The sequence below is a fragment of the Lepus europaeus genome, chromosome 10, assembly GCF_033115175.1.
Source record: "Lepus europaeus isolate LE1 chromosome 10, mLepTim1.pri, whole genome shotgun sequence".
Classification (NCBI taxonomy): domain Eukaryota; kingdom Metazoa; phylum Chordata; class Mammalia; order Lagomorpha; family Leporidae; genus Lepus; species Lepus europaeus.
The window spans coordinates 10,835,986-10,890,503 of record NC_084836.1 but is presented as its reverse complement, the minus strand read 5'-3'; the positions used below and the strand labels follow the sequence as shown (position 1 = coordinate 10,890,503).

Genomic DNA, 54,518 nt, shown 5'->3' with positions numbered 1-54,518 from the left:
TAACAAAGACATAACTACTTGTTTTAAGTGTAGGAAGGGGAGGGCATTTGACACCAGGGATAGGGCCCTGCTCCAGACACCCGCTACCCATATCAGAGCATCTAGGCTTGAGTGTCAGGGCTCTGCTTCTGATCTGGCTCCCTGCTGCTGTGCACCTGGGAGGCAGCAGGTGATGGCTCAAGGACTGGGGTCCCTGCCACCCACGTGGGAGACCTGGATGGAGTTCTGGGCTCCTGGCTTCAGCCTGGCCCCACCCCAACCATGTAGGGAATGAGCCAGCAGACAGGAGTGCTCTCTCTCTCTCTCTCTGCCTTTCAAATAAATACTTTTTAATACATTTTCAAGTGACCAGCGCTGTGACATAACAGGTAAAGCCACCGCCTGCAGTGCTGGCATCCCATATGGGCACTGGTTCCAGTTCTGGCTGTTCCACTTCCGATCCAGCTCTCTGCTATGGCCTGGGAGAGCAGTAGAAGATGGCCCAAGTCCTTGGGCCCCTGCACCTGTGTGGGAGACACAGAGGAAGCTCCTGGCTCCTGGCTTTGGATCGGCGTGGCTCCAGCCATTGCAGTCAATTGGGGAGTGAACCAGTGATGGAAGACCTCTCTCTCTGCCTCTGCCTCTCTGTAACTCTGCCTTTCAAATAAATAAATAAATAATCTAAAAAATTTTCTTCAGGATAACACTTTCTTTTTTTCTTTTTTTTTTTTTTTGGACAGGCAGAGTTAGTGAGAGAGAGAGACAGAGACAAAGGTCTTCCTTTTTGCCGGTGGTTCACCCTCCAATGGCCGCTGCGGCCGGCTCATTGCACTGATCCGAAGCCAGGAGCCAGGTGCTTCTCCTGGTCTCCCATGCGGGTGCAGGGCCCAAGTACTTGGGCCATCCTCCACTGCACTCCCGGGCCACAGCAGAGAGCTGGCCTGGAAGAGGGGCAACCGGGACAGAATCCGGCGCCCCAACCGGGATTAGAACCCGGTGTGCCGGCGCCACAGGTGGAGGATTAGCCTAGTGAGCCGCGGCGCCAGCCCAGGACAACACTTTCTGTCTGAAGATGTACAGCCCAGTGCCTGCCTCCCAGTCCTTGAATCACATGGGAACATCCTGTCCTTTAATTATCAAACGCAAGGGCTGCAGCCCCGGGGCCACCTGCCCGGCCACTTCTTGTTGGGGGAGGTCACAGTCCCAAAGGCCACTCCTGGCTGCATCTCCTGCTCCTAGAAGCTTCTCCATCTCTTCTCTGGGAGGTCTTCGCTTCCCCTCCTGCTTCCAGACCTTGGGGCAGAAATGAAGCAAGCAAAGCATTTTCAGAAGCCAGAAGGACCGTCCTCTGACACCGCGTTAGCCCGTCTCACGCTGCTGCGATGGGATACGCGAGGCCGGCCATTTGCCATCAACAGAAACGCACGGGCACGTGTTCTGGGAGGCGGGGAAGCCGCAGACTGCGGGGCCAGCCTCCCGCAGGGCTCAGCTTGCTGCGACACCCATGGCACGGGCAGAAGCAGCATCAGGTGCCCCATACTCCAAACCCTCTCCTCGCAGCTCCTGTTCCCTCCCTGAGAGTCCCACGTCTTGGCCCGGGATGCTGGGTCACATTGCAATTTGTAAATTCCTGCTTCCTTGCTGGAGGGGCCTGTCTCTCTGCTGGCCGGCTTCCAAACCCCTCCGATCAGGACTCGCCTAGCCAGCACTTCCACATACCAGGCTTCTCCAAGCTAATCTTTAACCGTGCCCCACGCCGGAGAAAGCAGATTTGAGTCACTTCTCGCTGCTGCGCATGTGGTGGTGGTGGGGTCCACCAGGTTTGCTAACAAGTGGACAAGAGAGGGTGAGAGAGAGACAGAGAGAGGACAGAACTCCTCCCTTGATCCCAAAGCCACTCTTACGATGACAGCAGGGACCTACGCACCAGCACATTGGGGATCAAATTCCCAACACATGAACCGGAGGAACACGACCAGACCATAGCCCCTGCCCAGTAGGTGAAAGCCACAGAGGTCATTTGTGTTGACGTTACTTTAAATACTTGTCCAGTTCTTCTCTGATTGGGGAGGGGAGCCAATGTTGTGGCACAGCGGCTTCAGCTGTTGCTTCTGACACCAGCTTCCCATATCAGAGGGTTAGTTCCAGCCCCGACTACCCTGCTTCTGATCCAGCTCCCTGTCAAGGGGCCCGGGAAGGCAGCAGTGCTTGGGCCCCTGCCAGCAACACGGGAGACCTGGATGAAGCCCCCGGCTCCTTGCTTTGGCCTGGCCCAGCTCCAGCTATTTCGGCCATTTGGGCAGTAATAGATCTCTCTCTCACACACACACACACATTTGGGCAGTAGTAGATGTGTGTGTGTGTGTGTGTCACTCAGCCTTTCAAACAAATGAGCAGGTCTTTTTTTAAAAAATGCAGGGATGAGGATGTTAACAGATCCAGCGAATGTCTCAAGTGGAAGCAGAATTCATCTTTGTACCTCAGGGTTTTGTTTGTTTGTTTGTTTGTTTTTGACAGGCAGAGTGGACAGTGAGAGAGAGAGACAGAGAGAAAGGTCTTCCTTTGCCATTGGTTCACTCTCCAATGGCCACTGCAGCCGGTGCATCGCGCTGATCCGAAGCCAGGAGCCAGGTGCTTCTCCTGGTCTCCCATGGGGTGCAGGGCCCAAGCACTTGGGCCATCCTCCACTGCACTCCCGGGCCACAGCAGAGAGCTGGACAGGAAGAGGGGCAACCGGGATAGAATCCGGCGCCCCGACCGGGACTAGAACCCTGTGTGCCGGCGCCGCAGGCGGAGAATTAGCCTGTTAAGCCACAGCGCCGGCCTGTCCTCAGTTTTAAGGAGGGGAAACTCAGGCCCCAAAGAGACAAGGAAGTGTTTGTTGCACTGAGCCCAAAGAGAGCTTCCAGCCGCTCCACGGCGCCAACCACCTTCCCAGGCAACCGCAGGAGATCCCGCCCCGCGGCCGAGGCGGAGTTACTGCCCAGGTCCTGTAGGTTCTCTGGGTTCACAGCAAGCAGCGTGCACAGCATGAACCACACGTTAGAGAGGCCAAGACGTGGGGCCAGGGCACGAGGGGCATGCTGTCCCCTCAGATGGAGAGCCCGGGGGCACCAACTGCGGGCCGCCCCGCTCTACGTGCTGACCCCTTGCTGAGTAATCCTTTCCCCGAGCCGCCTTTCCTGCTGAGTCACCGTCCCCGTGGCTTTTTTGCCGAGTCAAGGTCCCGAGGTCTGTTTTCGCTGAGTCACGGTTCCAGCTGCTTCTGGTTTAATCCCTTGAGGCAAAGTCCAGGCTGGGGGGGGGGGGGGGAGGCGGAGACCAAGACGTTGGGCGGGGCCGTGGGGAGCTGCCAGGGACAGCACGTCCCCTCCCTGCTTCCCTGTTGGTCGCCCATGGCCTGGGACACTGCAGGCGCTGTGCTGGGGACTTTCTCACGTTACCCCCCAGAGCCCGCTGGGGAGCCCCTCACCCAGAGACAAACGCGGGATAGCGGGCCTGGGCTTCCCAAGGCTCAGACCGCGGAGGCAGAACAGTGCACCACAGCCTCCGGACTGGCAGTTCCTGGAGCACGCGGGGCTCCAGTGCAGGAGCTCAGAGCACACCCCCAACATATGCCACGCACCGTGAGGATTATTTTGAGCTAAATGCATTTAAAAAATGCAAGAAGGGGACTCCAACTCTTCCTTTTTTCTTCCAAAAAACTGGAGGTAAAACTGCCTGTCGCAGAAGGAAAGGGACAAAGGACATCCATACGGAAGGTGGGCACAGAGGCCTGGAGGAGTCTCCGTGAGCACACGTGGGTCAGCCTAACCCACCCCTCCACCCTGTTAACCACCCCGGCCCATGCCCCTGGCCTTGGCACCACTTCACGGTTTACTGCTCTTTGTCCATCTCGTGTGGGTGACTCTGCCTGCACCTGTGGGTGTCCATTTCCTTGTGAGGAATAAATTTGCATCATTTTCCCCTGCTAATTTGTTTTATGTCAGTTTAATTCTTAGGTCCACCAGAAAACCCTAGGAGGGTACATGTAGCATTGTACCTTCTCTGCCAAGTGATATATTTGCACGAAAGTAAACTTTTCTGGTTTTTATAATTATACTGCTTTTTCAAGAGACCGTCTTTAGGTTTGGTATCTGCTAAAGAATTTGGGGCCAGTGCAGCAGGTTACGGTACCACCTGTGATGTTGGCATCCTGTGTGAGCACTGGCTGGAGTCCTGGCTGGGCTACTTTCTTTCCTTTTTTTTTTTTTTTAAGATTTTTTTATTTATTTGAAAGTCAGAGTTACACAGAGAGAGGAGAGGCAGAGAGAGAGAGAGAGAGAGAGAGGTCATCCATCCAATGGTTCACTCCCCAATTGGTCACAACAGCTGGAGCTGCACTGATCTAAAACCAGGAGCCAGGAGCTTCTTCCGGGTCTCCCATGCAGGTGCAGGGGCCCAAGGACTTGGGCCATCCTTCGCTGCTTTCCCAGGCCACAGCAGAGAGCTGGATCGGAAGTGGAGCAGTCGGGACTAAAACCAGCATCCATATGGGATGCCAGTGCTTCAGGCCAGGGCTTTAACCCACTGTGCTACAGTGCTGGCCCCTGGGCCACTTTCTATACAGCTCCCTGCTAGTGCACCTGGGAAAGCAGCCAAAGATGACTCAAGAGCTTGGGCCCCTGCACCCATGTGGGAGACCCAGGTGGAGTTCCAGGCTCCTGGCTTCTGTCTGGCCCAGACTTGGCCGTTGGTGGGGAGTGAACCAGCAGATAGAAGATCTCTCTCTCTCTCTCTCTCTCATTCCCTATCTCTGTAACTCTGCTTTTCAAATTAAAAAAAAAAATCTTCTTTAAAGAATTATATTATTTATTCAAAATACAGTAAAAATATGGAATGCTTTAGAATTTACATGTCATCCTTGCACAGGGGCCATGCTAATCTCCGTATTGTTCCAACTTTAGTATATATGCTGCCGAAGCAAGCACTAAACTTTTCTTTATAAAAGGCATGTGTTTTACAATTTACACTCAAGCAGGGGAGGGAGAAATATATGAGTATTTTAGTGCATTTTGAAATCCATGCAGTTTTCTCTACTACATATTTTCTATGAACTTTTTGAAGACAGAGAGAGAACAAATATGATAAAGTATTAGCAAGTGAGGGTGGCTCTGTGGCATAGCAGGTTAAGCCTCTGCCTGTGGTGCCAGCAGCCCATATGGGTGTTGGCTCGAGTCCTGGCTTCTCCACTTCCGATCCAGCTCCCTGCTAATGGCCTGAGAAAACAGCAGAAAATGGCCCAAATATTTGGGCCCCCGCCACCTTCATAGGAGACCTAGAAGAAGCTCCTGGCTCCTGGCTTTAGGCAGGTCCAGCCCCAGCTGTTGTAGTCATTTGGGAAGTGAACCAATAGATAGAAGATTCTCTCTCTCTTTCTGCCTTTCAAATAAATAAATCTTTTAAAACCAAACAAAATGAAAAAGCCATGATTAAGAGCAAGGTTTGTCAGATGTTAGTGACCTCTACCCTAGTGCAGAACTCTCTAGAAACTTCTAGATGGGGAAAAAAAAAGAATCTGGCTGAATTACGAAAGGGGAACTGGATACCTCTGTGAGCAAAGACAACGGCGAATGCTTCTGGTGCACTTCCTCTGTGCCAGGCCCTGGCCTGCACTTCCCACAGAGATTACACTGTTAGTCCTCACCACGTTCCCCTGAGGTGATGCTGGCTTTAACCCTCATTCTGTCGAACGAGGAAACAGAAGCTTAGGGGTTCAGGTGTGCACAGGTGACATCATTGACCCAGTACTTGATTGCACCCCTTCTTAGAGCTCGTTGTTGTAGCCAGTCTACAAGGAGTACCTTGAGCAGATTGAACCAGTGCTGGGGCTGCGGTCAGGCTCCGTACTCCCGAGACTGTCCCAGCTCTCTGTGCTTCCAAAGGCAGGACTGCTGGCTCGTCTCTAGGACCTTGGTCGCTGGACACGTGCTGATGGAGGTCAGATGATGCTTGAAAGACACCAGCCCTGGAGCGGGCACTGGGGTGCACTGGGTTAAGCCACCACTTGGGACACCCACATCCTGCCTCAGGATGCCAGTTCAAGTCCCAGCTGCTCCACGATTCCGATCCTGCAATGTGCCTGGGAGGCAGTGGTTGCTGGTCCAAGTACTTGGGCCCCTGCCACCCACATGGGAGGCACAGATGGAGTTCCTGGGTCCTGGCTTCACCCTAGACCAGCCCCAGTGGTTGTGGCCATTTGGTGAGTGAGGCAGTGGACAGGAGATATATGCCCCTTCCTTTAAATAAATAAATATGTTTTAATGGACATATGTTCTACCAGGACCTGTCCCATTCCTTTTTTTTTTTTTTTTTTTTTTTTTAATTTGAGAGGAAGAGATAGAGAACTACCATTTGCTGGTTCACTCCTCAAATGCCCACATAGGACGAAGCTAGGAGCTCACTCCGGGTCTCCCAGGTGGGTGGCAGGGACCCAAGCACTTGAGCCATCACCTGCGTGAGCAGGAGGCTGGGACCAGGAGAAGAGCTGGGGCTCGAGCCCCGGTTTAAAGACACCCCAAGCAGCGTTCTAACCACTGCACAAACTCCGGCCCGCTGCTTCTGCCGTTTGCTGGGAAACAGCTCTCCCAGGAGGGGGCTGCCTCTGCGGATCCCCCTAAGGAACCTCCCTTGCTAACCCATGGGAGGCTTTGTCTTGTCTGTGGCGAACACGTGTCTCCTCATCTGTCGGCTGGGTTTCAGCCTTACTCATGAGGTCCGCGCCCACCAGGAGGGTTCAGCTTTTTGCAGTCCAGCCTGTGTGTTTCTGTTCTGCTTGTTTGTTTTTATTTTTACCCTTTGGGCTGCCTTGCTGAGAAAGGCTGCAGATCACTCCTGGACCCCCCTGCTCGGTGTCTGTGTGGGGTACAGGTGCAGACAGGACACCACTGTGACCTTGCATACCTGGTGTGGCCTGGGCTGGAGACAGGGTCTCCCCTATTCCTCCGACCTCCCATCCAGCTTGGGGCACCCTGTGAGGTCTCGCGATGGCCACAGCTGGGATTCGCCTTTGTTTTTCACTGTTAGAGGCTTGGAGCCGGCAGTCTGGACCCCTCCCTACCACCCAAACCACTTCTGTTTCCCGGTGGCGCCCTTGGAATGCTGAGTCGTGATTTCCACATCCTGGCTGCTGTGGTGAGCAGCTGCATTTCTGCTGTGTCATGGTTGGGAGGGGGGACTCGAGACAAAGGGAAGGCGGATTCTGCTGAGTCACGCTCTGCTTCCCCGGCCTCTGGCAGCTTTCGCAGTCAGCAGGAGGAAACTGAAAGTCTGGAAAAGGGCAGCGGCTTCTTGTGGATCAGGAGGTCTCTGCACACTGCTTGCCAAGCCCTGTCCCAAACATCTCGACAGTGACACGTCCCACACGGAGCTGCCGGCTTCTCCCAAGGGCTCCCAGGTGCTGTCACCGCTGGCTCCCAGTTGTCTGGCCCAAGAGCTTGGAAGTTACTCTCGGGTCGTTTCCTCTCTTGCTGTTCTCACTCTATTCCTGTGGAAGTCTTGATGGCTCCTCCTTTGAAACGTGTGGACATGTCCAGAGCACGCACACGTTCCAAGGCGGGGACATCTTTGGGGGGTGGGGGCTGCTCCCAATCTGGGCCACTCTCCCTGCTTCGCAGATGGGTGCCCCGTCAGGGTCGGCTCCTGCCCCCGTGGTCTCGAGCTTGTACCTCCAGCACGAAGGCCGCCCAAGCATTGGTTCTGGAAGGAAGACTGGGAAGAGGGTGGTGGGTTGTCGGACGGAGCGCAGCTGTAAGGGTGGGTGCCAAACGTCACCAGCGATGCACATGGGGCGGCAGGAGGAGCAGGTGAAGGGAAGCGTGGCAGTCGGAAGGTCACCTGCGTTCTCTGGCCGGCGGCCCCGTCCTGCCCCTTGTAGCACCTTCCAGCCTCTGTCCTCTGCTCCTCCATCGTAGCCCCCCAGCCTGCCCACCACAAGGACCTTGGTGGTGACATAAGAGCAGTGGGGATAACCCTGCATCTTTAACCTGATTACACCTGCAAAATCCTCTCATCAGATGCTGCTCGGAGGTTCCGGGGAGGAGGGTGTGGACACCTCCGAGGCGCCGCTACTCAGGCGACCACAGGAGGAGAAAGAACAGCCTCTGGATCCCGCAGCTGCTCGAGAAAGGGGAAGGGGCATCCCGGACGCTGAGTCAGCACGGGGGGAAGCGCCACAGACTCAGCTCTGGCACAGGAATCCCGGCCTGGCCCCTTCCACCCAGGGCTCTCGCTGTGTGTCGTCTGTGCCAGCTACAGCCGGGGCTCCCAGGAAGCGAGCCTGGATGGGCAGTCAGGAACCCTGGGTGACCTTGGGCTCTGTCTGCAACAGGGGCACAGCCTGGACCAGTCCCTCCGTCCCGTGGGGCTCCAGCCCTTGCCTCATGGTGTTAGAAGAGGTCAAATCACACGGGCTTTCCCTTTTGGGCTCCCTGAATCCACAGATGCCGGATCTGCAGAAGTCCCACGTTCTTTCCTAAACTCTTGGAGCCTTTAGGGGGGGGGGGGGCAGCGGTGAGGGGTTCGGCTTCCAAGGCTCTGCCATCCCTGGCCGTGTGGCATGGGAAAAGGACTTCACCTCTCTGGCTCACCGCTTATGTGGACAAAATGGAGACACAAATGATGACAGCCCACACGTCGCAGGGCTGTTGTCTGGGTTACAGGAGTTGTGCACACATCGGCTCTGCACATAGTAAGTGCTCAGTGAACACTGGCTAGCACGCGTTTGTAATGGCAGCTTGGTCCCAACCCTTCCTGGCAGCCTAACAATTTTTTCCAGTTCAAACTCACGGTAACCTCTCTGCCTCAGTATCCCCGTTTCTCTTTCTTTTTTAAGATTTGAAAGCAGAGTTAGAGAGAGAATGGGAGAGACAGATGGCCACAACATCCGGGGCTGGGCCAAGCCAAAGCCAGGAGGCTGGAACTCCACCCGGATCCCCCATGCAGGTGCAGGGGCCCATGTCCTTGGGCCATCTCCCACTGCTTTCCCAGGCGCAGCGGCAGGGAGCTGATTCGGAAGCGCAGCAGCTGAGACTCAAACTGGTGCCCACAGGGGATGCCGGCCTCGCAGGTGGCGGCTTTACCCGCTACGCCACCATGCCGGCCCCAGCATCCTCATTGTAACAACACCAATCTTACGGAGATACTGTGAGGGTTAAACACATGCATGCATGCCCGTGTTTAGAACGGCGTCTGGCACCCAGTAAGTGCTCAGTGAACAGGAGCGGTCATTCTAGTTGTCACTGTTCAGAGACACAGAGGTGGTTGTAGAGACTCCTGGGTGTGCACGGACTCCTGGCCACTGTCGGGGCAGCCAGGCTTAGGCTGCCGTACGTCTGTGGCCCCTTTCCTTTAGAGATGGGGGCTTGCTGCTTCCAATTCCAGACAATGAACTTGTCAGGAGAGAGGGGGACATCTTTAAAAAAAACACACACACACAAATCAGTCAAGGCCGGTGTTGTGGTGCAGTGGGTTAAACCATCCATGTGCGAATGCCTAGTGCATCCTGGCTGCCCTGTTTCCCATCCAGCTTCCTGCTATTGTACATCCTGGGGGGCTGCAGGTGAGGGATCAGGGTCTTGGGTCCCTGCCAGACCTGGATGGAGTTCCAGGCTCTTGGTGTTAGCCCAGCCCAGCCTTGGCTGTTATAGGCATTTGAGGAGCGAACCACTCTGCTTTCAAATAAACATTTTTAAAAATTCAGTGAGAACTGTGGCATGTGTGACTCTGTATAATCACCCTGGGCCTCCATTTCCCTCTCTGTAAAATGGGCACAATCGCTCCCACAGGACAGGGGAGTGGGAGGAAGCAGCACAGCCAGGGACTTCGCAGGTGCTCAAGCAACAGGTCCTAGGTGCACCTTCCGGGGGGAGGGCCCTGGGGGCCAAGGCATCGCAGGGTCTGAGGTCTGGCTGCCCCCACGTTGCCTTTGGGCTTCTGGCTCCGTGGAAAACGTCGAGATCCCTGCGATGCGCCAAGTCCCACCACCGAGCCCCGAGCTGCCCCGAACTGCCCCGAGCTCCCCAACTTTTTTTCCTGTATTTTTTTTTTTTTCCTGTTGTTGTTCTTGGATTTTTGGTAGTCGTCCCGTGGCCGCGCTGTTTCCCGGGGGTCATATGACCGCTCCCCGGCGGGCCCCCGCGGTGTCGCAACCGCGGGCCAGAAAGGGGGCATCAGCTGTGCGCCCGCGCCACGTGACCCGCCGCCCGGTCTATAAAGCCGCGGCGCGGCCCGGCTCGGCGCAGCAGTCGGCAGCCGGCTCCGAGCGGCGCAGCGCGGCGCGGCGCAACCAGCCGGAACGAGCGAGCGAGAGAGCCGGAGCGAGCGAGCGAGAGAGCCGGAGCGAGCGAGCGAGAGAGCCGGAGCGAGCGAGACAGCCAGCCGGAGCGAGCGAGACAGCCGGAGCGAGCGAGCGAGACAGCCGGAGCGAGCGAGCCGGCCAGCGCAGCGATGGAGCGCACGCACCCCGACAGGCAAGCCCTTTGGGGGAGTCCTCGCCGGGGCCGGGGCGCGCTTCCCGCCCCGCCCAGCTCCCGCCGCGGCCCCTCGGTGGGGAGCGGCAGGGCGGCCTCAGCGCCCGGGCGGGACGGCCGAGAGCCTGGGTTCCCAACCTGGCTGCGCCCGCGGGGTGGCTGGAGGGAGAAGAGGTGACTCGCGCGCCTGGCCGGCACCCCGGAGCGCGGGGTGGGGAGGGTGAGTGGGACCGGATGGGAGGGGCCCTAAGGTGTCCAACCTCTGAGGGTGCCAACTTTTTTTGATTTTTGATATTTTGGTATCCAACTTTGGAGGTGCTGTGCTGTATCTAGGCTCAGGGCGGGGGGGGCGTCTAAGCTAGAAGTCTCCTGAGCTGTGGAGGTCCCGGTACCCGGTTAGGACCGGCCAGCAGGTGTCAGGGCTGGGATTTGAACCTTGGCTTGTCCACCTCCAGGCTGGCCCACCCCCTTCCCCCTGAGACTTGTGGGCGCATCTGTAGGGGTAGGAAGTGCTGTTCCTGGAACGGGAGAGACGGAGGGGGAAATGAAAATTTAAGGGGGTGGGGGAGACGGACAGGGACGTGTGGCAAGAACTATACCAGGGAAGGGACTTCTTCTTTGAGGAAAGCAGAACACCCTCGGTGTTTTGGGGGGCAAGCACTTTGGGGATGAGTTTCCTGTTGCAGGGATCCGTGAGGTTAGCGCGATGGGGGAGCCCAGTGCCGGATGGGAAACCAGTGCGAGCCATTCCCCACTGGGGTTCCCACCGCCCACGCCGCCCGCCCTGGACCTGGGTCCCTGCCCTGGGCACTGTGGAAGTCCCAGGTGGCTGCAGGCCTGCCCACGGGTGGCTGGCACCTGGAGAAGCCCCGCCCACATCCTCTGGCTCACTCCCTCCCCTGCCTCTGCAGCATGCCCCAGGATTTGTCAGAGGCCCTGAAGGAGGCCACCAAGGAGGTGCACACCCGGGCGGAGAACGCCGAGTTCATGAAGGACTTTCAGAAGGGCCAGGTGACCGCCGAGGGTTTTAAGGTATGTGGCCGGGGGTGGTGGGTGTGGGCGTGCCGTGTGTGTGTGTGTGTGTGTGTGTGTGCGCGCGTGCTGGGCTGGGATGCTGAGGTGACTAACCACGGGGCGCACGGCCTGCTGGGTGGTGTTGTGGAGGGGCCGGGCCGCAGTGCATCAGCGCATACGGCCCTGATCTGCGCTGGGCATTTTGTACACTTGGTCTCCAGCGTCTGCCTCCAGGCTGAGCGGATGAGGGCGGAAGGCTCAGAGCGGACAGGTGGCCTGACCGCGGCCCCGCAGCCAGTAACTGAGCGGGAGAGGCCAAGACGGGTCTGGCACCAGAGCGCGTGCCCCAAGCCCGATTCGGATTCGGATTTGCCTCTGAAGGCAGGAAATAGTATAGGCTCGGGCCATCTGAGGGCCAATCTCCTGACAGAGGCCTGGGGGCACCTCATCGCCTCCCTGGACCCCGCTCCTGTGTGCTGGGGTTTCAACAGCAGGGTGGCCTTTAGCACCGCCCGCCCGCCGCGAGGCCCGCTGTGCGCTCTTTCCTGCTACTGTTGTGAAATTCCTGCAAATAGAGGAATGTTGGGCGTTCACAGCGGCGGCAGGAAAGGCTTGAGCAGAGGGTGGGGGTGCGGCACTGTGTCCCCACTCCTGCACCTGTCCCTGTCACAGTCTGGCCCCTCCTCCACCTGGGCTTCCAACCTGAGAGGTGCTGCAGCGAGGGGAGGTGCGTTTGTTCACTTTTGAATTTATAAAAAAGATGTTTTATGTGTGTGTGTGTGTGTGTGTGAGAGAGAGAGAGAGAGAGAGAATCTTCCATCTGCTGGTTCAGTCCCCAGATGGCTGGGCAGGTGGGAGCCAGGAGCTCCACCGGGGTGGCAGGAACTCAGATACAAGGGCCCTTACTTGCTGCCTCCTAGGCACGTTAACAGGAAGCTGGAGTAGCTGGGCCCTGAACCAGGAACTCCTATGTGGGATGTGTGTTTGCCAAGCAGCGGCTTAGCCTGCTGTGCCACGGAACCACAGCGGGGCCCTTGGGGCATTCCTCGTCTTCCTTCCCCTCCCTCAAAAAGATGCCGTTGCCCTAGTTACTGTAATGTGGCTGGGGGGGTGGGGGGTGGGGTGGGGAGGTGACTACTGGAATGTCGCTCTCCTGCCACCATGGACGTCGGATCTTGCCTCCGGGTCAGAGTCCAAAGTGGGCTAGAGAGAGCCCAGTGTTCACTCACAGCGGAGGTGGCTCAGCGCAGGGAGACCTCCCACCGTAGGCGAGGAGCTAAGACCAGAGAGGGCCAGCGGCTCACTCACAGTCACACAGCTGAGGGCCGGGGATGCCGAGCTGAGGGCCAGGTCTGTCTGACCGGAAAGCTGCCTGTCCAGCTCAGAAAGAACTCAGAAACCTTGACCGGAACACGTTAACTTCGTCCTCCTTCAACTTCCAGCTAGAGAATTAATGAGTAATGGGAGTGAGTTCCCTGAGCCCTGGGCCGGGGGGCCGTCACCCCAGGCCGGCCTGCAGAGGTGGTGGGGTCCACGCAGAGGTCAGAGACCAGAGGCGCCTGGCCCGGCTTCTGTAAGCGCCTCTCTCAGGCGGGCCTCTGCCCCAGGCCGGGCTGACTCAGTGGGTTTCCTAATTCCCTAGAAGCTGTGCCGCCTCCGTTTCTCAGGTCCTCACCCCCGCCCCGCCCCGCCCCGTTTCCTTTTCTGCAGCTTGGTGATGGCGACCGCTCTGTTGGGTTTTTATAAGGTTTAGGCTGGGCTGCATGTTCACCCATGGGGTGGCAAGGTTTCTGGCTGTGCACGATGGGTGTGTGTGTGTGTGTGTGTGTGTGTGGAGACGCATGTGATGGCTGCTCTGTGGAGGGGACTGGAGGGGCCGCCAGGAGCATGTCCTGCCCGGCCGGCAGCCTGACCTGCTCGCTCCGGTTGTAGCTGGTGATGGCCTCCCTGTACCACATCTACGTGGCCCTGGAGGAGGAGATCGAGCGCAACAAGGAGAACCCGGTCTACGCCCCACTGTACTTCCCAGAGGAGCTGCACCGCAAGGCTGCCCTGGAGCTGGACATGGCCTTCTGGTACGGGCCCCGCTGGCAGGAGGCCATCCCCTACACGCCGGCCACGCGGAGCTACGTGCGGCGGCTCCAGCAGGTGGGGCGCGCAGAGCCCGAGCTGCTGGTGGCCCACGCCTACACCCGCTACCTGGGCGACCTGTCTGGCGGCCAGGTCCTCAAGAAGATCGCCCAGAAGGCCCTGGACCTGCCCAGCTCCGGCGAGGGCGTGGCCTTCTTCACCTTCCCCCACATCGCCAGCGCCACCAAGTTCAAGCAGCTCTACCGCTCCCGCATGAACTCCCTGGAGATGACCCCCAGCGTCAGGCAGAGGGTGGTAGAAGAGGCCAAGGCCGCCTTCCTGTTCAATATTCAGGTGAGGCCCTGGCAGCCCAGCGGGGAGGGCCCTCGGGGTCGTGGCTGAGTGCAGGGGGTATGGGAGCCAGGATTCCAGTTTTGCCCCTTACTAGTTGGGTGATGGTGGGCAACTCCTGAGCGTCCCTGTGCCTCAGTTTTGCTACCTGTAGATTGGGACAGTAATAGTCCCTTCGTCCTAATAGCAAAGGTGAAGTGAGTTTATTATACCAGTCAGGTCCCTACAGCAGTTCCTGGCATGGGGTGGGCCCTCCAGGGCTAGCTCCTGTGGTGAGGGGGCACCAGAATCCCAGTGGCGACACCCTGTGACCGCATGTAAGGTGTGTGTGCCTGTGTGGAGCCGGCCGGAACTGCAAGGGGTGCAGGTGCCAGGGACATGGCCTCAGCCAGTCAGCAGGACAGGGTCATCTTTCCACAGGTGCCTCCGGTCCAGTGGGGAGGAGCTTCTGTGTTTACGCTTTCTAAATGTATTATTTATTTTCATTTTATCTGAAAGGCAGAGAGAGAGTGAGTGAGAGAGAGCGAGAGAGCTTCCATCCACTAGCTCATTCCCCAGATGCCCACGATAATTAAGACTGGGCCAGATGGAAGCCAGGAGCCAGGGACGTGGGCTTCTGGCTCACACCCTGCTGGTTCCGTCTTCCCAGACTTCGGGGCAGAGGACAGGGTCCCTCAGCCGTCAGGGAGCAGAGTCCCTCCTCCCAGCCTCCTCCAGACCCGTGCCCTGCAGAGGTGTGGGCTCAGAGGAGCAGTGCGCTATGTCATCGTGTGGGGCGCTCGCATCCCCTGAGGCTGCACCCTGCCGGGAATGGAGTTAGGCCCTGGGTAGATAGGTGTTAGTTACTATGAGGGGGGCATGGAGGTGGACAGAACATTTGGGAGGAGCAGGCGGGGCCCCCCTGTACCTGGAACATCTCTTAAGCTGTTTGAAAGGTACGGGAATGTTCGCCTTGTGATCTCCAAAGTATTTTCCAACAAAACCTAACAATCCTGCCTCCCACCGGGGCCTAGCAGCATCTCACCGAGCCGGCTTGTTGCCTCTTGTCTTTCAGCTCTTTGAGGAGTTGCAGGAGCTGCTGGTCCAGGATGCCAAGGGCCAGAGCCCCTCGCAGGCACCAGGGCTACGCCAGCGGGCCGGCAGCAGGACCCAAGACTCCACCCCCGTGGAGCCCCCCAGAAGGAAGTCCCAGCTCAGCAGCCTCTCCCAGCCTCCGCTCCTTCGATGGGTCCTGACACTCAGCTTCCTGGTGGCAACGGTCGCCGTGGGGCTTTATGCCATGTGAATGCCAACGTGCCGGCCCCCGGGGTCAGGAACTGGACAATCTCTCTTGGCCAGCTTCCCTCTCTTGGGCACGGGAGGCTTCCAGAGCCCCCAGCCCTCCCCCGCCATGTCCCACTTCTCTGGAAGGGAGGAAGGAGTTGTGGCGTCTTCCCCTACCCGAAGAACATCCAGCCAGTGGGGTGAGGCCCGCCCTGCCCGCCGTAGCCCCTGTCCCTGCAGCAGAGCCCAGAAGATGCAGGAGCCACGGCGGCTGTCCTCAGCGTCCCAGCGCCTGGAGTTTGTGGCTTCCTCGTTGACGCCACCGTGTCCGTGTGCCCCGTGGGTCATGGCCACTTTTATATCAATGTGAAGATGTTATGTCTCGTGTTCGGTCTTATTTTTATCAGAGCCTCTTTTTGTTCCTGACTCACCCCGAGTGGTGATATTTTGTTGTGTTCTGTTTTTTTGTTTTGTTTTTTTAAAAAATATCAGGGCGGTGTTTAACTGCACCATGGCCTTGGTCTCTAACTTCTGTGTGAAATAATAAACGACATTGTATGATAGTAACCTGAGTGTTTTTCAGGGGCTCTGTTGGCCCTTTGGGGACTGGCCTTTTCCTTCCTTGTTTTGTGATTGCCTGGGGGGTTGTGGGGCTGGCGAGGGCTGGCTCAGGATGTGGGCTCCACTTGAGGGCGGGAGGTGAGCTGTAGGCGCTGGGTGGGCTGCAAGTGGCCTTGAACCCTGCTGGGTGCAAGCCTCACCTTTGCTGAGGGTGGCGCTGCCTGTTGGGTTGCAGCGAGCAGCTTTTGGGGTGAAATGCGTGGATTCTGGACAAGAACTCTCAGGGCCTGCAGTGAGACCCCGGGTTCAGATCCCCGCTGCTCCACTTTGAGGTGGATCAGTCAACCTCTACCCGGCTCGGTTTATCACCTGTGACATGGATAGCCACAGCCACCGCGCCTCGAGGGGAGTCCCCTGGGAGACCCACATGGTGTGGTGTGGCGGTCACCTCACCTCTGTCATCTCTGTGTCACCGCTCACGGCTCACCTGGGAGGGATCGCTGCTCCCCGGGGGGCCGGAAGGATTTCAGCCAGGTCCGTGCAGCTGCAGACCCAAGCCCTTTCCACTGCCTCACGTACACTGAAACGCTCCCTTCCCTGAGGGCGTCCTGGGCAGAGCCGGGAGCCAGGCATGTCCTTAGCAGTTCCTGAGGACTGGGGACCTTTGTCGCCAAGTCTGGGATCTTGGACGAGTCATTTCAAGCATGTTTATTCAATGGTAATACCTCCCCCAGCTGGTGGGAGGATCTGGCAGTGTCTACCCAGGCTGTGTGAGGTGATGATGGACTCACACGAAGAAGCTTCACCCTGGCACCCAGGGCTCCACGCTGGGGGGTCCTGATCCTGCAGACCTGGGCCGGGTGCTTGTGGGATTGCAGTTTGTGAAGAGTGCCCTGGGCGAGGCCAGTGTGCGAGCAGGTCCCAGAGCCACTCAGCCATAGCTCTGCTGCCCCGGGCCCAGTTTCCTCTGCCGTGAATGAGCCATAGGTACTCATGGTGGAGGCAAAGAAGGGGAGGGGGAGGAGGGGAGAAACCGTCCTGAATCACTCCACAGCAGCTGAGTAACGCGTTCTCTCAGTTGTCAAAGACAAAGCCGGATGCAGAAGTCGTTAAGTAGAGACTTTTAATGTTTATTTGAAAGGCAGATTGGCGGAGGGAGAGACAGAGATCTTCCAACTGCTCATTCACTCTGCCACCTGTTCGTTCACTCCCCCAGTGGCCTCAGTGGCCGAGGCTGGGCCAGGATGAAGCCAGGAGCCAGAACTCCGACAGAAGCTCCCATGTGGGTGGCCCAAGCACCTGGGCCATCCTCCACTGCCCTCCCGGGCCACAGCAGAGTTGGACTGGAAGAGGGGCAACCGGGACTAGAACCCGGCGCCCATATGGGATGCCGGTGTCACAGGCAGAGGATTAGCCAAGTGAGCCACGGTGCCAGCCCCAGTAAGGGTGGATTTGAACCAATGATAACTACCCAACAGGAAGAGCCCAGCGAGAACTGAACTCAACTTCAGTTTGTACAAAGGAAAACGAGCCCCTCCCAGGGAAAGTAACAGGCAGCCGTCTAGTCCGGCCGCGGGACCCTGGTTGGAATGCCTACGTCCCACGTGAGAGTGCCTGGGTTCAAGGCCCGTCTCTGGTTCCTGACGCCAGCTTCCTGGGTTCAAGGCCCGTCTCTGGTTCCTGACGCCAGCTTCCTGCTATCGCACACCCCAGGAGCCAGCGACGATGGCTCAGATGGGGCCAGTGTGAGCATTCGAGAGCAGACCCAGACAGGGGCTCTTCCTGTTGGCAAATAAGGACATAAACATTAAAAAAAAAAAAAGCTGGGAGACAGGGGCCCAATCAACAGGTGTTGGCTGAACAGCCCACGAATCAGCCTGGTGCCTCCTCAGGCAGCCCTGGGTGGGTCCCCTTCAGAGATGAGGTGCTGAGCTAGGGTGCTGCTCAGGCCCTGACAGAACACCCCTCTCCCACCCCAACCGAGGCCTCGCAAGGAGAGGGAACCCAGAGGGCTGGAGCAGGGTCGCGGCCTCGGTCACCCACCGCCCCTGGACAAGGACAGGCGCCTCACCCAGGGCTCTGGGCCCAGAGGGGTGGCCAGGAAGTGTTTGAGAAAAGCCAGTTGCAGATCCTTTTTCGCACTGTGGAAACACACGCAACTAACATATGTAATTGGCATGAACGCGTTTTCAGGCTGGGGTGGCCCTGGACCGGAGAGAAGGGGTTTCACTCAGCCCCTCCCAGTTTTGACAAATCTTCCACTTCAAATGGGGTCATGGGTTTTCGCATCCTTCAACCACTGCTAAATCATGTAAAGCCTTCTGTAATTTTTAAAAAGGAAACCTCCACCGGGGTCAAAGGTCACACCCCTGGCGTGGCAGGTTTGTGGGATTCAGGTCTTTTCTGGGGTTAGGGAGGTCCCGCAGGCGTTCTTAGCGCGTGGGGGCCGCGGGTTCGGGGCCGGGCAGAGGCGCAGCAGCTGCGATGGAGTCGGCCCCCAGCGACAGGGCCGCGGCAGCCCCTAGGGCCCGGTCTCCCGCGGCAAAATGGGGCGGCCGGACCCCATCATTTCTGAACTCCTAGCTCTTGTCCCCTACGGCTCTGGAAGGGGTCATTTTCCCAAGAGGCTAAAAGGGTTCAGAAAATTGCACAAAGGCGGCCCCCGCGCGCCGCCGGGCCCTCCTCCGCTCCCAGGAACGCCTCTCCGCCATCTTTGCGCCTCCGCCCCGCGCCACCACCGCCACCGCTCCCTCCCCAGTCAGAAGTTTCGCGCCAAATTGTTCCGCGCACAAGATGGAGTCCGGAAGAAGGCGGAGTACTGACGTCATGGACATGCAGCCAATCGCCTTCGGCCTCTGGCTGGGGAGGCGGGGCTCGTGGGAGCAGAGCGGTCCAATCGCTGGTGGCAGGGCTCCGGTGAACCAATGAGAGCGCAGCGGCCGCGGCCCGCGAACGCGGCGTCTCTTTTTTCCCGCGAAACTCGGCGGCCGAGCGTGGAGGTTCTTGTGTGCCCCGGGCGAGCGCGGCGTGGGGACAGAGAGGTGACCCGGGTGCGATCGGGGGTGGCGACAGCGGGAGCCCCTCCAACACAGAGGGGTGGGGGGTCGGCGGGCGTCCGCAGTTCCTGGCGCACTGGGGGTGGTGCAGGGGCGACTCCGGGAAACTGGGGTTGGTCCCGGAAGGCGTAGCGTTCCCCTCCCCCCGCCGACTCGAGGCTGTCCCACCCACCACGCCCCTCCCGGAGCCGGACCCTAGCCTCAGGGAGGCGGAGGGGGTGCCGGGCCCGGCCCCTACCTCCTCCCGCGCTCCGGCTCCAGCGCTCTGCTCCCGTGCCAGGTGCAGCCATGTCGGGCTTCGACGATCCGGGCGTCTTCTACAGCGACAGCTTCGGGGGCGACCCCGCGGCCGACGAGGGCCAGGCCCGCAAGTCACAGCTGCAGAAGCGCTTCAAGGAGTTCCTGCGGCAGTACCGGGTGGGCACCGACCGCACCGGCTTCACGTTCAAGTACAGGTGCGGCCGTGGGGGGTGTGCACCTGCCACCCGGCCACCGCTGGAGCGGCTGGGGACACAGGCCCCTTGGGGTCAGAGTAGACAGAGCGCTGATGGGGAGGGGGGCTCAGAGAGAGGAAGGAGCCTGCCGGGGTCATGAACCTTTTTTTTTTTTTAAAGATTTGTTTGGTAGACAGTTACAGAGAGAGGTAGAGCCAGAAGGAGAGAGAAGTCTTCCATCCTCTAGTTCACTCTCTATGTGGCCGCAGTGACCAGAGCTGAGCCAATCCGAAGTCAGGAGCCAGGAGCTTCTTCCGGGTCTCCCACGCAGGTGCAGGGGCCTAAGGACTTGGGCCATCTTCTACTGCTTCCCCAGGCCATAGCAGAGAGCTGGATCGGAAGAGGAGCAGATGGGTCTCAAACCAGTGCCCTTATGGGATGCTGGCACTGCCGGTGGCGGCTTTACCCACTATGCCACAGCGCCAGCCCGGTCATTAATCTTTGAGTGGGCCACCAGCAACCCAGCCAGAGCCACCTGGACTCTGAGCCAGGTCTTTCCTGCCCACTGCTTCTTAGGGTCCTTCCACGTAGGTGTACAGCACCCACCTTCCCTGTGGGTGTGAAAGGTGGAGACGGCCATTCATTCAGTGTATTCTCGCACCTTCTATGGATTGAGCGCCCGCTGCATGCCAGGCGCTTGGGTGTGTGCGGGGCTGTAGCCCTGAATGACCTGGGTAAGACCCCTGCTCCCAGGTTGTTGTACAACTCTGTGATGTCACGTTGAGTTTTTGTGGGCCCGGCCTCCGTCCCGGAAGACGCCAGGAACGTCTGTGTGCAGGTCCAAGCTTGGGCCTGGCTGGCTGTTAGCTGAAGGGCCATCCAGTGACCGGGTCGCTGGGCTTCAGTTTACATCAGCAAGAGGAGTCCAGCCACGCGTGCCTGCGTGTGTCCGTACAGCGGCTGATGTGGCCACTGCGGGCCACGGAGATAACAGAGATGAGGCATAGGGATGACAGGTCCAGGTGACAGTGGCCTCCATGGAGGCGCAGGACTGGAGCCGGGACGCCTTCGGTGTCAGGTGCGGGGGCCACTCTAGTTAGGAGGAACTGCTTGGGCTGACGTGGGGGCTGTTCCCACAGGGGGATTTCAGGGTGCAACTGGCTGTTTCCTGGCTCCTGGACATAAGGGGGTGGGGCCTGCGGGCCGCCCCCCACCCCTCTCGGGCGCAGGCTGTGCCCAGGTCGGCAGACTCCTGCTGTGTTCTTGTCCCCTGTAAAAGGCTGTGTGTGGGGCCCAGCAGGGTAGACACAGTCTCGGCTGCCTTGGGGCCTCCAGGTTTGAGGCAGGTGCCTGGTCAGTGCCCCAGAGGGAGTGGGAGGCTCTGAGAAGTGGCTGCTGTTCTGTGCACGCGGGCAGCTTGCTCGGGAGGAGCCTCCGGCGGGGTAATCGAGGGACCGGTGAGGTAATCGAGGGACCGGTTGGAATCGGATGTGTGTCTGGGCCGGGGCCGGGGCCGGGGCCGTGGCGGCTGTGGTGCGGGCAGATTCTGGCGTGCAGGTGCATCCCAGCAGCGGAGCCTCCTCCCTGCGCCCCTCCCCGTCCTGGCCCTGCCCCCGCAGGGATGAGCTCAAGCGCCATTACAACCTGGGCGAGTACTGGATCGAGGTGGAGATGGAGGACCTGGCCAGCTTCGACGAGGACCTGGCTGACTACTTGTACAAGCAGCCGGCCGAGCACCTGCAGCTGGTGAGCGGCCCCCACCCCTGAGCTCCCCCCCAAGGCTGGCTCTGCCCCATCGCTGATGGCCCATGTCCTCCTCCTCCCCAGCTGGAGGAAGCTGCCAAGGAGGTGGCCGATGAGGTGACCCGGCCCCGGCCTGCTGGTGATGAGGCGCTGCAAGACATCCAGGTGATGCTCAAGTCAGACGCCAGCCCGTCCAGCGTTCGCAGCCTGAAGGTGGGTCCCCTGAGAGGCCAGCCAAGGGTGGGGGGCGAGAAGCCTGTCGGAGCTTGGCAGGGCTGGTCTGTTCATTTATTTTGGTCAGCGAATGCTTCCTGAGCGGTTGCTACCTGCCTGGTGCTGGGGTTGTTACGGTGGTGGACAGAACAGGTGGGACCTGATCGTCTTGAGCTTGCGCTGGGAGAAATAGCAGGGAACATGTAGATGGTGGCGGGTCGTGCAGATGGGGCGTGAAGGAGAGACCGGCAAATGGGAGCAGTGCCGTGGCGGAGGCAGGTGGATGGCGGTCAGAGAAGGCGTCTCTGAACGAGTGATGTTAGTGCCAGATGCAAGCGGTGCGTAGCCAGTCCGAGGGGGAGCCTTCCAGGCTCAAGGAGCAGCAGGTGCAAAGGCACTGTGATGGGGGTGGTGTCATGGTTCAGGGACCTAGAACGGTAGCGTGGCTGGAGGCCAGTGAGCGTGAGCACTGGGAGGAAGGAGGTGGCGGGGTGCAGCTTGAGTTTTGCAGGAAGCAGGACAATGATCTGCACTTGGAAAAGGTGCCCTGGTAGCTGGGCGTACGGGCATCCATGGAACAGGCAGGCGGGGAGACGTAAGGGGGTGGGGCCTGCGGGAGAGTGGTGAGGAGGACGCGGGTGGGGGTGGTAACTGCTGGGTCAGGGGCGTGGTGAGAGCCCCACAAGCTGGTCACGTGATTGTGCTTGGTGGCTGTGGGGATGCCCTGACGTCCCTGCCCCGTCACCGCCGCCGTCTGCTCTTTGCTAGAATCCCTCAGGCCCCCCGGCTCTGTCGGGGTGCCTGTCCAGCGTTCCTTGCTGAGTGGGATGGCAGGTGGTGCCGTGGAGCGTCGGCTGTGTGGGAGACTCTGGGTTAGTGTGGAGTCTTTAAGGTCGTGCCTGTCTGGAAGTGGCGTCGGGTTGGTCTTTCAGGGATGCTGTGTGATCTGAGGGGCAGGCGTCTGCTCTCCGGGCAATCACCCTCTCCTGACGGGTGGCCCGTCACGAGTGGCTTGTGGCCAGGACGACCTCGGTCTCCCAGGATTGCTGGGAGGTCTGTGCTTTCCAGAACATACACGCTATGGGTTGTCCCAGGATCGCATCAGGATAGCAGGATGCGATCGCAGGGTGGGTCCCTGTGGCCCTGGCCTCCTGCCTGTTTGTTCCTCCCTGTCTCCCAGGCAGCAGAGGACACACCCAGCATGAACTTGGAGCCCCACCTCTGTCCCAGGAGCCTCCTGGGAGTGGGAAGAAGAGGCCGTAACTGGAGCTTTTCTCGTTTGCTTGTCTTTATTAAACATTTCAGCTGCACACAGAGTGGGGGTGATGAGCTGTAATGAGCCGTGTCCTGCACTGGATTTAATGATCATTAGTGTCTTGCGCCTCATTTGCTTTCTCCTTTTTTTAACCTTTATTTCCTTTTAAAGATTTATTTATTTGGAAGGCAGAGTAGCAGAGTGGGGGGGAGACAGAGCAAGGGGTCTTCCACCCCTGGTTCACTTCCCAAATGGCTGCAACAGCTGGAGCTGGGCCGATCTGAAGCCAGGAGCCAGGAGCTCCATCTGGGTCTCCATGTGGGTAGCAGGGGCCCAAACACTTGGGCTGTCTTCCACTGTTTTCCCCGGGCACACATTAGCAGGGAGCTGGATCAGAAGTGGAGCAGCCAGGTCTTGAACCAGCGCTCTGGTATGGGCCACTGTTATTGCAGGCAGTAGCCTAGCCCACTGTACCACAACACAAGTGCCGATTTGTTTATATTTACTTGTTTTACTTAGTTTTTAAAATGTTTGTGGGGCTGGCACTGTGGCCCTGCTCTCTTCCTTGTTGTGCCATGAGGGTCTTTATTCGTTTTTTGAAAGATTTTATTTACTTATTTAACGAGTTACAGACAGTGGGAAGGAGAGACAGAGTGAGGTCTTCCATCCCCTGGATCACTCCCCGAATGGCTGCAACAGCCGGAGCTGGGCCGATCTGAAGCCAGGAGCCAGGAGTTTCTTCTGGGTCTCCCACGTGGGTGCAGTGGCCCAAGCACTTGGGCCATCTTCCGCTGCTTTCCCAGGCCATAGCAGAGAACTGGATCGGAAGAGGAGCAGCCGGGACTAGAACTGGCGCCCATATGGGATGCTGGTGCCGCGGGCGGAGAGTTAACCTACTGCGTCACAGCAGCGGCCCCCAAGGGTCTTTATTTGAAAAAGAGATCTTTGATCTGTTGCTTCAGTTCCCAAATGCCTGAAATGATGGGCTGGGTCAGGCCAAACCTAGGAGCCTGGAATTCAGTCTGGGTCTCTCCATGTGGGTGGGAGGGGCCCAGCTACTTGAACCATCATCTTTTGCTTCCCAGGGTGCACATTGGCAGGAAGCTGGATTTGGAAGTGGAGCTGGGACTCAAGCCAGGCTCTGTGATGTCAGATGTGGGCTTTTAGAGAGGCAGAAAGAGAGAGAGGGGTCTTTCATTTGCTGGTTCACTCCCCAAATGGCTGCAGCAGCTAGAGCTGGGCCAGTCCGAAGCCAGGAGCCAGGAGCTTCTTCCAGGTCTCCCAAGTGGGTGCAGGGGCCCAAGGACTTGGGCCATCTTCTGCTCTCCCAGTCCATAGCAGAGAGTTGGATCGAACTGGAGTGGCTGGGTCTTGAACCGGTGCCCATATGGGATGCTGACACTGCAGGCAGTGGCTTTCCCTGCTGTGCCACCGTGCTGGCCCCTGGGAAGCAATTTTTGCACTGAACAGAAGAGCTGTGGCCCTCCTTGTGGGTCTGCACCACCTCCACGAGGCCCCTGTCCGGGTCACTCCCCCACGCATTTAACCAGTGAACCTGCTGGTGGCTCTGTTCCAGTCGGACATGATGTCACACCTGGTGAAGATCCCCGGCATCATCATCGCTGCTTCAGCGGTCCGCGCCAAGGCCACCCGCATCTCCATCCAGTGCCGGAGCTGCCGCAACACCCTCAACAACATCACCATGCGGCCCGGCCTCGAGGGCTATGCCCTGCCCCGGAAGTGCAACACGTGAGTGTGCAGCCTCAGGCGTGTTGGGGAGGTGACCTGAGCAGAGGTAACCAAGGCTGAGCGCGGGCATTGAACAGCATCTGCAGCTCCTTGATAGAGACTCACTGGGACTGGGGGCAGGGCTAGGCTCCCTGGGGTTCAGGGTCATGAGCTGGGCGTGGTGTCTCTGTGCCTTGGTGACTTCTGGCCCCACAAGGATGCTCACGACTTGTGTGGAGAACCTAGGGTTGGTGGGAAATGAGTCTGTCCAGAATCTTCTGAAGAAATCTAGAATTTGCTGAGCCACACAGCTCTGAGGGCCTTTGAACCTGCCGTTCCTGCGCCTGGGGTGCCTTGCCCTCAGGTCTGATTGGCGGTCTTGCATTGGTGCACACTCCTGGTTCCCCTCAAGACTCCAGCGTTTGCGCCCACCTCCGAGCTGCCTGCCCCTAGCGCCTTCCCCGGTTTTTCCGTGACATTCCTTCAGCTGCTGCCTCCCACGTCTTGGTGGTGACTGTGATGGGCGGGTTCTCGGGGTGGCCCTGCTGACTCTGCTTCCTCTGGCTTAGGGATCAGGCTGGGCGCCCCAGTTGCCCGCTGGACCCCTACTTCATCATGCCCGACAAGTGCAAATGCGTGGACTTCCAGACCCTGAAGCTGCAGGAGCTGCCCGACGCAGTGCCGCACGGCGAGATGCCCAGACACATGCAGCTGTACTGCGACAGGTGAGGGCGGGGCAGGGGGAAGGCTCCATGCAGAGCGCGTGCTGCACGCGTGGCGCCTCCCACAGGCTTCCCTGTGAGCCCCACGGGCACCTCGGCCACACTGTGCAGAAGGCGACCTGTAACCTGGGAGAGGTGAGGTGGCCTTGGGTGTGGGTCTGCTCTTCCCAGACGAGGAGTGTCAGTTGCTGCTCCAGACCTGTTAGGACCGGGAGGCCTGGCGAGGCTACATAGCCAGCATCCGAGAAAGCCTGGTTCTGCCCCTGCAGCCCCACCCCCACCCCTGACTGGTGGTCAGGTTCTGCCCTTGGGTTTTGCTGAGCAGTTAGCAAGGGAAATGGGGTCCTAGGCCTGGACTCCTCACAGTGACCTGGGTGGGAGGCTTCGAGACCCTTGGCTAGGATTCTTTTGAGAAACAGTGACAGAGGGAAGGAAGAGAAAGTTCTTCCATCCCCTGGTTCCTTCCTCAAGTGCCTGCAACAGCTGGGACCAGACAGGGCTAGATCCCAGAGCCGGCAATTCCATCTGGGTCGCCTCTTGGGTGGCCAGAACCCAGGTACTTGGATTATCACCTGCTGCCTTCCCAGGTGCATTAGAAGGAAGCTGGATTGGAAGTGGAGGAGCTGGGGCTTCAGCCAGCGCGCGGTGAGGCAGCTTCACCTGTGCCACAGTGCCCAGCCCTAGAATTTTTCCTTTTTTAAAAAGATTTATTTTAGGGGTCAGCATTGTGGCGGAGCAGGTAAAGTCACTGCCTGTGACGCCAGCCTCCCATGCAGGCGCTGGTTTGTATCCCGGTTGCTCCATTGCCGTTCCAGTTTCCTGCTAATGGCTTGGGAAGAGCAGCAGCAGATGTCCCAAGTGTTTGGGCCCCTGCCACCCATGTGAGAGATGCAGGTGGAGCTCCTGGCTCAGCCCTGGCCACTGTGGTCATCTGAGTAGTGAACCAGCAGGTGGAGGACCTTTGTAATGCTGCTTTTCAAATTGATAAATTTTAAAGAGATTTATTTTTATTTGTTTGAAAGGCAAAGTTACAAAGAGACGGGGAGGCAGAGATCTTGCATCTGTTGGTTTCACTTTGCAAATAATGCAATGGCCAGGCCGAAACCAGGAGCCAGGAACTCCATCAGGATCTCATCAGCACTTGGGCTGTCCTCCTCTGCTTTCCCAGGCAGATTAGCAGTGAGCTGAACCAGAAGTGGAGTAGCTTGGATAAGAATCGGTGCTCATATGGGGTGCCAGCATTGCAGGTGGCAGCTTAACCCACTGTACCACAATGCTGGCCTGTAGAATTATTTTTTTAAGTGAATTATTATTATTTTTTTTTTTGAAAGGCAGAGTAGCAGAGAGCGCTTCCATTTGCTGGTTTACTCCCCAGATAGTTAAAATAGCCATGGCTCAGCCAGGCTGAAGCCAGGAGCTGGGAACTCCATCTTCCTTCGTCTTGTAGATGGCAAAAATTCAAGTACTTGAGACATCATCCGCTGCTTCCCGGGCACATTAGCAGGGAGCTGGATCGGAAGTGGAGTGAGGAACTTGAATTGGTGCTCTGATAGGGGATGCCGGCACCACCAGTGAAAGCTTAACCCACTGTGCCGGAACGCTGGCCCACGTGCACACCAGAATTTGTAATCTGGGCGTGGACGCTCCGGAGTGGTGCGCGTGTGTTCTGTGGGTGTGAGTGTTTCTGAGGAGCCCATCCGTAGCTCCCACGAGCTGCGTCACGGCGGTAAATGCGTTGGGCCGGATCCTCTGGCACGGTCTGTGCCGAGTCTGCTTCCCTTCAGTCAGTGGGGTGAGGGCCGTCCTCTTGGGGGCCTCTGGAAACTTTACATCGGGTGTTAGCACAAATGCAGCTGAGGTGCTCCGTGTATCAGATGATCGTCTAGAGAGCCTGTGCCCCAGAAAGCAGGAAGTGGGGGATGGGAGGGAGGGCTTGGAGGCCACAGGGTGCTCACTTGAGGGTGATGCTCCTTCATGGGGCTGTGACAAGCCTTGCCGTCTGTTGACTCACGGTGCTGTAGGAATGGAGAGAGATCAGACCGCTTCTTCATCGCACCAGGCTCAGAGAGGTGCAGTGACTTCTCTGAGGTCACACAGTTGCCAGGTGTGCCCTCCACTCCCACCGTGGCTCTGGGTTGGGGGTTTGGAGACTTCCTCTTTCAACATTTTATTTTCAAAGATTTATTTGTTGGAGAGGCAGAGTTAGAGAGGTCTTCCATCTATTGGTTTACTCCCCAAATGGCCCCAACGACTTGGGCTGGGCCAGTCAGAAGGCAGGAGCCAGAGCTTCTCTGGGGTCTCCCACATGAGTGCAGGGGCCCAAGCTCTTAGGCCATGTTCTGCTGCTTTCCCAGGCACATTAGCTGGGAGCTGGATAGGAAACAAAGCGGCTGGCACCCAAATCGGCACCCGTATGGGCTGCAGGCATTGTAGGCGGCGGCTTTACCTGCTGCAGCACTGCGCTGGCCCCCCCGCGTTTTGTTTTAAAAGAGGAAAGCCAGGGCCGAGCTCATGGCCACACAGGGGTGGAGTGGGGAGTGGCCCTTGGCAAGGGGCCTGGGAGGGCAGGAGAAGGAGGTCTCCCCCTGAGGAGGTTAGAGGGTCCCATGTGACCTCTGGGATGGCAGGTGCGAGGAGATGGCCTGGGATCGAGCCAGCCCCCAGCCTCCCTGCAGCCAGCGTGACAAAGCATTCAGTGAGAGGGTCGGTGCCACTGTCCATCCCCCACACAGCTGGGCCACGCTAGCGTGGGGCCAGTAGTGAGTGGGGAGAGCCCTTCCCTGGGCACGGTGGGGGTGGACTCAGGGTGGAAGTGCTAAGGTGAGTACTGTGGGGACTGGGTGGCACCAGGCCCTGGCCATCCCCCCAGAATCTCACCTTCGGTTCTCCCTCCATCTCAGGTACCTGTGTGACAAAGTGGTCCCCGGGAACAGGGTCACCATCATGGGCATCTACTCCATCAAGAAGTTCGGCCTGACCTCCAGCAGGGGTCGTGACAGGGTGGGTGTGGGCATCCGCAGCTCGTACATCCGTGTCCTGGGCATCCAGGTGGACACAGATGGCTCTGGTGAGTTGGCTCTGGGGTCCTGGTGTGGCCTGTGCTTGCACACGTCTTTCCATGGGTGGCTCATTATCTCGTGAGCTACCCCAGCCACCCTTGCATTGCTCACAACACTGGAATGTTCATCTTTGTGGCAGGCAAACATCTGTGGACCCAGCACTTCCTCATCGTAGCTGTGGCCCTGGGGCCAAGGGTGTTTGCTGAGGTGTAGGGTCAAGGCTGCAGGCCTCGGGTCATGGAGAAGCCTGCAGTGCTGCAGCCTTGCACCACTGTGAGGAGTGAAGTGCTGGGCTCCAAGGCAGGGGAGGAGCTCCGGGTCTGGTCAGAGAAAGCATCCCAGGGAACCTCTGGGACAGGGAGGAGGGAGTGTCGGGGGCTGGGCCCTGTGCCAGGGCTTCCTGCAAGGGGGCATCTGAGCTGGCCGTGGAAGGGTGGTGAGTGTGCAGGGTCTTCCAGGTAGAAGGGTGGGGTGGGCTGAGGCAGGCCTGAGCTGGCCGGCCTGCCCAGTGGCTGGAGGGCTGATGGGAATCTTGTCCCAGGAGGAGTGGAGAGCTCCTGCTCACACCCCTGGGTGATCAGACCTCGTGGCCCTCTGGCTAGGTAGTCACTTGCAGGGCTGGGCCCCCAGGGCTCAGTCCTGTTTACTTGCACAGTTACTGCCTTAAAGGAGAAGCTCCCTGTTTGCTGGCGTTGGGCACGTCTCCGTCCCTTACCTGGCTTCCTCCCGTGTTCTAGACTTTTCTGTCCACCTGCTAACTTGTCCACTGTCAGGCTGCCTCCTGGGTCTCGCTTCCGCCTTCTCTGTCCCCAGCACCTGAGGGGGGCGATGTCGTCATGACCAAAGACACCTGTCACTCAGCTGAAGTGGCTCCACCCCTCTTGGCAAAGGGGAGTCTTTCAGTGGTCCCCAAGATGTTGCCCCCGGTTCCCTAGACCCCCTGCCCCCTCCCCCAGTTTGATGCAGGAACATTCTAGGCCCACTCTTGAGGACTGGCCATGGGGACTGTGGAACAGCCCTGGGGCTGACTGTGCAGGCTGAGGTGTGCTGTGCTGTTTCTGAGGGCCCTGTTGTCTGAGGGGTCCCCTGAGCTGGGGCTGGGCAACGGGCAGGAGGAGGTGCCCCTCTCACACCCCCTGCCCTGCCCACCCAGGCCGCAGCTTTGCCGGCTCTGTGAGCCCCCAGGAGGAGGAGGAGTTCCGTCGCCTGGCTGCCCTCCCCAATGTCTACGAGGTCATCTCCAAGAGTATTGCCCCCTCCATCTTTGGGGGCACGGACATGAAGAAGGCCATCGCCTGCCTCCTGTTTGGGGGCTCCCGAAAGAGGTGAGGGGTCTGGATCCCCTGGGTCTGGAGAGGGGCTGATGGCCCATAGGTCAGCAGCCAGGCCAGGGGGACTGCGTGCTTCTCACGTGCCCCAGGCCTCTGGGATTCCTGCCAATTCCCAGGCTCCCGTCAGCCGGCTAGGGCCTCATCCATGCACCTGCTCTGAGATCTGCCAGCCCTGGCCAGGGGTCTGCACTGGGAGACCTGGCAGGGGCAGCAGAGTACTGGGTTTAGAATCAGAGGACCAGGGATGGAGCCCTCACTGTGTGGCCTTGGGGGAGAGACACCACCTCTCTGAACCCAAGTTCCACGTGAATGAAACATGGGAAACCCAACACAACAGGACATCACGTGTCCTTTTGAAACTGAAATACAGAGGCATCGACACTAAGAGTAAAGGGTGACGTCAGCACTACCATTTGTTATGTTCTCACTGTGTACTGTGTGCGCAGCACTCTGAGCACCTTGTATGTCTGAAATCTAAGCAGGTTGTTGCCGGCACTCTGTTAAAGATGGCTGTTCCCATTTGATTGATAAGGGAATTAGGTATAGAGAGCTAAAGGGGCTTGCTCCTAGGTGCGAGTGGTAGAGCCAGGAACCTGTGCTCGCTGCCTGTGGAGCTGTACTGCGCAGCCACAGATCTGCGTGGCAGCTGTGAGGAGTGTTTACCAGGTGCGTGCTGTGTGTGCCCGAGTGCAGGTCCCCTCCCCGGGAGGCAAGCTCTCCCCCATTGTTAGGCCAAGGGTGCCAGTGTTAGGGAGCCACGGAGCTGGGTGTGGACATGGCTCTCCCTGCCTGCTCTGAGGCTGGGGGAGGTGACCCAGCCTCCAAACCGGGGAGCCTGAGTACCAACAGGTGCAGTCTTGCCAAGTCCACCTGCCTCTCCTCAGGCTCCCTGACGGACTCACACGGCGAGGCGACATCAACCTGCTGATGCTGGGGGACCCGGGGACGGCCAAGTCGCAGCTGCTGAAGTTTGTGGAGAAGTGCTCTCCCATCGGGGTGAGTGCCCCAGCCTGGAGGCAGCTGCGGGCCCGGCCCAGTGGGGCCCTCACGGTGCCCGGGGAAGCCTGCCTCACCCACAATCCATCCCCCTGGCTGCAGGCCACACGGCAGAGGCTGGTAGGAGGAAGAGAGCCGGCAGCCGTGTCCAGGTCGGGGGGAGGGTGAGAGGAGTGAGCAGAGGTTGGGGTTTGGGTCTCCGGCCGCCTGTTATGGGCTGTGGACTTAGAGCACGCCCACTCATCTCCCTGAGGCGTGGCTGCTTGCTGAGTAGTGACACTGACCACAGGGCCGCACAGCCCGGAGTGCCTGCAGGTGTCAGTCCTCACCTCAGCTCGGCTGAGTCCCCGTTGCCCTCACTTAGGGAGCGGGGGTTGCGCTCTAGTGTCTGATACGCGGAGTCCTCTGTGTTAGGTGGTCTCGGAGCATCACAGGGGACATGGCTGTGTCTGCTGTGGGCACAGGTAGGGCTGCCCGTGGTGGGCTTGGGGTGGGAAGCGTGCCACGTTGTCCACACCAGCACTGTCCCATGGGACTGGTGTGTTAGCTGGGAAGGGTCATTTTAAATTTGTTAGTAGCTGGGACTGGCGCTGTGGCTAAGCCTCCGCCTCCCATGCCAGCATTCCATAAGGGTGCCGGTTCGTGTCCTGGCTGCTCCTCTTCCAATCCAGCTCTTCGATAATGGCCTGGGAAAGCAGTGGAAGATGGTCCAAGTCCTTGGGCCCCTGCACCCACGTGGGAGACCCAGATGAAGCTCCTGGATTCGTATGCTGGCTGTTGCAGCCATATTGAGAATGAACCAGCAGATGGAAGACCTCTCTCTCGCTGAGCTCTCTCTGTCTGTAACTTTCCTTGCAAATAAATATGTCTTTAAAAAAAATTGTTTGTAGCCAGAAAAAAGTAAAGGGAAAAAAGGTGAAAATAATGTTCATAATATATACTTATGGTATCTAAAATAATTCAACATACAGCTTATCATTATTAATTTTTTTGATTTATTTTATTTATTTGAAAGACATAGTTACAGAGAGAGGTAGAGACAGAGAGGTCTTCCATCCATTGGTTCACTCCCTGCTTGGCCGCAACGGCCAGGATTATGCCAATCCGAAGCCAAGAGCCAGGAGCTTCTTCCGGGTCTCCCACGTGGGTGTAGGGGCCCAAGGACTTGGGCCATCTTCTACTGCTTTCCCAGGCCATAGCAGAGAGCTGGATCGGACGAAGAGCAGCCAGGACTTGAACTGGTGTCCATATGGGATGCTGGTGCTTCAGGCCAGGGCTTTAACCCGCTGCGCCACAGTGCTGGCCCTATGGCTAATTGTTTTTTTAGTTTATTTATTTGAAATGCAGAGTTAGGGAGTGTCAGAGATCATTCTTGCATCTCTTGGTTCTCTCTCCACATGACCACAACAGCCACCTCTGGGTCAGCCCAAGACCAGGAGTCCGGAGCTTTATCTGGATCTCCCACTGTGTGACAGGGCTGACCCTTGGGCTGCCGTCTGTTGTTTTCCAAGGCACATTAGCAGGGAGCTGGATCAGACGTGGACCAGCTGGGACATGAACTGGGGTCCACATCGGATGCTGGCATTGCAGGCCGTGGCTTAACTTGCTGCGTTACAGTGCTGGCCCAACATAGTTTAAAATAAAAAATTAATAATGAGTACTTCACTGAGTCTTGGTGGCCTGTGCATCTTACACGTTAAGGACATGTCATTTGGGACTTGCCCTGCTGCGAGGGCGAAGTGGCCGTGTGGACGTGCAGGTGACAAGGGGTTCATGGCAGGGCGGCCTTGCCCTGGGAGCCCAGAGTGCCCATCCAAGCTCTGAGGCCAGCTTGAGGTGTGTCTCCCTGCTCTGGGCCTCAGCTCACTGATTGAGGGGAGGCTCAGATGAGCCATGGAGATGACACCGTCAAGGAGAGAACATCTAGGCCAGACTGAAGCTCAGGGCAGCGCCCCCTCCAGAGAGAGAGAAACTGAGTTGGAGCCTTGAGTTGGTTTTGTCCTCTGCAGCCAGCTTGGGGAAGTCACAGCCCCCGCCCCCCTACCCCCGACTCCCCAGGGCCAGGGCTCAAAGCTGGAGCAGCGCTGGGCCCTGACGCCTGCCCTGTGCCTCCCCCAGGTGTACACATCTGGGAAGGGCAGCAGTGCCGCTGGTCTGACTGCCTCGGTGATGAGAGACCCCTCGTCCCGGAACTTCATCATGGAGGGCGGGGCCATGGTCCTGGCTGACGGTGGAGTCGTCTGCATTGACGAGTTTGACAAGGTGAGCGCTGGCCAAAAGGTGGTGGTGAGCGCTGGCCGAAAGGTGGGTGGCTCCTCACAATGACGCCCTGGACTTGGCCGTCACAAGACACCTATAACCTGGGAGACCGGCGTGCAGTCCCTGGGCCTGTCACTCTTGGGGGGTTACCTGTCTAGCCTCTCTGCTGCAGTTCCCTTATCTGGGGAGCGGGGAGGGGAGAGCCAAGTCCACACAGTTGTCACTGTGGTTAGAGTGGCCCAGATTCTCTGTTGTCCTGCCACAGGGTGGGCCTTGCCGCTGCCCCCTGCCCAGGCGTGTAATGGCCATTTCTTTCCCCACGCAGATGCGAGAGGACGACCGCGTGGCCATCCACGAAGCCATGGAGCAGCAGACCATTTCCCTCGCCAAGGTGAGGGCCTCCCTGGCCGGCCACCTGCTGCAGCCCAGCCCCGTCATCCACATGCTGCCGACTGGCGGTGGCCGAGTCCTGTTTGCCGAGGTCCATCCGGGGTTCTTGACTGTCTGCTCCCCTGTCCCCTCTCAGGCTGGGATCACCACGACCCTGAATTCCCGCTGCTCCGTCCTGGCTGCCGCCAACTCCGTGTTCGGCCGTTGGGATGAGACCAAGGGCGAAGACAACATCGACTTCATGCCCACCATCTTGTCCCGCTTTGACATGATCTTCATCGTCAAGGACGAGCACAACGAGGAGAGGGACGTGGTGCGTCCGGGGGCAGGCCATCGAGGGGGAGCCCTGCCCAGTGCTGGAGCGGGTCTGGGGGCCTGGGGCCCTGGTCCGGTAGATAAGAAACAAGGGTATTGTTAGGTGATCAGTAGCAGACATTTTGGAACAGAAAGAACTCGGGCTCGCAGAGGCTGCATCCGGGTTCTCGGGCTGCCCTGCTCTGCTCTGCTTCCTCTGGTGGGTGGGGCTTTGTTCTCAGGCCTCTGCTCCCCTGTGGTGACAGAATCAGAGTTTGTCCTAATAGCTTGGAGCTTAACAGCCCGAAAGGGAAGAGGACGCCTACTTGTGTTAAGCAGCTACAGCCAAAGCCCAGGATGGAGTCTTTGGTTTGGGTAGATGCTGTGGCCATCCTAGAAGCAGACACACCCCACCCCATCCCCCAGTGGACAGGCTTGAGCCCCACGCACCGGGTGTGGGCAGTGAGGAGCAGAAAGTTCTCTAAAGGATGGGCTGGGGCTGGGGCTGGGCCAGCAGGGTGAGCATCCTTAGGTCTGAGTGCCTTGTGGAGTCTGATGCCCGGGCCCCTGCATTCCTTCCTGACTGCCTGACCTCTGTTGGGACCCCAGTGGGAGGGCCTCGGGGCTGACCCAGAGGACCCTCTGCCCCCCAGATGCTGGCCAAGCACGTCATCACTCTGCACGTGAGTGCGCTAACGCAGACACAGGCTGTGGAGGGCGAGATCGACCTGGCCAAGCTGAAGAAGTTCATTGCCTACTGCCGCGCGTGAGTGCCGGACACAGGCCTGGGCGCGGGCCCTGGGGGTGTTGTCGGGCTCTGCTGGCCCTAATTCCACTCTTCTCACATGATGCTGTTCGTTCTTGTTTTATTTTATTTTATTTTTTTTTAAGATTTATTTTATTTGAAAGAGAAAGAAAGATTGAGATCTGTCCACTAGTTCACTCCCCAGGTGGTCCCAGCAGTAGGGCTGGGCCAGGCTGGGCCAGGCTGAGCTTCCTGTGGGTCTCCCACATGGGTGCAGGGGTCTAAGTACTTGGGCCATCCTCTGCTGTTTTCCCAGACCATTAGCAGGGAGCTGGATTGGGAGTGGAGCAGCCAGGACACGGAGCAGCACCCATGTGGGAGGTCGACATCGCAAGCAGTGGCTTTCCCACTGCATCATGAAGCCAGGCTCTCTTGTTTTTTATCTGCGAGGTAGAAAGACAGCTCCCGTTCGCTGCTCCCTCCCTAAGTCTGCAGTGCCTAGGGCCGGGTCTGAGTCTGGGAGCCCTGGATTCCAGGCCGTCTTGTACACTGGTGCTGGAGAAGCCTTGGGGGTTCCTCCCCCCTCCTTCTGGGCCTCAAGTCTGTGAAGCCTGCTACCCAGTAGGCCTCTGAGTAGCTGGGGTGGTGCTGTTGGCTTTACCAGTGCTGGGGGCTGTGTCCACCTGGGGGTTGAACAATGCCATGCTGTGCCAGCCATGAGGAGGATGGGGTAAACCCCCGCTGGACCTGCTGCACCTGTGTGTGGACACGGGCAGTTGCTTTCACCCCTGTGTTGATCTCTCCAGGGCCTGCCCACGCCAGCCCCGATTTCACTTCAACCTCTTCTAGGTGATACGCCCGCCCCACCTGAGCAGGTGGCTGTGGGAAGGTGGGAACACACACATGTGGAGTTGGCAGGGGGCTGGGGAACAGGGTAGGTGCCCGAGATGGGCTCCTGGCCTCACGCCAGCCGCTTCCTACCGCCCTGCAGGAAGTGTGGCCCCCGGTTGTCGGCAGAGGCCGCAGAGAAGCTCAAGAACCGCTACATCATCATGCGCAGCGGGGCCCGTCAGCACGAGAGGGACAGTGACCGCCGCTCCAGCATCCCCATCACCGTGCGGTGAGCGCGGGCAGGGCGGGGCCGCAGCTGCCCAGCACAGCGCATCCAAAGATTGATTTATTTGGAAGGCAGAGTGAGAGAGAGAGAGATTGCCCTCTACTGGTTCATTCCCCAAATGCCCACAACAACCAGTGCTGGGCCACACTGAAGCTGGGAACCAGAACCTTCTTCTGGGTCTTCCCATGTGAGTGGCGGTGGCCCAGGGACTTGGGCCATCATCTGTTGCCTCCCAGGCAAGTCATTGGGGAGCCGGATGGGACACGGAGCAGCTGGCACTGGAATTAGGGCTGCAGGCGTCGCAAGCAGCACCTTAACCTGCTGTGTACCACCTGCCCCTCGGCTTTGATCTCTGCTCTTAACTCTGCCTCACTTTTTGAAAGTTTGCAGGGTCTAAGTGGGTAAGAGTGAGACCTCCCTGGGCTGAATCTGGCCTCTGGCACTGATGAGGTAGAAATGGATTTGGCTATGTATGATAAAGTAGCTTTAGAGAATTGGAAGTTTATTTCTGTCTTAGATAAAAATGTGGAGGTCAGTGGTGCAGGACTGGTGTGATGGTTCTTAGGCTCAGCCGTCTCGTGGTCGGGGCGGCTGTGGGAACTCGGCCATCACCACCACATCCTAAACAGTGGGAGTGGAAGCAACAGAGGGGTTCCCCTTGCAGGACGCGTCCTGAAATTGCCACGTGGTGCTTGGACTGAGAGCCTGCTGGCCTCAAATTGGTCCCACAGACACGTGGAGATGCAGGAGAGGCTGGGGACGCTAGACTGAGTGAGGCCTCTGTTCTTACAAAGATCAGGATAGCTGGCGGTGCCCGCCACAGTCTTACCCCCAGGGCACACCCCTCCCAGGTGTCCGTGGCGGGCAGGGCAGGGACGAGGGAGCTGAGGCCACCCCGCGTGTCTCGCTGGCGCCCACAGGCAGCTGGAGGCCATCGTGCGCATCTCCGAGGCCCTCAGCAAGATGAAGCTGCAGCCCTTCGCCACCGAGGCGGACGTGGAGGAGGCTCTGCGGCTCTTCCAGGTGTCCACGCTGGATGCCGCCTTGTCCGGCACCCTGTCAGGTGAGCAGGTGTGGGCTCCCTGGAGCTGCGTGGGCAGGGCCCCGGCGCGCCACAGGCCTGCACAGGGCGCTGCTGCCCCGCGTTCACTGAGCTGCTCTGAGCTCCCTTTCGGCAGCAGCCCCTCCCTGTGTCTCCCCAGCCGCCCGCCTCCGAATGGGAGGCGGCCGCTTCTGTCGGAGCCTTGGCCACGTGAGACCCACTCAGGAAGAATAATTGTAATTCCGTTAGAATAATTGTAATTCTTGTTAGAACGTTGGTCAGTCCCCTTTGTAGAGCTCAGAACTATTTTCAGCTATGTCCCTAATTTGGTAAAGATTTGTCTTATTTATTTAAAAGGCAGAGTACTCACAGAGGGAAATAGGGAAATCTTCCATCCACTGGTTCACTCCCCAAATGGCCACAATGGCCAGGGCTGGGCCAGACCACAGCCGGGAGCTTTAGCCGGTCTCCATGTGGGCATTTGGGCCATGTTCCGCTGCTTTCCCAGGCTCATTAGCAGAGAATTGGATCAGAAGTGGAGTAGCCAGAACTCAAGCTAGCACCCGTATGGGATGCCGGCATCATAGGCAGTGGCCTAACCCGCCACACCACAGCCCCGGCCCTGGCCCTTGTTTTCATGGTGCCTAGCTCGTGAGCTCTCATTCCAGAGGGGGAGATGCAGTAAGAGGCAAACGGGAATTCACGTGCTTAGGTTTGGGGGCAAATGATTGCAGAGCCAAGTGTGTAGGAGGAGGGGGCGCTGTTCTCATCAGCTGGTCCAGAAGAGTTAGTGGGGCCTCAGGAGCTGGCCTGTGTGAGGAGTGCACAGGTGGAGGGAATGCCAGGTCAGCAAGCCGGGGAGGAGGTGGCTTGGCCATCTGGGAGACCACCAGCAGCTCAAAGTGGAGAGTGTGAGCCTCTACTTTGTGGAGGGCTCTGGGCACCTGCCACAGCTCCAGGGCAGCTGGCTCCCCTGGGAGATCCTGATAGATCCCTCCTGGCTCCCCTGGGAGATCCTGACAGATCCCCGCCTGGCTCCCCTCGGAGATCCTGGCAGATCCCCACCTGGTTCCCCTGGGAAATCCTGGCGGATCCCTCCTGGCTCCCCTGGGAGATCCTGACAGTTCCCTCCTGGCTCCCCTCGGAGATCCTGGCAGATCCCCACCTGGCTCCCCTCGGAGATCCTGACAGATCCCTCCTGGCTCCCCTCAGATCACTCCCAGATCCCCTTCCGCTCAGACTTGCTTCAGGACAGGCTCCTGCTGCCCTGTCTATCCTGTCCTGTCGGTTTTCTCCCCAGGGCTGTGTTTGTCGCTCCCGCAGGGCCCCCTGGTGGCTGCACGTGGCAGTGCAGTCGGCCTGCTCAGCCACTGTGCCTCTGCACTGCTGACTCTGGCTCTCAGGCCACACCCTTCCTGGGGGTAGAGGTGCTCCTTCTCTAGAGCTCCCCCTGCGGGCAGACGCCCTGGGCCCCGTCCACCTTGCCTCTCGCCCGCAGGGGTGGAGGGCTTCACCAGCCAGGAGGACCAGGAGATGCTGAGCCGCATCGAGAAGCAGCTCAAGCGCCGCTTTGCCATCGGCTCCCAGGTGTCGGAGCACAGCATCGTCCAGGACTTCATCAAGCAGGTGGGCCTTCCTGGGGCGGCCGTGGCGGCTGATCCCGGGACAGGGCGCGGGCTCCTCCTCTCCAGGGCCTGGCTCCGCTCCACGCAGCTCCGCAGGAGCCTTGGTTCTTGTTTTAGCCCTGTGCTGGCCACCCCTCCCTCCCCGGGGACTGCTTCAGTTAGGGGCAGAGGCATTTTCTGTTTACCCCATGAAGAGGATTGCAGAGAGGTAGATGGGTTCTGGTGGAGCTGTGGCTGGGTTCCCCTCTTGCTGGCTTCTCATGGCGGTGAACAGAGTCAAGTGAGCTCCCCACTCCTTGGGGAGGGTGCTGTTGACCCCGCAGAGAGGAGATGGGGCCTTCCAGATGCTGTGGGCCTGAGGGGGCCTCTATGGGAGGTGGTGGCACACCTGGTCTACAGAAGTGGGGCCTAGAGAGGTTGGGGAGTCAGGCGCCTGAGTTGTAGCCACAGGCCTCGATGAGGTTGAGCTCTGCGACCCTCAGCAAGTGACTTAGCCACTCTGTGCCTCAGTTTCCACTCCTGTAAAATGGGAGTAGGCGTGGGACCAGTGGCTTAGGGTTGTCAGGGGTAGATGGGTTCTTGAGGGAAGAGTCGGGACAGTGGCTGGTATGCTGTGGGTCTCAGCAATGATGAGCCTTCCTGGGGTCAGAGGGGAGCACGTGGGAAAGGCTCCCGGGGACAGGGGGGTGTGGGCTCCCTGGGGAGGCACGCCTGCACCCAGCTGTGTCCCCACAGAAATACCCGGAGCACGCCGTGCACAAGGTGCTGCAGCTCATGCTGCGACGGGGCGAGGTCCAGCACCGCCTGCAGCGCAAGGTCCTCTACCGCCTCAAGTGAGCCCGCCTGTCGCTGGCTGCCGCCGGGACATCACTGTTGCCGCTGTCACCACCGTCGCCGTCGCCCCGGTCACCACCATCGCTGTCGCCGCCTCCCCGCCGCCTCCAGCGGCTGCCTCTGGCGGTTCCGGGCGGTGTGCTTTTGGAATCTGTTGGGTTAATAAAGTGTTGTGTGCTTGGGCATCTGGGCTCTGCACGTGGTGGCTCACCCGGGTCACCCGCGTGGGCTCCCGGACAGGCCCTGGAGTTCCGCACCGCGGTTTCTTGGTCTTGCTCTGTCCCGTGGGGGTGATGGAGCGGGTGAGACTGCAGCGAGAGCCTTTGTGAGGTGTGGACCTGCCTTGGCTGCTCCCCAGCAGCCTAGCGGATGTGAGGTCGGACTGCCTGGATTCACAGGCTTTTCCGGGCCGGTTTGAAAGTCTGTACGCAGGGCGCCCTGCAGCACGGCGTTGTCCTTGGGGCCCACGAGAGAAAGTGCCGTGGCTGCACAGGCTGCGTGGCTTTGGGTGGGGCACCTCCCTCTGTACCTGTTGATCAGGAACCGGAGCTTGGAGGGGTCGCCACCTCGTCGTGGGAACGGTGAACGTTGAGGCTACATTAAAGTATTTTCTAATACATTCTTAGCAGATAAAGGATTCAGTCACAGCCGCCACGTAGAAATGAAGACACTTGAGGAGCTCAGGAAAAGATGGATTTTTCTCAAAAAAAAAAAAAAAAAGTCGGTGAGGCGCTCTTCCATCGCGGGGTGTTTTGTCTAAAGGTTTCCCGTGGCACTAGGCACTTCCTGCCTCTGCTATTCCAGGAAGTGGAGAGATGAGAGAGCTCCTCCTGGGAGTCAGGTTCAAAGCCGTTCCTTCGGGATCGAGGCGGACGTGGATGGCGCCTGCTTTCTTGTGTGGCTGTGGACTCTGCATTGTGGCTTTCACCCAAGGCCGTCTGCCTGGGTCCTGTTAGCTTTTCATCTTTGCGGGTGGAGAATTGCATCCGTTTCCTCCTTTAGAGTCTGCTGTGATGGTGGCGAGCCGGCCCTGGAGTGCGCGCTCGCTGCGGCTGCGGCTTCGCCTCAATGGCACGGTGTTTACAGGTGGGAGTCAGGCTCTACCGCGTCCTGCCTCAGTCTCCGTGCTCCCTCTGAGCGAGGCGTGGGGTGTGGACGGCCCCAGCCTTGAGGAGGTGCTGCTGGGAGAGACGGCGCTGTGTGGCCCCCGTAGGGGGTGTGACCAGCTCTGCTTTGAGGGTTACAGAGGTCTCAGGGGAGCAGTTGTGCTAAGTCCAGCAGCCTTAGGTGTAGGGCAGGGGCCAGGAAGACACTGGGCATCTGGGGAAGCTGGGGCCCGCCTCTCGGTGATTGGGCAGCCCAGGGTGTGGGGCGCTCAGGCTGCTGGGAGTACTCACTGGCAGAGTGGGGCCTGTAGTCTTCCTGGAACCTGAGGATCAGGAGCCCAACCAGGCAGGCCTCCGAGATTTCGGGGTAGCCAGGGGTTCCAGCCCCAAACGGCCGCAGCCTGTGAGCCTCACTGTCCTGGCCGCTGGTGCCTTGCTGTGGCAGCTTCTGCCCTGGGTGCGTGACATTCTGCGGGCATTTTTGTCGGCAAGTGCCCCATCCTAAGGTGGCCGTGAGCGTGAGGGCAGGGCCTGCAGGGGTGGGGTCAGCTACCCGCCCGGAGGTGCAGTAGCCCAGCAGAGTGGTTTGGAACCGATGTTCCTTGCAGGAGGCGGTTTGTGCTTCTAATTGGTTCCGTGTTCTGGGTCCTTAGAGGCATTTTAGCGGGACACTGGAGAACGGGTGACCCGCGCCACCCCCGAAGGCGGCCACCTGGACAGGCCTGCTGGGTAGCGGAGGCCGGGGTTTGCTGTGGCTGCCGCGGCCACGTACCGTAGACGGCGGCTGGCACTCAGACACTGCCGTCTCGGTCCTGGAGGCTGGCAGTCCCAGGTCAGCGCCCGCGGGGTCATCTCCAGGCCACTTTCTGGCTGGCTGCTGGCCGTTACTCCCCGCGTCCTCACGTCGTGTCTGCATCCGAACGTCCTCTCACAGGGACACCTGGCACACGGACTGGGGCCCGTCCTCATGGCCCCACTTTAGCATAGTCGCCTCTTTAAAAGCCTCGTGGCCACATCCTCCGAGGGCCAGGGCTTCGACGTGAGTGGCTGGGGTGCGGTTCAGCTGTGACAGTGGGGAGAAAGGAAGACAGACTGCTTTTCCTGCAGGCCACGTCTCCATGGATGCTGAGCGGGATGAGCCATCATCCTCCAGAGATGGGGAAGAGCAGAGGCTCAGGGAGAGGGGTGAAGAGACGCCTGCGGGACAGCATCTCGGGTCTCCCCCCGCAGGTGTCGTCGCTGAGCCACCTTGGCCCCCACAAGCCCCTGCATCAGTGGAGTCCTGGCCTTCAGCCCCGTCCCGGGGTACAGAGCGGGTGGGAGGGCTTTGGGCCCTGGAGGAGCCTGGAAGCCTGATCCCTCCACGTGCCTTTGGGGGAGGGCTTCCTGGTCAAGGTGGGGGGCGGCGTGAGCGCCCTGGTGGCAGGAAGGGCCAGCTGTGGGCTGGGTTCAGAGCCAGTTAAGGGTTCCCTAGGGAAACAGATGAGCGAGGGGACCAGGCTCTGTCAAGGGTGGGTAAGCAGCTTGGGCCCAACACCGGGCAGAGGGAGGGTGCCACACCCTAACACAGTCGGAGACGCTCCTGCCCAGCGGCCAAGGGTAACCCTGGGGAGTGAGTGACTCTGCACACTCAGATCACTTAGGGCAGCACGTGTTCCAGACAAGTGCCTGTGTGTAAATCATAGGAACCCCCAACGGGAGAGCTGTGCTGTGAGGTCGTAGGCTCCCTGTCCCTGTAGGTCGAGTGGAGGCCCTCAGGCCACTGTTGTTGGAGGACTTGGTCTTCCAGGACGTGGCGGGGGGTGGGGGCTGGATCTAGGATTGTCCATGGCAACTACCCAGGGCTCAGCACCACTCGGTCCCCGGATGCTCATCTCAGGTGTCAGTTCACGGTAGCCGCTCAGTAAACACCAGGTGAGTGAATGGGCAACACCACAAGGTTTGCAATGAGAAATAGATGCTCAAGACCGATTTATTTAGAGATTTTATTTGGAAAAGAGGAGAGAGCTAGCTTTCATTACCCAGGTAGTCAGGGTTGGGCCGGGTGGAAGCCGGGAGCTTCCTTTGGATCTCCCATGAGCCTACAGGGGAGCCAAGGACCTGCCATTGACGGCTGCTTTCTCGGGTGCTTCAGTGGGAACCTGGACGAGAAGTGGACTTGAACTTGAACGGGTGCCCATAGGGGATGCTGGCGCTGCAAGCCGCAGCTTAACCCACCACACCACAGCGGCGGCACCAAGACTCCAAAGGTTGCGAGGAGGGACTCAAATGCCTCATAACCTCCAAGAGGACGTATGGGCTACCAACCAGGGTGCTCTTGTTAGGAGCCATCAAGGCTGAGTGTAGCCCTGAGAGTGCCGCCCTCTGTTCCCCGCTTCCGGTGCAGTCCCCATTAGACCTCCCAGCTCCACACTGAATGGCCATGTGGTACATCACCCTCTGAATTTCATTTTCTCCACGTGTGTCATGGGCAGGGCTTCTCTGGCGTTAGCACTGGAAGTCCTGCACCCAGGAGCCCCTCAGTCCTGGGTGAACTGGGGACAGATGGGCACCTTAGAAGTGGGACAGGGGCCAGCACTGTGGCACAGCCAGTGAAGCCTCTGCTTACGGTGTCGGCATCCCATATGGGTGCCATTTTGAGTCCTGGCTGCTCCACTTCCGATCCAGCTCTCCACTGATGCGCCTGGGAAAGCAGCAGATGGCCCAAGCCCTTGGACCCTTGCACCCACGTGGAAGTCCCAGGAGAAGTTCCTGGCTTCAGCCTGGCCCAGCTCCAGCCATGGTGGCCATTTGGGGAGTGAACCCAAGGATGGAAGGTTCTCTCCCTTTCTCTAACTCTGCCTTTCAAATAAGTAAATCTTAAAAAAAAAAAAAAAAAAAAAATGGGACAACACTGGGCTGGCATGGTGGTCAGTTGGTTAAGCTGCCACCTGTTGACACTGGCATCCCATGTGGGCGCCGGTTCCTGTCCTGGCTGCTACATTTCCCATCCGGCTCCCTGCTAATGGCCTGGGGAAAGGCAGCGGAGGTCAGCCCAAGTGTTTGGGCCTCTGCTGCCTACATGGGAAGACCCAGATGAAGTTCCTGACTCCTGGCTTCAGCCTGGCCCAGCCCTGGCTGTGCAGCATCTGGGGGGTGAAACAGCGGATGGGAGATTTCTCTTTCCTCTCTCTGGCTCTCCCTATCTCTTGACTCTGCCTTTCAAATAAATAAATCTAAAAGCGGGACAACACACCGCTCAGAGAGTCGTGGTCGGGGGCCAGTGATGTGTCTGACTGACATGCGTGAGTGGTCAGCGTGGTACCCAGCAGGGGCCAGCACCCAGGGTGGATGAGGAAATGACTGATCCTACGTACAGCGCAAGGGGACAAGTCGGATGGTCTGAAAATTAAGGTTGCTCCGTGCTGCCTCGCACCCTGAGCTCGGCTTCCTCGGATTCCCAGGGGGGTAACGGAGGCGCAGATGGAGCAGGGTGTGGGGATGGTGAAGGGAAGGCACGCAGGAGAGCTTTCTGTTCAGTGGTGCCTGGGGTGGGTGCTGGTGCAGCTGTCCCTCCACAGCCATAGGTGACACTGGAAGTCCCTGGGGGCTCAGGTCCCTGGCAAAGTGCAGTGCTTCCGTCTGGTTGTAAGCCACGTACCTCCTGGGGGTGCTAAATCTCTAGATGACACGCTGCGAAGGCACCATTGCTACATTGTGTTGTTTAGGGATGGCGATGGAGTAAGTCTGCTCGTGTTCAGTAAAGTACAGGTGCAAGTTTTCTTCGTGAAGTGTTTGTCTGTTTTTTTAAGACTTATTTGAAAAGCAAAGTGACCAGTGGTGGTGGGGGTAAGAGACTTTCACCTGCTGATTCACTCCCCAGATGGCCACAACAGCCAAAGCCAGGAGCTGGGAACCCCATCCAGGTCTCCCATGCAGGTGATAGGGGTCAAACTACTTGGGCCCATTAGCAGGGAGCTGGATCGGAAGCAGAGCACCCGTGTCTTGAACCGGCACCCACGTGGGATCTCAGGCGATGGCTTAGCTCCCTGTGGCTTAGCACCGGTTGGTTGACTCCATGGGTGTTGAACTTGCAGGGATGGAGGACCAACTAATGTGGTTAATTAGGCATCGTCAGGAGCCAGGTGTTTACCTAGGACCCAGCACGGGTGTGTGTGTGTGTGTGTGTGTGTGTGTGTGTGTGTGTGGCTCTTGCTTTGTCCCTAGTGTCTTTTTCCTTTAAATCCCCAGTTTTTTGAGCTCGGCTCTCTGAGGGCTGTGAGGAGGGCAGCGTCCACAAGGGGGCGCCAGAGCACCAGACACCAGGCCCAGCCTTGGGCCCCTGGTGTGTGTGGGGGGGCACCCTGCCTGGCCTGCGGGGCTCTCAACAGTGCTTCCCAGCCCCTGCCCTGGAAACCAGGAAACCCCATGACTTGGACTTGGCAGCCCGGCCAGTTTGGGTACTCACCAGGGTCCGTATTTAGACAAGAGCTTCGCGGTGTGCCAGGCCTGGGGAGGGGGCCCCATGCGCTTGAGTGCATTTCACCTTTACCACCTTCCGGGGCAAGGAGGCGTCCCCATCCCCACTGTCAGAGCAGGAAACTGAGGCACACGCGGCAGCGAGGAAGCCGGGCTCCAGACGCAGGGGTGCCTGACCCCAAGTCTGCCAAATGCCTCCGAGAGTCAGAGTCTTGAGTTTGAAGTGATCCTGTAATCTTAGCCTAGGCTGGGAAGCTAGAGCGCAAGTCAGGCAAATCTCTATGCTTTTTGCATTCTTATCTTCGCTTGGAGAATGTGAAACCAAAAGTAAAATCCGTCCCTTTCCCCCAGGCTGTTCCCCGCCGCCCGTTTCTTTCCCTGGACCTCACTGATGGTGTCCTGTGGTGCAGATTCATGGAGTTGTAGAATTTGGCAAGATTTCTGGGGGACCTAGTCTCCAGGACCCAGCTGCTTCCAGTGCCCGCCTCAGGTTCCTGCTGGCGTCACTGTCACGCCCTGGGTGAGTTTGAGGAGCCTCCCACCCTGCTGCCGGCCCAGCCACCCCTGCAGAAGGGACTGTTGGAGCTTACGAGGGGGTCTCCTACAGTGGCCGGGATGCTGGGGCCCGCCAGGCTGCTCCCGCTGGGAGCCGGGAGGAGCCTGTGTGCCGGCGTCGCCAGGGAGGTGTGGGGGTGCTGGGACTGAGCTTCCTGGCCCTGCAGTGGCCCTGCAGGACGGGGGCTGGGGCGGTGGGCCCCATCCAAGCGTGGAGGACAAAGGCCCGGATCACAGATCTGGCTGTGACGGCTGGAGCCCTAGCTCTGGTGTGTGCTCTATGGCTCCCAGGGCCCCTCTCCCAGGACTCCGGTCTGGCTCCATTGTCGTTTTTTTCCTGTTTTTCCTGCACTCTGGGAGGCCGAGACCCTGCTGAGCCTGGTGTCTCTTCCTGGCGCCCAGCACAGAGCGGCGCCCCCACAAAGGAGGCACCCCGATGCCTTTCACCAAAACCCACGTTCCCGTCTCCTTCAGGCCCACCGAGCAGTCTGTGTCTCTGCCCTCCGAGTTGGCCGTGTGATGTGCTCCGGCCGGAGAGGCAGGTGCCAGCCTTTAAGGCTGGCGTGGGATTCTTCCGGCTCCCTGAGCTCCCGGCGGCCGCTGGGACAGCAGGGCCCTCGTGTGTGGCACCAGCAGACCTGTCCCCACTCCAGGACAGATACAGTGCCCGAGTGAGGAAGGAACCTTTGCCGGTCGCGCCCCCGAGTTTCCTCGCATCCGCCCCGGCTGACAGCGGGCAGGGCAGCTGGGGCTGTGGGAGCTCTGCCCCGTGCTGCTCCGTGGGCTACTGTGACAGAGGTTGTGTAACCGGGAACAGGTTATTGTTCCCGTCACACTCACATCCTCTCGTGCTTAGTGCCTGGTGACGGGTCTGATCCTGCCTGATTCAGATGGGAGAGCGTGGCACCCATCACCCCTCTGTGCAGCCGTCCATCCGCCCGTCCATCTGTTTGGCCATCCGGTCATTCTCGTGTCATGAGGATCATAGTACCTACAACACGGGGTTGTGGTGAGGGCTCGATTCCTTAATGTATGTGAAGTTTTTTTCTTAAGTTTATTTATTCAAAGGGCAGAGTGAGGGACATCTTCTGTCCCCTGGTTCACTCCCCAGATGATCACAACAGCCAGGGCTGGGCCAGGCTGAAGCCAGGAGCTTCTTCCAGGTCTCCCATGTGGGTGGCAGGGGCCCAAGCACTTGGACCATCTTCTTCTGCTTTCCCAGGTGCATGGGCAGGGAGCTGAGTTGTAAGTGGAGCAGTGGGGACTCAGACAAGCACTCTAGTTGGAGATGCCAGTGTTGCAGGTCGTCACTTAAAGCTCAGCACCTTGTGCTGGCCCCAGCATGGAGTTCTTCAAGGAAAGCCTGGCACGTAGTGCACTCTCTCTCTCTCTCTCTCTCTCTCTCTCTCTGTTTCTGTTGTGGTTATTGAGATTTCTGATTCATTCAACTGGACTCCAGGAATACAGATGACATAGCATCTTTCTTCCTGCCTTGAGGAAGAAAGATCTAGAAAGTTGGTGGGAGTACAGAGGGCCTTGCGAGAGTGCATCAGAGCCATGGAGCCTTCCAGGAGGACGGGACCCCATGAGGCTCTGGTGTGCAGGTGCTGGGGTGACCCTGGGCTTTGAGATGGGGCTAAGGGGCTGCGGGCTGTGAGGAGTGGGGGCGGCAGGCATCAGTTATGTAAGCCCCCAGCCTGGGAGCCAGAATTCTGTTTTGACAGTGCTGTTCACAGCCCCCACAGGGAATTCACTCCCAGCAGCAGAGCTGGGTGCGTGGGGGAGGAGCCTTGGAGGAGTCTGGAAGCGTTGTCTCCTACCTTTCTTGGGGAGGAAGCCAGGAGCCAAACCTCCAGCGCCAACTCCTGGCAGGGAGCTACTCCCTGGTCCAAGCCGTCTGCTTGGCCCCTTCCTCAGCTGCTGTGTGTGGGGTGAGGACAGAGATGGCCGGTCAGGGATGGGAACCAGAGGATCAGGCGCTCAGCAGAGAGGGAGAGGGCCAGGCGGAGGAAGAGGACGGCTGGGGGCCGGTGGAAGAGGCCAGGCCACCCCCCCAGGCGGCTTCCATCCCACCAGCCTTGACCTCCGTCCCCCAAGAGGAGGGGCCGCCACGAAGGCCTGGCGTGTGGGCTGCAGGACAGAAGCAGCGTGGCCCCTGTGGTCTCAGCAGAACAGGGAATATCAGGTCATCGCACAGAGAGACCAGGGCCTGGACAGCGGGGCGCTGCTTGCACACAGCCTATCAAGGAATTCCCCAGGACCTAGACCCCCTTGGCGCCCTTGGTCTGGTGCCCCTCGCGTGGCACCCTGTGGCCTTGGAGCGGTCGAATCTAAGTGGCCACATCGCTGCCACCAGCTGTGTGAGTGGCCCTGCTCCTCTGTCCTTGTCCTCCCTCCCCCATCCTCCTCCCATTCCGTGGGGGCCGTCCCCGCCGCGGAAGGGGCTGTGGCCCAGTGAGGCTTCGTCTGGTTTTTCCATCTGCAGAGCCGAGGGCTGGGTGAACGTGGAGCAAAGGATGCTGGGAATAGCCTCCCCTCGTCTCCCCACCTGCCTCTCTTCTGGGAGGCAGTGGCCCGGGGCTGGGGCCGGCGGTGGGCCCCTCTGCTCCGAGCCCTGTTGGGGGCAGCCGCTATCCTGCCCTTGTGTCACCCTCTCCCTTGGGTGTGTGGGCCGGGTTTCGGGACTTGAGTCTGGGAAATAGCAAACAGCAGACCCGACCGCGCCTCTGCTGGGGTCAGGTGACGCTGCCGCCTTGGGTGCTGTCCCCTTGCTCGCGCAGGGGCCCGCGAGCTGCCCAGCTGTGGCCGACAGCCATGCACGTGAGCCTTCCGATGGCACCACGGCCCTGCCCGCTGCTTCCTGAGATCACATAACTACGCTTCCCGCTCTCCCGCGGTCTGTGCTCACCAGGGCAACCTGGGCTTCGTGGGGAGAGACGGGGCGCACGCAGCGCAGCCGTGTGGCCGTGTGGATCGCGCAGGCAGGTATCTTCTGCAGCAGGCATCGTGTCCATGGGTGGCTCCCGGCGGAGGCAGGAGCTGCAGCATGTGTTGGGCACTCGCTTCTGGATGCTCAGCCACTTAACGCGCTTAAAGAGCAGAGGCAAAAACGAAACGAAACAAACCCCGCCTTTGGCGTCAGTCAGCTAGAACTTGGTGTGTCTTCTCCACGGGATGTAGCACAAGGAAGCCCCACCCCCCAGCTCTCCTCCCAGGCCACGAAAGCAAGAGCGGCTTTCAGCTTCCGTATAGCATTCCCAGGGGAGCGCTCTGATTGGCTCAGCCTGAGAGCAGCCATTTTCTCTGGACCAATCACAGGGCTGAGTCATTTCCAACATCTGTAGCCAGGCAGGACAGGGTGTGCGCCCAGAAGAATGGGGATGAGAAAGCTTGGGACACATACGGAGCGTTCACTATGGGGCCACCCGCCCCACAGGGAGGAACCGTGACTGTCCACGGGCAGGGTGACCAGTCTCCGATTCCGCCACTCACATCCTAGGGAGGGTGCAGAACTGCTCCCATCTCTTCCCTGACTCTGCTTTAGGTGGGGAGGGGGAGACCAAGGCCCAGAAGGGTCGAGGAGCCTGGCAGGCAGCGAGGTGGGAGGTCAGATGCAGGCTGGGCGCTGGGCTGGGCCGGTGACCCTGGCGAGGCCTCTGTCCCGGGGCCCCAGTGCTCCTGTCTGCAGGGTGGGGAGGACGTGCTGAAGGGACCACAGTGAGGCTGCCGCGGGACAGCGTGTGTGATGGGGCCCACCTGGCGCCTGGCCCTTGGGGACCCCTCGTGGTGACCGGCATCTGATGGGCCTTGCAGCCACAAGGCTCCTGCGGAACTACTCTCCCGTTGCCATGGTGACCCGGCTCCTTTTGGCATTTGGTCTACACAGCAGTGGTTTTGTCCCCAGCCCTCCCAAGGCAGCCTTTGTCCTGTCCCCTCAGCCCAGGGCACAGCAGGTCTGAGCTGGACACAGCGTGGCTGGAGAGGGCCCCCTCAGTTGGCCTCTGTGGCCCGGGCTAGGGGCCACTGACCAGGGTTCCGGTCCTGTTTCCACCGCAGGCCTGCTGGGGAGTGACCTCTCGGGCCTGTCTGTGAGCGTGGAAAGCAGCTATGCGCCTGTCCCCAGACGCAGGAGAAATCCCTGGGGGGCCTGCATTGAAAATTGGGGATGCTTGTGGCTCGCAAGCACTGGGCGTGGCTTGTGAGATGCGCGTTTCCTGTCTGAGCTGGAGAGAGGAAAACAGGGAAGCAACACTGGAGTGGGGGAGGAGGTCTGCCCTGAGCTCCACGTAGTCTCTGGGTGGCGTAGGCGCAGATGGAGAGAGCCCACTCGTTCACTCCCCAGAGCGTGCAACGGCCAGGGCTGGGAATCCAGAACCCAGTCCAGGTCTCCCAGGTGGGTGGCAGCCACCCACCTGCTTGGGCCATCACTGCGGCCTCCCAGGGTGTGCGTCAACAGCTGACTCGGATGCATCCTAACTGGCATCGTTTTAAAAAGATGTATCTATTTATTTGAGAGATGGAGTTACAGAGGCAGAGCAGGCAGAGAGAGAGGTCTTCCATCCACTGGCTCACTCCCCAACTGGCTGCAATGGCCAGAGCTGGGCTGATCCGGAGCCAGGAGCCAGGAGCTTCTTCTGAGTCTCCCATGCAGGTGCAGGGCCCAAGCACTTGGGCCATCTTCCACTGCTTTCCCAGGCCACAGCAGAGAGCGGGACTGGAAGTGGAGCAGCCGGGACTCGAACCAGCATCCTTTGGCACCAGCTTCACCTGCTATGCCACAGCGCTGGCCCCTTAACAGGCATCCTAACTGCTAGGCCAGCCTCAGCTTTCTGCTCTCTCCCCTGGGGCACGTCGTGGCCTTGTGCCTTCGCCCAGCTTCCTGTGCGCGCTCAGCTCCTGCTCACCGTCGTCCCCTTCCGTCTGCTCAGAGCTGCTCAGCTCTCCGCCCCAGCTCACCCTCCCCTGCTAAAGCCACCGGGCGGGGCTGCCGGCCTCTCTGGCTCGGGAACGCAGCCTGGGAAAGGCAAGCGGTGTTGCAGTTCCCAGCAGGGGCTGCGGGCTGGAGTGCCCTCCGGCCTGTGCAGGGAGAGGAGCCCCCTCTCTGGGCCTGGAAGTCCGGGGGCCCCTCCAGAGGGTCAGTTTGCCTCCGAGGGTGGGAGGGGCCCCGGGACTTGGTGCTGTCGGCCCCACCCTGGGCCACCTCCCTCAGAGGCTGAGAGGCTCCAGAAGTTTCCCTGAGCCCTGCCACAGCCTGATGGATTGCCTCACTCCCAGCCCCTGGAGGACCCAGCCCGTCTGCCCCACCCCCATCCAGGAAGTCTCTGCGGCTGGGAATGGACCAGGGTCTTGCGCCTAAGGGAAGGGCCTTTTGGTGCACGGGTTCTCCTTGGACCAATCAGAACGCTTCATTCCGTGGCATAGGAATTGGCTCATTGTGGGCGCATGACACAGGCAGGACCCATCAGAGCAACCCCTGAGATCTGACAGAGGGACACCAAAGGAGAGAGGGTCTCTCATTTTCTGTTGGCTTGTGGGGCGGTGTAAATGGTGGGGCAGCCAGCAGCCATTGGCGTGTGGACAGTGCGTGCCTTAGAATTCAGCGAATGCCCGAGAGACAGCCTGGCAGTGCCATGAGTGCATTTGAGCGCCTGGATCCAGCCGGTCCTGAAGGCCGTCCCACTCTGGGTTTTCAGTATGTCACCAAGTAAATTCTCTTCAGCTGAGTGTGAGTTAGAGGATCCTGGCTAAGGATGAGGGAGAGGAGGAGGGAGGGTGGGAAGGGCACCCCCAGCCGAGGGTCACCAGTGGGACCTGGGGGCCTTTCGGTCCCTTTTCCCTGTGTCCGTTCTATTGTGGGGATCAGGGCGGCCGGCTCAGCAGGCTGGGGCCCTTGGCGTTGCCATGCTTACATGCTTCCAGGTTGGATAGGGTTGGTCTAGTCCAGTCCCTCACATCCTACTTAGGGAAACAGGCCCAGAGAGGGCGAGACTTGACCAAGGCCACACAGCAACTTACTGGTGCTCCCCCCCCCCCCCCTTTCCTCTTTACCACCTCTGCCATGAGGGCAGGGGAGAGAAAAGCTAAAGATGATCCACGCAGAGGGGCCCAGGTGTGGGCCACTGTCTCCTAGGAACCCCATCATCACCTGTCAGATGCTGAGAGGGTACCCCTGGGACCACTGCCTGCCTGCCATCTGTCTGTCCACCCAGCCCCCCACCCATCCGTCCACCCAGCCCCCCACACATCACGCCTCCGTCTGTCTACCTGTCCATCCACCCTTCCCTCCCCTACCCCATCTGTCCACCCAGCCCCCCATTCATCACGCCTCCATCTGTCTACCTGTCCATCCATCCCTCCCTCCCCTACCCATCCATCCACCCAGCCACCCATTAATACTATACATTGTATGTTCCCAGGACAAACCCGCTAACATGACATACTTAAGTTATTTTCTCCCTCTCCACCCCCCTCCTCCATCCCACATCCTCTTTCCGCATTCTTCCACCCCCACTCTCATTTTTAGGGGAAGACCACTAAATCTGGAATGGGAAGTCTTTTTTTTTTTTCTCCTTTTTTAGGATTTCTTTATTTACTTGAAAGGCAGTTCCAAAAAGAGAGAGAGAGATCTACCATCTGCTTGTTCACTCTCCAAGTGGCTGCAATGGCCGAGGCTGGGCCAGGGTGAAGCCAGGAGCCAGGAACTCCATTGAGGTTGCCTGTGTGGATGCAGGGGCCCAAGCATGTGGGCCATCTTCTGCTGCTTTCCCAGGCCATCAGCAGGGAGCTGGATCGGAAGTGGAGTAGCTGGGATTCGAACCGGTGTCCAGATGGGATGCCGGCACTGCAGGCGGCAGTTTAACTCGCTGCTCCACAGCGCCAGCCCTGGAATTGGCAGTGTCAGGGTCAGGTGGTGCCCCTGCCACTTTCTAGCTCCACGACCTTGGGCGTTTAAGTTTCCTAAACGTCTCCGAAGCCCGTTTTCCTTCGTGGCGAAGTGGGGATGAGAGAGCTTTACAGGCTGGTCGTGGCGATGTGGCTGAAGAGCCGGTGCTGGGTCCCCTTCCTGCCTTAGCCCTTGATGGCGGAGCCATCGATGTTCAGACGAGAGGGGAGGAGGAGTTACCGCGAGTCCCGCGGTGCTGTTAGGCTGCCCCCCCCGAGCCCCCGTTTCTCCCTGGCCCTGGTTCACACACACACTTGGGCTGTGCACACTTGAGACCGAGCTGTCGATGCAGGCTCGGCTCCTAGTACTTGCCCTGACATCATGTGACACAGAGGCTTTGCAAGTCTTTGACAAGGCCCCGCAATAAAGGATGTTGGGGTAAAACAAAAAGCCTGAGAAATGGGGACTTGGCTTGGAGACAGGCGTCTGAGCCAGATGGACAGGCCCTCTTGGGGCTGGGGAGGCACGCAGAGGGTCTCCAGGGAGTCGTGCTGCAGAGACCGTGACCTGCCACATGACCTCCTGGCCTCAGCTCTCCCGTCTGGGCAATGGGAGCACTAGGCTACCCGGTCTTTGACACTCTGGGGCTCCAAACTGGTGTCAGGTGCTACAGGGGCTCAGATGGGAGGGGGCATGGGCCCCTTGGGCCACAAAGCCCAGCCAAGGATGGGCTGTAAGGCATAGAATTCCATGCCGCAGGCACTCAGCCACACTCGAACCCAGTCTCGTCCCAGGTGGCCACAGCAGGGCTGGAGCTTGCGCTGCCTCCCCCGGGGACAGAGGAGCACCTGCCTGGCCTGCTGGTCGTGGGTCCCAGCACAGAGCAGGAGCCCAGGGAGCGCGTGGGGGAGGGGCTCGCACGCAAGGCGGGGCCTGACCAGCTGCCTCTGGGAGGGGGCAGGGGAAAGGACACTTGGCCTGGAGACAGGAACTCCGGGAAGGTGACCTGTGCCCTCGCCTGTTTCCAGGACACTGTGTGGAAGACAGATTGGCTGTGCGCTGCTGGGCCTTGCAGCTGGGGCCTGGGGGAGGCGTGGGGCCGCCGGGGCTCGGCTCAGTTCCGGCCTGGAACACAGAGCTCCCAGCCTGGCAGGCTGCTCACCACGTTCTGCACGGCGCTGTGCCGGCGTCTGCCTCACAACAGCTCTGTCCCGTGCATGACCCCTGTGCTCACAGGAAGAGAAGTTAAGTCACCTGTTTGGAGTAGGGGGGGGCGGGGTTTGGAGTCGGGCCGCAGGTGTCCCGGCAGCAGCAGGTGTGTGAGCAGAGGAGGGTGGGTGAGTTGGTTCCCAGGAACCCATTGGCTTTAAGGGCGCATCAGGGAGGGCTCCCTGGGAGAGGTGCCATTCAGCTAACCTTGAGGGCTGGGAAGGATCGACAGAGAGGAGCAGCGAGGATGCCCCAGGACCCAGTGGGTGTGGCTAGCACAAAGCCACCAGCAGGGCCCCTTGACCCTTGGCCAGCCAACATCCTGCAACTGCTCCTCTTCCCTCTGTCCTTCAGGGTCTCCCCTGACCCCTTCCAGTCCCCCGTCTGATCTAACCAATGTCTGATCAAGCTGCGCCCACCCAGGAACCTGCCATGGCTCCCCACTGCCTGCGGATAAGAGCAAGCTCCTGTGCTTGGTGTTGTTCCGGGCCTTCATGTCCGTCTCTCTCCTGGGTGGAAGAGGCAGCGGTGATGGCTTGAGCACTTGGGTCCCTGCCACCCACGTCGGAGACCCAGTCTGAGTCCCTGGCTCCTGCCTTTGGCCTGGCCCAGCTACAGCCATTGTAGGGTTTGGGGAGTGAACCAGCAGATGGGAGAGCTCTGTGTGTCTGTCTCTATCTCTCTGCCTTTCTGGAGGTCAGACTATAATCGCAAATCAGTCTCACTGGACGAAGGTCGACAAGCTGGCCGGCCGGTTCCTTGCAGAGGCTCCGGGGGGGATCTGTTTCCGGGCCTTTCCCAGCACCCAGGCCACCCGCGTTCCTTGGCTCGGGGCCCTGACCGCGTCTCCAGAGCCGGGAGCAGAGCATCCTCCACTCAGGTTCCATCAGGACAGCCCTTCCTCCGTCTCCGACCCTCCTGCCGGCCTCTCTGCAGGTACAGTGGGCCCCCCTGAAGACCCCAAGCCGCCCTGAATTCATTTCTACCTGCCGCGTCCCCTTTGCCGGGGAGGGTTCCGTATGCACGAGGTCTAGGCCTTCAGACATGGACAGCTCGGGGCGTCCTTGTCCAGCATCACAGAGGGCCCCAGCAGGCTCCCTTGGTTTCCGTGTTGGGGTTGGTGGACTCTGCCCTACTCTGCTTCCGGTCCAGCTTCCCGAGAAGGAGGTGGATGATGGCCTGGGGCCTGGGGTCCCTGCCCAGGGGTGGGGGTCCTGGCTCCTGGCTTCGGCCTGGCCCAGCTCCCGTTGTTGCAGGCATTTGGGAAGTGAATCCATGGGTGTGGGGATCCCTCTGTCACTCTGCCTTTCCAGTGAAGGTCAGTGGCGGTCACATCAGTGCTGCGGCCACTGTGAGGGCTCAGGAAACCTTGGCCAAGTTTAGTAGAACTGGGGGGGGGGGTGAGGGGAGTTGGTGGGAGGGCTTGTTGGGTGGCGGGGGGAGGGGGCGTGAGGCTAGGAGGTGAGGCTGCCAGGGGTGTGAGGGGGAGGCAGGGGAGGGAGAAGAGGGCACAGCCAGGGTCTGCCCGGCTCCAGCGAGAGGTGCCCATCACGAGGTACCGACTGCCAGCCAGCTGCTCTCAAAATAGCCACCCCTGCTGGGCTGCGGCAAATGGAGACCAGGGCTGGGACTCCATCTGGCCGCAGCCTGGGCCCCTCCTGGGCTCTGGAGCAAGGTCCCCATGACCTCCGCAGGCGCCGTGTGTGTGTGTGTGTGTG

At 59.4% G+C, this 54,518-nt stretch overlaps 2 protein-coding genes and 1 non-coding gene across 3 annotated transcripts; 2 read left to right on the top strand and 1 right to left on the bottom strand.

Moving 5' to 3' along the window:
- Nucleotides 1-4,846: 4,846 nt before the first annotated feature.
- LOC133769228 (U6 spliceosomal RNA) lies at nucleotides 4,847-4,949 on the bottom strand. Its single transcript, XR_009867129.1, has one exon. It is a non-coding gene; the product is annotated as a U6 spliceosomal RNA (small nuclear RNA).
- A 5,320-nt stretch (nucleotides 4,950-10,269) lies between these two features.
- Nucleotides 10,270-15,743, top strand: HMOX1 (heme oxygenase 1). Its single transcript, XM_062202932.1, has 4 exons — nucleotides 10,270-10,487; nucleotides 11,399-11,519; nucleotides 13,434-13,925; nucleotides 14,977-15,743. The coding sequence occupies exons 1-4, from the start codon at nucleotides 10,465-10,467 to the stop codon at nucleotides 15,205-15,207; spliced, it is 867 nt and encodes a 288-aa protein (XP_062058916.1). The 5' UTR covers nucleotides 10,270-10,464; the 3' UTR covers nucleotides 15,208-15,743.
- A 2,941-nt stretch (nucleotides 15,744-18,684) lies between these two features.
- On the top strand, nucleotides 18,685-38,922 carry MCM5 (minichromosome maintenance complex component 5). Its single transcript, XM_062202931.1, has 17 exons — nucleotides 18,685-18,787; nucleotides 19,083-19,257; nucleotides 20,856-20,982; nucleotides 21,064-21,192; nucleotides 24,024-24,196; nucleotides 24,745-24,900; nucleotides 27,798-27,964; nucleotides 29,110-29,281; nucleotides 30,172-30,283; nucleotides 32,402-32,545; nucleotides 32,868-32,933; nucleotides 33,069-33,245; nucleotides 33,880-33,992; nucleotides 34,963-35,091; nucleotides 36,009-36,151; nucleotides 37,629-37,756; nucleotides 38,491-38,922. Exons 2-17 carry the CDS (start codon nucleotides 19,091-19,093, stop codon nucleotides 38,590-38,592), a joined length of 2,205 nt encoding a protein of 734 aa, XP_062058915.1. The 5' UTR covers nucleotides 18,685-18,787; nucleotides 19,083-19,090; the 3' UTR covers nucleotides 38,593-38,922.
- The last annotated feature ends 15,596 nt before the right edge of the window (nucleotides 38,923-54,518 follow it).

Bases quoted from the DNA above. Each gene is read 5' to 3' on its own strand.
- MCM5 (XM_062202931.1), top strand. From the start codon at position 19,091: ATGTCGGGCTTCGACGATCCGGGCGTCTTCTACAGCGACAGCTTCGGG. The intron at 24,901-27,797 runs GTGAGGGCGGGG...CCTCCATCTCAG, and splicing joins ATGCAGCTGTACTGCGACAG to GTACCTGTGTGACAAAGTGG. The intron at 32,934-33,068 runs GTGAGGGCCTCC...GTCCCCTCTCAG, and splicing joins AGACCATTTCCCTCGCCAAG to GCTGGGATCACCACGACCCT.
- HMOX1 (XM_062202932.1), top strand. From the start codon at position 10,465: ATGGAGCGCACGCACCCCGACAG. The intron at 10,488-11,398 runs GCAAGCCCTTTG...CTGCCTCTGCAG, and splicing joins GAGCGCACGCACCCCGACAG to CATGCCCCAGGATTTGTCAG. The intron at 13,926-14,976 runs GTGAGGCCCTGG...CTTGTCTTTCAG, and splicing joins CCTTCCTGTTCAATATTCAG to CTCTTTGAGGAGTTGCAGGA.